At 35.9% G+C, this 72,089-nt stretch overlaps 4 protein-coding genes and 1 long non-coding RNA gene across 7 annotated transcripts; 1 reads left to right on the top strand and 4 right to left on the bottom strand.

Moving 5' to 3' along the window:
- Positions 1–24,031: 24,031 nt before the first annotated feature.
- Positions 24,032–27,203, bottom strand: LOC107790399 (uncharacterized). Its single transcript, XR_012697864.1, has 3 exons — positions 27,190–27,203; positions 24,888–25,012; positions 24,032–24,213 (listed from the first exon to the last, which is right to left on the bottom strand). It is a non-coding gene; the product is annotated as an uncharacterized LOC107790399 (long non-coding RNA).
- Positions 27,204–40,154: 12,951 nt separating this feature from the next.
- On the bottom strand, positions 40,155–47,963 carry LOC107790400 (pyridoxine/pyridoxamine 5'-phosphate oxidase 2). 2 transcript variants are annotated; one of them, XM_016612326.2, is made up of 10 exons: positions 47,799–47,963; positions 47,635–47,684; positions 47,486–47,543; positions 46,426–46,458; positions 46,191–46,286; positions 45,340–45,504; positions 45,194–45,257; positions 44,113–44,159; positions 41,480–41,720; positions 40,155–40,317 (listed from the first exon to the last, which is right to left on the bottom strand). In XM_016612326.2, the coding sequence occupies exons 1-9, from the start codon at positions 47,889–47,891 to the stop codon at positions 41,703–41,705; spliced, it is 624 nt and encodes a 207-aa protein (XP_016467812.1). In that variant the 5' UTR covers positions 47,892–47,963; the 3' UTR covers positions 40,155–40,317; positions 41,480–41,702. The 2 variants fall into 2 exon arrangements, with proteins under 2 accessions (XP_016467812.1, XP_075083777.1); XM_075227676.1 differs by lacking the exon at positions 41,480–41,720.
- Positions 40,675–44,096, top strand: LOC107790401 (laccase-6-like). Its single transcript, XM_016612327.2, has 6 exons — positions 40,675–41,173; positions 41,258–41,409; positions 41,502–41,746; positions 42,098–42,226; positions 42,374–43,315; positions 43,402–44,096. The coding sequence occupies exons 1-6, from the start codon at positions 41,039–41,041 to the stop codon at positions 43,530–43,532; spliced, it is 1,734 nt and encodes a 577-aa protein (XP_016467813.2). The 5' UTR covers positions 40,675–41,038; the 3' UTR covers positions 43,533–44,096.
- Positions 47,964–55,820: 7,857 nt separating the features above from the next.
- On the bottom strand, positions 55,821–58,074 carry LOC107779680 (protein LEAD-SENSITIVE 1-like). Its single transcript, XM_016600148.2, has 2 exons — positions 57,796–58,074; positions 55,821–56,707 (listed from the first exon to the last, which is right to left on the bottom strand). The coding sequence occupies exons 1-2, from the start codon at positions 57,887–57,889 to the stop codon at positions 56,037–56,039; spliced, it is 765 nt and encodes a 254-aa protein (XP_016455634.1). The 5' UTR covers positions 57,890–58,074; the 3' UTR covers positions 55,821–56,036.
- A 1,589-nt stretch (positions 58,075–59,663) lies between these two features.
- Positions 59,664–62,199, bottom strand: LOC107779678 (protein LEAD-SENSITIVE 1-like). Of its 2 annotated transcripts, XM_016600147.2 has the most exons (3): positions 61,670–62,199; positions 60,696–60,738; positions 59,664–60,526 (listed from the first exon to the last, which is right to left on the bottom strand). In XM_016600147.2, exons 1-3 carry the CDS (start codon positions 61,670–61,672, stop codon positions 59,838–59,840), a joined length of 735 nt encoding a protein of 244 aa, XP_016455633.1. In that variant the 5' UTR covers positions 61,673–62,199; the 3' UTR covers positions 59,664–59,837. The 2 variants fall into 2 exon arrangements, with proteins under 2 accessions (XP_016455633.1, XP_016455632.1); XM_016600146.2 differs by lacking the exon at positions 60,696–60,738 and having other exon boundaries at positions 61,670–62,193.
- Positions 62,200–72,089: the final 9,890 nt, after the last annotated feature.

The raw sequence follows: 72,089 nt of genomic DNA on the forward strand, positions 1-72,089 counted from the left end.
CCTTAAGTAGGCCTTAAAATGCTAAGTTTGACTTCGGTCAACATTTTTGTGAAAATGACCCCGGAATAGAATTTTGATGATTCCAACAGCTCCGTATGGTGATTTTGGACTAAGGAGCGTGTTCGAAATTTTATTTGGAAGTCCGTAGTTAAATTAGGCATGAAATGGCTAAAAACAAGAATTTAAGTTTGGAAGTTTGACCGATGAGTTGACTTTTGGATACCAGAGTCGGAATCCAGTTCCGAAAATTTTCATAGCTCCGTTATATAATTTATGACTTGTGTGTAAAATTTGAGGTCAATCGGAGTTGATTTTATAGGTTCCGACATTGAATGTAGAAGTTGAAAACTCTTAATTTCATTAAGCTTGAATTGGGGTATGATTCATGGTTTTAGCATTGTTTGATGTGATTTAGAGGTTCGACTAAGTTCGTATGATGTTTTAGGATTTGTTGGTATATTTGGTTGAGGTACCGAGGGCCTCAAGTGAGTTTCAGATGGTTAACGGATCAAAAATTTGAGTTAAAAAGCTGCTGCAATTTTTTCTCTTCTGTTGGACAGTCTGGGCTGTGATCGAGCCCAGGTATTGAGCCCAGATATCGAGCCCAGGTATCGAGCCCGGGGTTGATGAGGTACAGGCTCGAGCTAGTGTATCGAAGGTCCAACTTGAGGGCCATGATCGAAGGCAAGGCTCGAGGGCCAGGATCGAGACCCAAGATCGAGGGTCACAATCGAAGGCTCAAGCTCGATGCCATGATTGAGGCTATGATCGAAGGCCCAACCTCGATGCCCTGATCGAGGCCATGACCGAGGTCCAGGCTCGAGCCTGTGATCGAAGCCGCGATCGAGGCCTAGTTCGAGGACCAGTTCTGAAGGCTGCTGGGCAGTTTATAAAAAGAGGGCATTCGTCCCATTTGCCATTTTTGACGAACATGAGCTTGAGCAGAGACGACTTTTGGCAGATTTTCAAGGAAAAATTATTGGGGCAAGTGATTCTAACTCGGATTTGGTCTATATATACAAGTATATCATTGTTTTCACAATTTAATTAGTGTTTTGAGATTGAAATTTGGAAAAGTTTAGAAATCTCATAGAAACGAAATTTTGAGATTTCGGTATCGATTCGGAGTCGGATTTGAGTGAAACTGGTATGGTTGGACTCGTAATTGAATGGGTTGTCGGATTTCATAACTTTCGTCGAATTCCGATATGTGGGCCCCACGGGAAAACTTTTAATTAATTTCGGGATCTTTTCTTTAAAATGTAGTATTTTCTTATAGAATTGATTCCTATAATATTTAGTGATTGTATCGAATTGTTTTGGCTAGATTCGAGCCAGACAGAGTTGGATAATCGTGGAAAAGACCTTATAGTGGATTAAATTAGAGCAAGACGAGCTAAGTCTCTTGTCTAATCTTGTGAGGGAAAAATTACCTCATAGGTGATTAAAATTAAATAATTATTGCTAATTATGGGGGGCTACGTAGGCACGCGGTGACGAGAGTCCGTGCGTAGCTACTATTAATGCTAAAGTCCGGGTAGCTTAGGACTCAAAGCACGCCTTACTTGTGGAAATTGTATTCTTTGATTTATTTATATTAATTGATATCTATATGAATATATTGTGAATTGTTAGATAAATATATTAAAGGATGGAAATCTCATAGGCTTGATTGTTTGTTTAAATCAATTAATTGTTAAAAGAAATTGTTCTCTTCCCGAATTTACTTTATAATAAATATACTCTCCTTCCGGAGGCACATAAGAAAATGTCCTCCTTTCTTGCGGAGAGGGCCGAACGCCTCGGCAGGATAGATGTATCTATGGATCGCGCCGCACGTCCCTCGGCAGTGTACAGGACACTCTGGATCGGGCCGTACGTCCTCGGCAGAAATCGTGCTTAATAATAATTATTACACGATACTTTAATAATTTATTTCAGCTTGTGAAGCTAATTAATAAATTAGAAAATCCTTAGAATTTAATGAATTATTATTCTTGCTTGTTTAGGAATTAATTGTTACTCCTGTAAATGAGATATAATTGATAAATTGGAATTTATTTGAATTGAAGGAATTTAATTAATATATTGAGAATTGTTACATTTGAAGAAATTTGATTATTTTCGCTGATTAAATAAATTATTGTAAATTCTATAAATCATGCTGATTTAAATATCCTAGTTTTATTTCAATTATTATTGACCTATAGTGAGTGTCAAAGTCGGCCATCTCGTCTCTACCACTTCGAGATTAGGCTTGATACTTACTGGGTGCACGTTGTTTACGTACTCATACTACACTTGCTGTATTTTTTATGCAGGATCTGAGACAGGTACTAGTGGAGGACCTATCATCACATACCTACGTCATCCCGAGGTATAGTGGTGAGCTGCCTTTCTGAGCCGTTCTGCAGCTACCAGTGTCTCTTCTGATATTTATATTCTGTCTATTTCATTTCAGACAGTATTTGGAGTTTTCTAAAATCTACTAGATGCTCATGCACTTGTGACACCGGGTCTTGGCACACACATTGGTAGAAATTGGTATTTTATTATTTTCTTGGAATAAAAGTTTAACCAATGTATGTTTGACTTATTAGTTGGCTTGCCTAGCTGTAGTGTTGGGCGCCATCACGACCTATAGGTGAAATCGGGTCGTGACAACATGGTATCAGAGCACTAGGTTCACGTAGGTCTCACAAGTTATGAGCAGACCTAATAGAGTCTTGTGGATTGGTACAGAGACATCTGTACTTATCTTCGAGAGGCTATATGGTGTTAGGAAACTACCTTTCTTCATATTCCATCGTGCAATTGATGTAGTACTAAATATCCTTATCTTATTCTCTCACAGATGGTGAGAACACGCTCTAATGAGATTCCAGACCAGGGAAGAGCTACTCCCCCAGTTGCTAGAGGCCGAGGCAGAGGCCGAGGGAGGGCTCCAGGCCGTGGTAGAGGGCGAGGACGTCCTAGGACTGTTCTAGTTATGCCGCCAGTTAATCCAGCAGAAAATCCCATTATTGAGGAGCAGGGTGAGGTGCCTGTGGCAGAGCCAGCTACGGTGGACTTCCTATCTGCACCGGGATTTCAGGATGTCATGGGTCGTATGTTGCGATTCATGGACAATATGACTCAGGCCGGTTTATTTCCAGCAGACCCAGCCACATCTCAGGCGGGCGGGGGAGCACAGACCCATACCACGCAGGCTCATGGACAGGCAGCTGCTGTATATCAGACCCAGGGTGCACTACCCGTGGGTGGAGTCCAGCCAGTGGCAGCAGCTACACCTGAGCCCAGGCCAGTTGTAGCCGCCGATCCTCAGAAACTATTGGACAGATGGACTAGACTACATCCTCCTATCTTCGGGGGTGAGCGGCATGAGGATCCACAGGATTTCATTGATCGTTGCAAGGATAGACTGTACAACATGACGATATTAGAATCCCATAGGGTTGATTTCGCTACTTTTCAGCTAGAGGGTAGAGCCCGTAGATGGTAGCAGTCTTATGCTCTTGGCAGACCAGCAGATTCTCCTCCCATGACTTGGGACAGGTTCACCCGTATCTTCTTGGACAGGTATATTCCACCCTCACAGAGGGAAGAGTTACGGTTTCAGTTTGAGCAGCTCCAGTAGGGTCAGATGTCAGTGACTGATTATGAGGCGAGGTTTTCTGAATTATCTCGCCATGCACTAATGATACTCCCTACTGAGGCGGAGAGAGTGCGAAGGTTTGTAGCCGGTTTACATACTGGTATTCAGGCCACTATGGCTCGAGAGGTTGAGATGGGTACTTCTTATGAGCGAGTTGTGGAGATAGCCCGGAGGATTGAGGGTGTACGTCAGCGGAGCCAAGAGCAGATTATGAGAGATAAACAGTTCAGGTACTCTGGAGAGTTCGGAGGTGCTCCGTCCGGGGGCAGAGGTCAGTTCGTGAGGGGACAGTCCAGCAGACCCCCATATGCAGCACCACCACCTCCTCTAGGTGCTCCAGTGCGGCCTTATCTCAGTGCTATCCCAGAGAGTTCTTACCGCCCACCAGCTATTCAGGGTCCTCCCAGTGGGTATTCACGTCCCAAAGGCCAGACACTTAGTCAGCAGCCCATCGCACCGAAGAGTTGTTACGAGTGCAGAGATCCTAGTCACATGCGGAGGTTTTGCCCCAGGCTTCGGGGTAGACCAGTACAGCAGGGTCAGCAGCCTATGCTTACCAGACCAGTTGCTCCACCAGTAGTCTGACCACCCAGAGGTGGAGGACATGTGGGTAGGGGTCGTGCTAGAGGTGGAGGTCAGCCAGGCAGAGGCCAGACAGTTAGCGCTCCAGCTCGGTTCTATGCTTTTCCGGCTAGACCAGATGCAGAGGCCTCAGATGCCGTGATTATAGGTATTATTTCTGTTTGTGGCAAAGATGCCTCAGTATTATTTGATCCAGGATCTACATATTCATATGTGTCATTTCTATTTGCTCCATTCCTGGGTGTTTCTCGTGAGTCCTTGAGTACTCATGTTTATGTGTCCATTCCTATGGGCGATTCTGTTGTCGTGAACCGGATCTACCGGTCCTGTATTAATACATTCTGTAGTTATGAAACTAGAGCAGATCTTCTATTGCTTGAGATGACCGATTTTGAAATTATTCTGGGTATGGACTGGTTATCTCCATATCATGCTATTCTAGATTGTCATGCCAAGACTGTTACCTTGGCTATTCCAGCATTGCCTAAGCTGGAGTGGAAGGGTTCGCCTGTTAGTTCATTTAATCGAGTTATTTCTTTTATAAAGGCTCATCACATAGTTGAGAAGGGTTCTTTGGCTTATCTAGCCTATGTTCGGGATACTACCGCAGAGACTCCAGCTATTGATTCAATGCCTGTAGTTCGGGAGTTCCCCGATGTATTTCCGTCAGATCTTCCAGGTATGCCACCTGATCGTGATATTGATTTCTGTATTGACTTGGCTTCAGATATCCAGCCTATATCTATCCCACCGTATCGCATGGCTCCGAAAGAATTGAAAGAATTAAAAGAATAGCTTGAAGAGTTACTAGCCAAAGGGTTTGTCAGACCGAGTGTATCGCCTTGGGGTGCACCAGTATTATTTGTGAAAAAGAAGGATGGAACAATGCGGATGTGTATTGATTATCGTCAATTGAACAAAGTCACTATTAAGAACAATTACCCGTTACCGCGTATTGATGATCTATTTGACCAGTTGCAGGGTGCTAGGGTATTCTCTAAGATCGACTTGAGGTCGGGGTACCATCAGTTGAAGATTCGGGATTCGGATGTTCCGAAGACTGCTTTTCGTACTGGATATGGTCATTATGAGTTTCTGGTAATGTCTTTTGGTTTAACTAATACCCCAGCAACGTTTATGGATCTGATGAACAGGGTATTTAGGCCATATATTGACTCATTTGTCATTGTCTTCATTGATGACATTTTGATCTACTCACGTAGTAAGGAGGAGCATGAGCAGCATATGAGAGTAGTGCTTCAGACATTGCGGGAACAAAATCTATATGCTAAGTTCTCTAAATGTGAGTTTTGGCTAGAGTCTGTAGCATTTTTGGGACATATCGTATCGGGCGAAGGTATTAAAGTTGATCCCAAAAAGATTGAGGCAGTTCAGAATTGGCATCGTCCCACTTCGGCGACGGAGATCAGGAGTTTTCTGGGTTTGGCAGGTTATTATCGTCGGTTCGTGGAAGGCTTTTCATCTATTGCAGCACCTTTGACCAAATTAACCCAGAAGGGTGCTCCATTCCGATGGTCCGATGATTGTGAGGTGAGCTTTTAGAAGCTCAAGACATCATTGACTACAGCACCAGTGTTAGTGTTGCCTTCCGGTTCGGGGATGTATACAGTGTATTGCGACGCTTTACGCATTGGCTTGGGTTGTGTATTGATGCAGGAAGGGCAAGTTATTGCATATGCTTCACGTCAGCTGAAGCCCCACGAAAAGAATTATCCGGTACATGATTTGGAGTTAGCTGCGATTGTTCACGCTCTTAAGATTTGGAGGCATTATCTTTATGGGGTGTCTTGTGAAATTTACACTGATCATCGCAGTTTGCAGCATTTGTTCAAGCAGAGGGACCTAAATTTGAGACAGCGCAGATGGCTGGAGTTACTAAAAGATTATGATATTACTATCCTGTATCATCCGGGCAAAGCAAATGTGGTTGCAGATGCCTTGAGCAGAAATGCAGAGAGTATGGGTAGTTTGGCTTTCATTTCAGCAGAGGAAAGGCCATTAGCCTCAGATATTCAGTCCTTGGCTAACAGACTTGTGAGGCTGGATATTTCAGAGCCTAGCCGAGTTCTTGCATGTGTTGTGGCCCAATCTTCACTATTTGAACAGATCAAGGCTCGCCAGTATGATGACCCACACCTGGTGGTTCTTCGTGAAACGGTACTACAAGGTGGTGCCAAGGAAGTCACTATTGGTGCAGATGGTGTTCTACGACTCCAGGATCGTCTGTGTGTTCCTAATGTGGATGAACTGAGGAAAAAGATCCTGGAGGAGGCACACAGTTCTCGATATTCTATTCATCCAGGTACTACGAAGATGTATCGTGACTTGAGGCAGCATTATTGGTGGCGACGAATGAAAAAGGACATAGTTGAGTATGTAGCTCGGTGTCTAAATTGCCAGCAAGTTAACTATGAGCACCAGAGGCCAGGTGGCCTACTTCAGCAGATGACCATACCAGAGTGGAAATGGGAACTAATTACTATGGATTTTGTAGTTGGGTTGCCGCGAACCTTATGGAAGTTTGATGCAGTTTGGGTGATTGTTGACAGGTTGACTAAGTCGGCACACTTTATTCCTGTTGTGACTATGTATACTTCAGAGAGGTTGGCCCATATTTATATTCAGGAGATAGTTTGGTTGCACGGTGTGCCAATTTCCATCATATCAGATAGAGGTCCTCAGTTTACTTCACATTTCTGGAGAGCAGTACAGAGTGAGTTGGGGACCCGTGTAGAGCTCAGTACAGCCTTTCATCCGCAGACCGATGGACAGTCAAAGAGGACAATTCAGATTTTGGAGGATATGCTCAGGGCTTGTGTGATCGACTTTGGAGGTCAGTGGGATCGTTTCCTGCCTTTGGCCGAGTTTGCTTATAATAACATTTACCAATCCAGCATCGAGATGGCTCTATTTGAGGCTTTATATGGTCGGCGATGTCGTTCACCTATCGGATGGTTTGAGCCAGGTGAGGCTAAGTTATATGGTACTGATTTGGTAAGGGATGCCTTGGAAAAGGTAAAGTTGATTCAGGAGCGACTTCGTACAGCACAGTCCAGACAAAAGAGTTACGCAGATCAAAAAGCGCGTGATATATCATTTATGGTAGGTGAAAAAGTTCTCTTGAAGGTTTCGCCGATGAAGGGAATTTTGAGATTCGGGAAGAAAGGCAAGTTGAGCCCAAGTTATATAGGCCCATTTGAGGTGTTGAAACGAGTTGGGGAGGTTTCTTATGAGCTTACATTGCCTCCCAGCCTATCGGGAGTTCATCCAATTTTTCACGTATCTATGCTCCGGAAGTATCATGCCGACCTATCACATGTGTTAGACTTCAGCACAGTTCAACTAGATAATAGCTTGGGTTATGAAGAGGAGCCAATTGCCATTGTTGATAAACAGGTTCGCCAGTTGAGGTCCAAGAGGATTTCTGCAGTAAAAGTCCAGTGGAGGGGCCAACCAGTCGAGGAAGCGAGTTGGGAGGCCGAGGAAGATATGCGGAGCAGATATCCACACTTATTCAGCACTCCAGGTACAATTCTAAACCCGTTCAAGGACGAACGTTTGTTTAAGAGGTGGAGAACGTAATGACCCAACTGTCATTTTAACTTTTAGAACCCAGTTCCCTAAAATAAAACTTCCCGTAGGTGCTTGTAATGATTAATGACTTGCGGGGATGGTTGGTTCGGGATTTTGAAGTGTTTGGGGTGAAACCAGAACACTTGTTTCCTTAAGTTGGCCTTAAAGTGCTAAGTTTGACTTCGGTCAATATTTTTGTGAAAATGACCCCGGAATAGAATTTTGATGATTCCAACAGCTCCGTATGGTGATTTTGGACTAAAGAGCATGTTCGAAATTTTATTTGGAAGTCCGTAGTTAAATTAGGCATGAAATGGCTAAAAACAAGAATTTAAGTTTGGAAGTTTGACCGATGAGTTGACTTGTGGATACCAGAGTCGGAATCCAGTTCCGAAAATTTTCATAGCTCCGTTATGTAATTTATGACTTGTGTGTAAAATTTGAGGTCAATCGGAGTTGATTTTATAGGTTCCGACATTGAATGTAGAAGTTGAAAACTCTTAGTTTCATTAAGCTTGAATTGGGGTATGATTCATGGTTTTAGCATTGTTTGATGTGATTTAGAGGTTTGACTAAGTTCGTATGATGTTTTAGGACTTGTTGGTATATTTGATTGAGGTACCGAGGGCCTCAGGTGAGTTTCGGATAGTTAACGGATCAAAAATTTGAGATAAAAGCTGCTGCAATTTTTCCTCTTCTGTTGGACAGTCTGGGCTGTGATCGAGCCCAGATATCGAGCCCAGGTATCGAGCCCAGGGTTGACGAGGTACATGCTCGAGCTAGTGTATCGAAGGTCCAACTCGAGGGCCATAATCGAAGGTCCAGCTCGAGGACCATGATCGAAGGCAAGGCTCGAGAGCCAAGATCGAGACCCGAGATCGAGGGTCACAATCGAAGGCTCAAGCTCGATGCCATGATTGAGGCTATGATCGAAGACCCAACCTCGATACCCTGATCGAGGCCATGACCGAGGTCCAGGCTCGAGCCTGTGATCGAAGCTGCGATCGAGGCCCAGTTCGTGGACCAGTTCCGAAGGCTGCTGGGCAGTTTTATAAAAAGAGGGCATTTGTCCCATTTGCCGTTTTTGACGAACTTGAGCTTGAGCAGAGACGACTTTTGGCATATTTTCAAGGGAAAAATATTGGGATAAGTGATTCTAACTCGGATTTGGTCTACATATACAAGTATATCATTATTTTCACAATTTAATTAGTGTTTTGAGATTGAAATTTGGAAAAGTTTAGAAATCTCATAGAAACGAAATTTTGAGATTTCAGTATCGATTCGGAGTCGTATTTGAGTGAAACTGGTATGGTTAGACTCGTAATTGAATGGGTTGTCGGATTTCATAACTTTCGCCGGATTCCGAGATGTGGGCCCCGCGGGCAAATTTTTAATTAATTTCGAAATCGTTTCTTAAAAATGTAGTATTTTCTTATAGAATTGATTCCTATAATATTTAGTGATTGTATCGAATTATTTTGGCTAGATTTGAGCCAGACGGAGTTGGATAATCGTGAAAAAGGCCTTATAGTGGATTAAATTAGAGCAAGACGAGGTAAGTCTCTTGTCTAATCGTGTGAGGGGGAAATTACCTCATAGGTGATTAAAATTAAATAATTGTTGCTAATTGTGGGGGGCTACGTACGCACGCGGTGACGAGAGTCCGTGCGTAGCTACTATTAATGCTAAAGTCCGGGTAGTTTAGGACTCAAAGCATGCCTTATTTGTGGAAATTGTATTCTTTGATTTATTTATATTAATTGATATCTATATGAATATATTGTGAATTGTTAGATAAATATATTAAAGGATGAAAATCTCATAGGCTTGATTGTTTGTTTAAATCAATTAATTGTTAAAAGAAATTGTTCTCTTCCCGAATTTACCTTATAATAAATATACTCTCCTTCCGGAGGCACATAAAAAAATGTCCTCCTTTCTTGTGGAGCGGGCCGAATGCCTCGGCAGGATAGATGCATCTATGGATCACGCCGCACGTCCCTCAGCAGTATACACGACACTCTGGATCGGGTCGTACATCCTCGGCAGAAATTGTGCTTAATAATAATAATTACACGATACTTTAATAATTTATTTCAGCTTGTGAAGCTAATTAATAAATTAAAAAATCCTTGAAATTTAATGAATTATTATTCTTGCTTGTTTTGGAATTAATTGTTACTCCTGTAAATGAGATTTAATTGATAAATTAGAATTTATTTGAATTGAAGAAATTTAATTAATATATTGAGAATTGTTACATTTGAAGAAATTTGATTATTTCCGTTGATTAAATAAATTATTGTAAATTCTGTAAATCATGCTGATTTAAATATCCTAATTTTATTTCAATTATTATTGACCTATAGTGAGTGTCAAAGTTGGCCATCTCGTCTCTACCACTTCGAGATTAGGCTTGATACTTACTGGGTACACGTTGTTTACGTACTCATACTACACTTGCTGCACTTTTTGTGTAGGATCTGAGACAGGTACTAGTGGAGGACCTATCATCACATACCCACGTCATCCCGAGGCATAGTGGTGAGCTACCTTTCTGAGCCGTTCTGCAGCTACCAGTGTCTCTTCTGATATTTATATTCTATCTATTTCATTTCAGACAGTATTTGGAGTTTTGTATAATCTACTAGATGCTCATGCACTTGTGACACCGGGTCTTGGCATACACATTGGTAGAAATTGGAATTTTATTATTTTCTTGGAATAAAAGTTTAACCAATGTATGTTTGACTTATTAGTTGGCTTGCCTAGCTGTAGTGTTGGGCGCCATCACGACCTATAGGTGAAATTGGGTCGTGACATTTAATGTATAGTAATTGCTTATCTCTTTATACTTTTGATGAATTCAAAATTATAATTTAGTAAAATAATATTACATTATTTAAATTTTTAATAAACTAAAAAATTTGAAAACTAATCAAATAATTATTACAATAGAAATAAATGTACGAAAAGAGGGGGATTTTATGATATTTATATTTCAAATTAATTAAAAAATAAAAGATAAATAAATAACACTCAAGAAAATTATCAATAGTACTAAGTACTTGCTAATTCAATAATAAAAATAAAAAGGATCAAACAATTTATTTGATTACTATATGATGTGTATCCTTTAATTTTGTATAGATTGTATTATATTTCTGCACACTATATTAAATAATAAAATACAACTAATATTTATTAAGTTAATATGATATATTAGATCATAATTTTATAAGATTAATATTCTGTCAAATTATTCGCGCATCATGCGGGTTCTTATACTAATTTATTTATAATAAATAAGATATCAACCTTTGCTATAGGAGGTAAAATTTCCGTTAAAAAATCCCTAATTTTGTAAGCAGCTATACTGTGATATTTTCCATATTTTCTTTTAAATTTGGCCCATATTTTAAGAAGGCCCAATTGTTGGAAAGCAAAGTAGCCTAATGTCAATGCCCTGTGGGATGTGGTATCTCGATGATTTTGACTTTACTCAAATATCGATTTTACTGTTGAAGTAGAGATAAATCGAAGTGTTGCGAAAGACACGAATAAATAATACAACGGGATGTATTAATTATTAGCACGTACAAGTACAACCAGGGGCGGCTCTAAGGTTTTGGGCAGTGAAACCATTGCCTTATGGCCCCAAATTTATTTTAAATTATTATTATTATTATTGTTACTATTATATATTATATAATTTATATAAATAATTAGAATAAAGAAAAGTGTTACAATATATTTTTTGTTACTTGATTGAGGTTATTTTATACAATAAATTTATAAATTATGATAATTTTCTTCCCTCATTAATTAGTATATTTGACAAGAATGAGTTGCTCCAGTGGTGAGCACCCTCCACTTCCAACCAAGAGGTTGTGAGTTAGAGTCACCCCAAGAGCAAGGTGGGGAGTTTTTGGAGGGAGGGAGCTGAGGGTCTATCGAAAAATAACCTCTCTACTCCAGGGGTCTCACCAGACCCCACTAGTGAAATTATACTGGGTTGTTGTTGTTGTTGTTGTTGTTGCTGCTTCACTCTTCAATTTTATCTTTTATATATAGGAATTAAATTATATATATTGACAACATAATAAATTTCTTTTATAATGTTCTCTGAAACAACATGAACACAAAAGCATTCATCCACCAATTTTCTTTTAGTGTAATTCGACATATTATATTAGGTTATTTATAATTTATTTTAGATATTCACCCATAAGTGCTACTTAATAGAATGAACTACAATCACTATTTAAATTGATAAGACGGAGTAAATATTTTTTACACCGTCAATACTCAAAACTTAAGTTATTACGTTATGTACGTGTATTTTATTTTATTCTTGTTTGTGATGATAGCCGAATCAAAATTTTCACTTTGAGTTCTAGACCTCAATATTCAATAGTTCACCGCTTTATTTTTTGTGCTCATTTTCCTAAATTATTTTTTGAAATTCACCTTTTGTCTTAAATGATTTATTTGTTATTTAAAAAGCAAATTTTGTTGTTAGTGTAAATATTTTATAAAATAAATGTAAGGGCCTCCGAAAATGGTTTCGCCTTAGACCCCGAGATCTGTTGAGCCGCCCTTGCGTACAACCATCAAACTACAGATTCCATTTTGATATGACAGAATATAAATTATATTAAAACAATGAATTAATCTAGTTCCATTTTTGTTTTCCTTGTGGTTTTTCTATATTTTAAGATTAAAGTAGTTTGAGAATTGAATGTTCATTACATGAGCATTTTTCTGAGGGACAAGAAATTACTGGAAAAAAGAGAACAAGAAAAATCAAACCAGAGGGCTAAAGAGAATTATCCCTAGAAAGATATTGTACTTTGTATCTGCTGTTTTGATTTTTTCTTTTTCTTTCTTTAGTTTGAAATTGCATCAGAGGAATTATGGTTTTTTGCTTTTGCTTTTCCCCTTTCTCTGGGTTATGTCTTTTCTTTCTTTTTCTTTTTCTTTTTCACCAGTCTTTTCATATTTGAGCAGGTAAAAGTATAAGCAAACATGTCTATGATCCTGGAGTGGAGCTGACATTCCCTAATAATATGCTTTAGAATCCAATGCAGTCTCCAATACACTGAAAAGTCAAAATTTCATAGAAACAAGCCGAAATTAAAAGGGAAAACTATGCAATACGTCAAACATATACACTATATCATATTCATGAAATAATAGATTAATTATTTTTGAAATAAAATAAGAGAGTAACAAGCTCTCGTAGCTTAGTTGGTTAGAGCGTCCGCTTAGTTAGCAAAGGTATTGTGTTTGACTCTCAACAAGAGCATTTTTTTCCCTTTATTTTTGTATTTTGTCTTGGTTGTGTTCGTTGCGAGAACGAATACAGTCGATACATATATTATATCTTTTGTATACACCCTTCTATTTCGCCTTCGTTATAATTGATACATGTTGTATTCGTTGCGCGAACGAATACAGTTGATACATGTTGTATTCGTTACGCGAACGAATACAATTAACACATATTATATTTATTGCGTATTGAATACAAGTAATACAAACTGATAATATTTGAACAATATCTATAAATGATAATTAGGCAAACTATTGTTTAGAACTAAGGCTGGCAAGTGGGCCGGTCCAGGCCCGGGACCGGCCCGGGACCGTGGGCCAAACGGGCTAAACGGGCCAGGACCGTTTGGTCCGATTTTAGCGGGTCTGGGCCGGTCTCGTGGGCCGGTCCTATGATTTGGGCCCGCCAGGCTCGGGCCCGTTTGGCCCGGCAGGACCCGGAACCGGCCCGGCCCCTTAGCGGGCCTAGCGGGCCCAACGACTATTTTTTTAAAAAAAAATAGTCGTTGGGCTGTCAAAAATAGCCGTTGGCTATTTATGAAATAGCCATTTAACCCCCAACTTTGTTTTAATCCCAAACTTTTTATAATTATACTTTTTCCCTATTTTTAACTATAAATACCCCATTATTATTTTATTTTTTCTTACAAAATCATCAATCTATCACAATCTCTCTCTAATTTACTTCTATAATTGCTATTATTGCTTACTTTATTGTTACAATTTGTGAAATAATTGTGAAGTTGGTGAATTGAAATCTTCAACGATAATCAATTTCCAACAAGTTGTTTGTCAATTCGGTAAACTCGTTCCAACTCCTAAGTTTTAATATTATAATTTTGTTTATTTTATTTACTTTGCTTGAATAATTAAGATGGCTGATTCCTTAAAAAATATGTTTAGTAAAAATAAGAGAAAATCGAAGAGTGGTGAATCTAGTGGCCAATATGTTCCTCCTCCACTTTCCCAGGCTCCCCGACCCAAACATGTTACCCGTCCTACACCTCCTATTCTTGATAGCGATAATAGTTTATTACAATTTACTGAGAGTCAATTTTGCCATAATATTACACCCGGTGAACAATTAAACCATGAATATATGAATGCTCTTTATGGTAATCTAACTATTGATGAAAATGATGATGAAGAAATAGATTTTGATGAAACGCAACCGGATGATGATACACCCACTAGTCTTGCTCCTGAAGTTAACCCAACTAATAATAATCTAGATGATCCCCCGTCTGACCCTCCTATTAGTGCCCCTACTTTTTCTAGACAACCTTCTAAACGGGCAGAAACATCTCTTGTTTGGTAATTTTTTACTCAACTAAGAGAAAAAAATAGGGCTAAGTGTAAAACTTGTGACAAAGAGTTAGTTTTTCAATATGTTGGAAGTCGGGGGGAGGGAGGGAGGAGGGGGGGACGGAAAGTTTGACTAGACACATATTGCTACACCCTCAAGATAAAGCTAGATATTTTCGTATGAAAACTTTGGCTAAGGGGACAAGTGCACCTAGTCAGGCTGACCTTAGTACCGGGTCAAATCAATTTTAATCGGGAATTAACACTGTTACCGGTGGTATTTTATATTATGATCCAAAAAAAGATCGGGAAGAATTGGCAAAAATGGTCACTGTTATGTGCTTACCCTATAGTTTTCCTTCTAACCCCCACTTTGTGCATTATATTAGAAAAATTTATAATCCTACTTATAAAGGTTTTCATCGCACAACCGTAAAGAGTGATATTTATAAATATAAACATGAATATGAACAATATTTGCGCTATTTATTTACTCATATAAATTGCCGTCTTGCTATTACAACTGATATTGGTAGAAGTGGTAATGACTATGATTACCTTACTGTTACCAGTCATTGGATTGATGAGCATTAGATAATGCAAAAGCGCATTATTGCTTATAAAATAATTAATTCACGTCACACATGGCAGTTTATTTCTAGCACGATTGCGGATATTTGTAGATATTTTTGCATTAGTGATAAAATAATGTCAGTTTCAATGGATAATGCTACTAGTAACACAAATGTTGTAGCCTTGCTTACCACTATACTAAGTCCTGTATTTAGTAACATTTTTCATGTTAGATGTATTTGTCATATTTACCATTTAATTGTGGGTGATGGTATGCGAATTTTAAATGTTGAAATTGAAAAGGTTAAAATGGCTCTTAATTACCTTTTTTATTCAAACCGTAGTAGTAGACTTAGAGAATATTTTAAAAGATGCGATGAATTTGGCCTAAGAGAAAGAAAGGTTCCTAAACCTTGTCCAACTAAATGGAATTACATGTATGAAAGTTTAGTTGTTGCATATGAATATAGAAACCCCATAAACTCAACGTTTAATGCTCATGTAAGTGATGATGATGAGCACCTTATAAATGCAGATTGGGCTAATGTTAAAATACTTGTAGATTTTTTTAAAAAATTTTATATTGCTACAAATGAATTTTCTGGGCAATATTATCCTACTATTTCTAACTGTTTAGTTTATATTGCAGAACTTGCAAATTTGTTTGATCATTTTTCAAAGGGTGGGGAAATTTATCAACTTGCTATTGATTCCATGAGAAAAAAGTTTAAAAAATATTTTTTCCCTATTCCTCCTATTTATGGTATTGCTGCATTGTTAAATCCTACTATAAAATTAGGAGGTCCTCAATTTTGGTATGAAACTGTTTATAATGGTTTAGCACTTGAAAATAAGGAGTTGTCTAAACTTCCGAACGCAATAGCCTCAATTAAAATAAATGTTCAAACTATTTATAATGCTTATCAAGTTGCATTAGATCATGCTAAACCAAATGTTCCAACTCCTTCTTCTTCTAGTTCTCAATCATCTAAAAGAACTGCGGGAGTAAGAGCACTTAGTGCTTCGGCAGGGTTTAGGGGTTCTCAAGGTTCTAGTACTAGTGATTTTTCACAACTAAATGAGCTTGAAGTTTATTTGTCACAGGGAATTGAGGAAGTGAATCCCGACGGGCTCCTTTAATATTTTGGAATGGTGGAAGGACAAAGAAAAATACTTTCCGATTCTTTCAAGGATGGCCCGAGATATTTTAACTATTCAAGCTTCAACAGTGGCATCAGAGAGCGCTTTCAGTCAAGCAAGATTTCAACTCGGTGATTATAGAGTGTCTATGAGGGAGAGCTTGAAAAAATCAGTACTTTTCAGAGATTGGATCCATTCGGAAAGAAGAAATTTTGGACTTGCTGAATCACAACTAGAGGTAGACGAAGCTTACGAAGAAATGCTAGCTGAACTTGCGGAGGATGATGCTTCGCCTGGAAGCGGTGATGACCAAGCTTCATTTTCGCCGCCACCAACGGAAATTCCTCCGGACCTTGAAGGATTTATGAAATTTGTAAGAGATACCATGTAAATTAATATGTAACTTGTATTTTGGCACATCTTGATTAGTTTCTTTTTCTTCTCAATGGTGGTATTAACACCTTGTTGTGCTCATTCCATAGGGGGGAGGAAGACTAAGAAAGATATTGCCATGATTTTTAATGCTATAATAAAAATATAACGCATTGATTTGAATATCTCTTTACAATATTTTTGTCTTTTTATATATCTTAAGCTATACATATAGTATAATATAGTATAGACTATAGTGTGTATATATATATATATATATATATATATATATATATATATATATATATATATAAGCTTATATTTATACTATACTATAGTCTATACTATATATACATCTCATAAGATATATAAGCTATATTCGATATACATATATATATATATATATATATATATATATATATATATATATATATATATATATATATATATATATATATATAGTATATCTTAAGATGTATATATAGTATATTTTAAGATGTATACTATGTATATATAATATAGTATATATATATTTTAAGATGTATATATAGTATATAAATCAAATATAGCTTATATATCTTTATTACTATTTTTTTCTCTAACTTCTATTAAAAAAAAAATTTAAAAATACAAAGTTTCTGTTGGGCCCGTTTAGACCCGGGGTCGGCCCACTTAATCCGGGACCGTTAGTTCGTGGTCGCTGTCCCGAGCCGGTTCCAGCAATAAGCCCGCGAAACCCAGGACCGTTTAGAACCGAACCGCATAGGACCAGCCCACTTAAGATCGGGCCCGTAAAGCCCACTTAAGACCGAGCCCGATCCACTTGCCACCCCTATTTAGAACTACCAAGTTAGGATGGAGGGTATGTAACAAAGAATTGGCAGTGGTACGAGCTCTAATCAAGTGTTAGAGAAGTTTTGTTTCACAACAAGACAAAAACAATGCATACAATAAACTACTACGTAATAATTTAAAATCACTATTGGTACTCATTATCCATTTTGAAAGATTTGGCACTTAACCTATGTGTCGTAATTTCTTATGCTGTTCGATTTATTCCACATTAAAAACATTGGACTAACAGGAGGATAATTTATCCTTATCAAATCAGCTGAGTAATAATAAAAGGAGCAGATAATCAATGAGTGCATATCATATTTTTTATACTTTTGAAAGTCGTTAGTCTTTTCCTCACCCTTTGCTCCTTTCTTTCCTTTTCTTTTTTCTATTTTTAATCATCAAGTTTTAGTATTTATTGATCGGACTAATTCATATTCCTGCTGCGTAAGGTTATTAAAGAGGAAAATGTTTTTTTACTAGATTCTTTTTTTTATTTCTAAAGTTTGAACCCGAAAACTCTAAAAACAAGTAAAGAAATCTCATCCATCACACACATCTTCTTATGGTCTTTCCTCCTTCCTCGCTAAAAATAAAAACAGCACGACACGCTACAGGTATGTGCGGGGTACGGGGAAGGGCCGGACCACAAGAGTCTATTGTATGCAGCCTTACAATTTCTGCAGGAGGTTATTTTCACGGCTCGAACCCATGATCTATTGATCACATGACAACAACTTTACCAATTACGTCAAAAACTCGGCTCTCCTACCAACAAAAATAAGAAAAAACCTCCCTTTTATCTCTTGAAAAAACTCTCTTTCTCCATCTTCAAACTATATATATTACCCCATCTCAAAAAACCACCAAAGAATCCACAGCCATGGGGTCAGAGGAGCCAAGTTCTAGAGTACCAAAGCTTCTTGAGTTTTCAGTACCAGCAAAACAGTCACAAAAACATAAAGAAATGCCAAATTCACCACTTCACACCTTAGCTTCTGTTCCTTTTCAATGGGAACAAGAACCTGGCAAACCTAATCTTCCAAATTCCACTTTCAATATTAAACCTAAATTCTTAGAACCTCCCCCAAGACTTTATTTAGACTCTATTAAAACACCATCACCCAATACTGTATTTGATGGACCTTATAATATCAATATTAATAAGCCTAAGTTTTCCTCTTCTTCCTTTAGGTTCTTGAAAAATAATTTACAAGGAAATTGGTGGCAGAAGATTAATGTTAAACGTAAGGGTAATACTGCTGATGATAGTACAAGTTCTTCTGTATTTTTATGCTCTATTGATTCAACAGATTCTGGTAATGGTAATTGTGATAATAAAGGCAGAAGTTCCAGTGCAAGAATGGCAAGTTTTAGAAAAAATGGAAGCTTATCCAATCTCTCTAGCAGGTCTCATATATGGGTAAGTTTTACAATTCCATTTCACAGTTTTCACTCTCTTATCTCTTCTACACTTCACAAGATGATATTCTTCACTTTATTATTCGTATTTCAATAGGTTTACATTGGGTTTGTTGTTGTTATATTATTCGTATTTCAATTTTATAGAAAAAGATAGGATGTAAGTTAGGAGTACATAGGTCGGGTTGATTCGAATTTTTTAATTACCAAACCAAACTAATGATATCGGGTTTTTTACTCTATAAACCAAATCAAACCAACAAAGTCGGATTATTTTTAAGAAAATAACACAATAATATGAGATGGGTTATATCATTTTACTAAAATATTCATTAACAAAGATAATAAAATCGCATAAAAAATATTATTAATTAGTAAGCCATAAAAAAGAACATAATCTAAAAGTACTGTATAAGTCATGCTAAAATAAGTACATCTAATAAGTACTATTAATTACATGACTAAGCACTAAAGAAAAAGATAAACTAATTTATGCATTTTGTTATACAAATGCAAAACTAAGAATAGATATCCAACGATATTGTCATTTTTAGTGTTGAATTGAATTTATTTTGTTAGCATTAGTATTGATTTGACTTTATTAGAGTTACCACTTGTGTGGACTATATAACTTATTGAACCATTCAAGAATGTTAAGTCCAAATTTGAAATAATATATTAAAAGATAGAACTGTGAAAAAGTTCAAGAAATATTTAACAATTACATTACAATAAATATTTATATGAATAAAATATTTTCAAAAATTGTATAAATGTATTGTCGATTTGGTTTGGTTTCGGTTTGAATTTTTTAGTTAAACCTAAGTAAATCAATTATGGTCGGGTTTTTTTTTCAATACCATACCAAATCAAACCATATAAGATTTTTTTTTTTTCCGGTTTGACTCAGATTATCGGTTTAGTGCGATTTGTCGATTTTTTTCCCCTAATGTAATTTATATTAGTGACAACGTAAATATTTTGTACACTATTGAAATGGTAGGTCAACTTACAAATATTTTTTATTATTCGTACATAAAACTTAAACTCGATTGACAAATAGTACTTGAATCATAATAAGATTCTAAATAGATGGAAAGTGTAAGTAGGAATGTAGGATAAAAGGGTGTTTAATAGGTAGCTTGGTCCTACAGGTCTTGACTCAACCAACTTAGTCAAATCAATATGAATATAGTCAAGGTATATACCTTCTTAACGCAAGATCACTTCTAAAATAAGTTTGTTACAAATTGTTAAAAAAAGATTTTCTTTCTCCGTATATTTCGTTTTTCATTTTAGTTTTTAGCTAAGAAATTTAATCTATTGCTTATTCTTAATTTAGTAATAGCATATGTTAGGTTACACTTTATTAACCGAAAGTTTTGACAGGTCAAATTGATCAATACTCTCAACCTTTATTTACATTTATTTTGTTTGTTATCAATAGCCCAAACTATCAAACTTTCAACAAATTGCGGTAGGTACATAAATATAAGCACATGGGTAAGACTGCCTAATAATATGGGGCGGTTGAATTGAAGAAGATGGCTATGGAGCTAAGAGCTAACCTACTCTTCCCTTTTAGCCAAGGCTATATGCATATACATATCAAGATTGTCGACAAGTGAGGCCTGCTCAGTTGGTAAAAGCACCTCCACCCACGACCGTTAGGTCCGAATTCGAATCACGCTGGAGGGGAAGTGTGTAAACACTATAAATTCTTCTATTTCGGGAGGGGTTTAAAAAAATATATCAAGATTGTCTTTATCAATTTATAAGCATGAATAGGGTGGAAAGATAGGTGTTGTTTTCACATATAGGTTGCTCAATTTCTATCCATAAGGAAGATATTTTGATATTTTGATAATGATGGGAATATGTGAGAGAAATGATACCAAATAGCCACTCTAAAGGGCTGTTATTTAGGAATTAGTTAATGTGTCCTGAATTTTAATTTATCAGTTCAATTTTTCGAGATATAAATGTCCTAAATTGTCCTGAAAATTAAGATTTTAGTTCAATTTTTCAGGACAAAACAAGTAATGATAGTGACTAATCCCTAAACAGGAGCACTAAGAATGGTTGTTTGTGCACTTTCCCCGAATATGTGCCTACAATCGAGTGGTGTGGTGGATCGGTCAGAAATCATTTATTCTTAAAAAGATGTTTCGACATCAAATCCTATAATGGAGAACCTTTTTAAAGAAAGCAATTTACCAAGTTAGTCCTCTTAATTTAGTGCGAAACTAGATTAGTCAGACTAACGAAGTTACTTCCTTTAGTTTAGTGCGAACCTAGATTAGTCAGACTTGCGACTCACTAGTTTCAAATACTTAAAAGGTAAAAAAGAAAAAAGAAAAAAAAAAGCACCAACTTCTTTGCATATTCTGTCTAACATTTCTACACATTACCATTCAAATCTATGTTCTGTCAGAAATCATATGCGCGATGTATTGAGTTGGATCATTGAAACGGTATGGTCTCTGACCTCGACTAATTCCATATCAGTGGGTTTCTACTTTCTACCAACAATATTAAAATGGAAGGTGAGAGACGCCCACTCTATACTTTTTCGCCAGCTTTTCTGCTTTGACATAAAAAGAAAAATCACCTAATATTTTTGTCTAGACTGAGATTTGAACCAAACATTTCATGGTTAACTCACTTCATTAACCACTAGGTACCTCTTGAATGATATTTCATAGAGGTGTCAAATGGACGGGTTGAGCCAATTTTGAACGGGTCAAAACGGGTTGAGTTAATAAATGGACGGGTCAAATGACCCGCCCAAAAGTTACTTGAGCTTATATATATGAGTTGGGTCAAGATGGGCTAAAATTTGGGTCATAGTCCAACCCGTTCAACTCTTACCAAATTTTAGTTAATATGTATTGTTTTCTTATGAATTGTATAATTACTAAATAAGATTTTTTTTTTTTCTTTTGCTATCATAATCATATCTAACATATCAAACCAAGAAGATAAATTATTTCTAAGATATTTTGGCAAACTACTCATGGATCAATTTGGACTAAATATCAATCCAACTTTAAACGGGTTGAGAATGGGTTGTGTCAAGATGGACTAAATTTAATAAATGGGCGGGTCAACAATCAGCCCAACCTTAAACGAGTTGGGCAGGTCATTTGGGCTTGGGCTAAATTTGACGGCACTACTATTCCATCAACATTTACAAAAACATGTTTTTTTCCTTCTTCTAAATACCCATTATAAAGTAAGCATCGCTGAGAGATCTGGGCTGAAATGTTTTACAGTCACACATCTCTATAACATTCCTATATAATACTTCACTATAAAAGTCAAGCTTTTTCGGAACCAATTTTTATGTTTATGTTATAATATATGTCCTCTTTAACAACACTTCGCTATAACATCCAAAAATATTCAGAACAAACGAGGTTGTTATAAAGAGGTTTGACCGTAGTAGGCATATGGTTCGCCTTTTGTTCTGTTTTATTTTGTTTTCCTTTTTGAACTTCATTCTTATCGACAAAATTACACAGGCAGCCATATACGAGGGTTTCAAGCAAGTCATACCAAGGAAGAATAGCAAATCAAAGAAGGAAGTGCACTTCTCGTAACTTTCAACACGAACAGTCATTTTGATCTTATGGAAACTTGTTAGTTGATGTTCGTCTAGTATTACTAGAATCCTTGTAAATTATATTTCAAGTACGATCGATGCTATTTGCAGAGTATATTTCAAGTACAATCAATGGTATTTGCAAATTATATTTCAACTTAAAGTCGAAATAATAGGGGGTGGGCAGTCGGTTCGGTAGAATTTCGGTTCGGTTTATTCGGTTTGTGATTTTAATAATCAAAACCGAACCATAATAACTTCGGTTCGGTTCGATTTAGAGCTCGTTTGGATTGATTTATTTTAAGTGCTTTTAAGCCAAAATAACTTTTAAGTCATTTTGTAGTGTTTGGATAAAGTAAAAAAGTTTTTTTAAGCACTTGTTTTTAAGCTAAAATGACAAAAATAAGCCAAAAACTAGAATTCCTAACTTATGGCTTAAAAGTCACTTAAAACAAGCCCATCCAAACATGCTCTTATTCATGTTTTAAGAGTTAAGGTGCACAATTTCGAGCTCTTGCCTTGTTTCAACTTTATCCTATTACTAAATAACAGTTCAAAACTTTGTTAGTTTTCAAACTTAAATAATATCATGGAGAAAAATAGTAACCGGATTCTTGATTAAGCTTATTCGATCAAATATAAGTAAAGAGATTGATACATAGAAGCTACTACAGATGCCTACACAATACGTTTTCTCCTAATGTGAGACAATATACCTAATTATTTTGTTTTTGATAACCGTGGTGTCCGGGCAGCTTGCGCGCACCAGCAACAAATATCAGGTAACTCTATCCACCAAGGCTTGGATAGATAGGAAGAAATCACCTAATATTTGCCTCCGTTGGGATTTGAACCTGAGACCTCATGGTTTTCACCCACTTCATTGACCACTAGGCCACAACCCTTGGGTGCGACAATATACCTAATTTAAAATATAACATTCTAACAATCACACGCAAATTCCAAATTTACTTTTCGTAGACCCAAAAAAAATAGTTAAGTACAAGAAATAATAGTTATCATGTTCAATTATATTAACTCAAAAATCCATCTGGACTAATTCAGATTTTAGGGATACGTTAAATAAAATGATATTAAATGCAAGGAATTGTCGAACTGAGATGAATTGAAAATGAAATCGGCCGTAATGAGAAAGATTTTGCTAACTGAGGACAAAAAAGAAAGGGGAAGTGGGGAACTTACACGTTAGCTCGCGAAGAGCAAGTTCCAGCACAGAAGGAGAAGAGTATCAGTTGGACTGTGAATAATCTGTAGGAGGCTTAGGCTTCTGAATTAGTTTTGGGCTTTAAGGCTAAGAAAGAGTAACACGGTAAGGGACTAAGTAAAAAACTTGTAAAAAAATTCGGTTTTCCGGTTTAACCGAAAACCGAACCGTTAAAACCGATCACCGAACCGAATATCGAAATTTTTAAAACTATAAACCGCAAACCGACCGAATAAACCGAAACCGAATAAACTGAAATTTTCGGTTCGGCTGATTTTTTCGATTCGATCTGTATTATGCTCATCCCTACTTGCACGAGCCGAATTCCCGGAGAAAGAGAATAAATACAAGCAACTCAAATAGTGAAAAGCCTCTTACATGCATTGACTGGGTAATTAGTGAAGGCAATTTCTCATTCAAACGAGCTCGAATACAAAATCTTTACACAAATGAAGATCTTATTTCCATTTTTTATCAGAATGAACAAAGAGAGGTGTAGCTAACACTTGCAATACAAACCTGACCGGCAGGTTATCCTTGTTTTTTACCAGACACACCAGCAACCACCTGCAAAACATGGAAAGGGAAGATTTCTGTTCAAGTATAAAGTAGACGCCTCATCTTCTACTTAAACTAATGAATTGGAGGGTAATTAAGGGATCTTTAGAAATCCAGACGCGATCCTTAAATAGATTCCACATACTTCACCGTCATAATCCTTTCTCAGCCTTTGGAATGTTATATCCGGCTAACTCAAGAGGTCTATTCTATTGACCAAAGAGATACAAACTATCTAGTAGGAGATGGTAGATTGACATACGCCGCCTATCAGTCCTAGCAGTTTACAACTCAAATTTAAAATTACCGCTTAGAGTGGCAAAAAAGAAAAAACTACAGAATGAAGGCCAACAACAACAACAACAAACCCAGTTTCCCACAAGTGGGGTCTGGGGAGGGTAAGATATACGCAGCCTTACCCCTATAGAATGAAGGCCATTCAAAAGAAAAACAAAAAATGAAAGACATGATTTTTAGCAACCACTAGATCCTTATAGCATGTAGAGACTAGCATAGCCTGTTACAAATTGCCTTACTGCATAAAAGATTACACCCATTATGTCTTTGTTACCCATCAAATAAGATTACAACCATTATGCGTCACCAAGAGGGACATAAACTGAAATACAATATCTAACAAGCTGAAACTGACAACGAAATTGAGAAAAAAGAGAGGAAATAACCAGGAGAGTTGCACTTGAACCAGTAGGAACAGATTAACTCACATCACTTAGAGCAGGTTGAGGGATTTGTTTTGATGATTCAAAAGAATCAAGCATTGGCCTTACGACTGCAGGAAGGAAAAGGCCTGAAAGTTGACAATACAAGAAATGTAAGACCAACTAATTCACAGACAAAAGTTAAAGCAAAATTCAGGAGGCAAAGACGAGGAAAGGTGCATTTCAAAGACAATATCAAACCTGCACTTCAACAGTATCTAATTAGCTTCACCCATTTATCATCCCTATTGACCAACTTCTTGAATAGGTCATAAGGAATCAACCATCACTAAGCATGTTAGACTCCAGCGCAACAAGGTCATATGCATTGCCTCCCCAGGAATGGGTTGGGTTTGACACTGGGTGATGTAAACTAAGATCAGTGTTATCAAAGGCGAAAAGCGCAAAAAAGCTCTAAGGTCTTGTTGGGGCTTTAAGCGCAAAGCGCAAATAAAGCGTGGGCTTTAATGAAGAAGGCGCAAATGGAGAAAAACTACAAATATGTATGTGTAGTCCAAGATTAATATATATAAGCATGAATACCAAATATATGGACAAAGAAATTGAAGAAGAAATATCAATTGTTTAGTGTCGCCTCTTCCGGATTATGCTCGTTAGCAGGAAAAGTATGTCTTAGAGCCTTGATGACAACATTGAAGCGCCTGTTAATGGATTGACGTTTAAATCCAATGCTTGAGGGACTTGTTTTAATGGATTTAAACGTCAATTTGCCGAAACCCAAAGCTTATATGGGAGAGGAATCGAAACAAGCCCAAGATTCAGATAAAAGAAAAAAAGTTGAGTGATATGGTGAAAACACATGAGTAACATATGACGTCACACATCAGAACTCTCCAAAACTTCCCATGTAAGGCTTGACCTAATAGCCTGCGCCACACAAGAAAATAATCCACTAAGCACTACTGACACCAACAGGATCGAGGCTCCCCGAGAGAGCAAAATATGGAGTCTATTGTGTATGCAGCCAATATCTCTGTGGTAGAGGAGACAACTGAAAACAGAGGGATTTATGTAATAAACTCTAATGCAAGATAAATGGCTCAATAGTTACACAGACACACTTCTCCAATCTCTTGTCACAGTAACACTGGCTTTTAAATCCACTAGGTCAGCATATGTTAAGATCAACTCCAGCCTCAAACAAAACCAAAATTATCGAAAACATTGCACTTGATGGAAATTGTTTACTGGATGAATCATTTGATCATTTCTATTTTGGATTGGAAGTCGTCCAAAATATGAGACAAGATAATCTGAATAACTACTGCCCCCACCCCCCACCCCACCCCCACCCACCCCCCAAAAACAACCCCTTATCTATCATAACACATGCAGAGAACCCCTCGACCTATAATTGGTGTACTCTGGATTTAGATGCTTGATGCACGCACGCACAAAGCGTGTGTATTCCTTTTTCTTGGTTGATAATTACACATATCAGTATAAATAAGATGCTAAGAGTCAGAAATTGTACACTATTCACAGTTAAGATCAGGGGGCGGATCCAGCCCTTTGGTACCAGGTTCGTCTGAACCCGATATTTTCGACGCGTAGCATAAATTTATGTGCAAAAATTCATTAAATTACAAAAAATAATAGATATGAACCCATAACTTTTTAACTATAATGGGTTCAATGCTAAAAACCTTAAAAGTTGAACCCATAGAGTTTAAATACTAGATCCGCCTCTGGCTAAGATAGATCAAGGCATGCATTTTCTCTACTAATGTTCATGTCTCTCTAGGACTCACACACACACTCTTAACTACTCTCTATATGCAGCTGATAGACAATACCAAATGCACCAGTAGATTCACAGCATGTAAGGCCGAGCATCGAGTCAAACCCAGCCGAGCTTATTACAGTATAGCCGAGCCTAATAGCTAAGCTTTATTACAATATAATTGAGTTCAAGCCGAGTGAGCCCGAACCAATGCTTTATTGTTTGCTTCTTCACAGTGGTACGCCTTTAGGAAAATTCAAATTCATAATAAATTGATTGATATCCAAATGCGATTGAACTAAATAAATTATAAGCCTAAATTTGAATTAAATCCATGCATATCAGTAAAGGTCGAATCTAAAAAGAATCAGTCAGCCGGAAAAACGAAAAGGACAACTAAATTTAAAAGGAAAAAAAAAAACTTTAGCTAAATTACACTATTGAAATAGCTATTTAGCAGAAAAGCGAGATTCTTCTAAATTAAAGAGCAAAATATAACATTTTAAGATATTAGATGGTTACCGAAACCCGCGATGAGACAAGAAGCAGCTACAACAGGCTCTTGGACTACGAACATTTTCAATTTCTCCATTACCGGCATCTTTCTTCCTCTTCGATTACTTTCCTTTTTAGGCTCTCAATTCCTGAGATCAAATGCCTGAAGAAGATTTTCGGAAACGGGTTGGATTCTAGTGATGTGATCTTAATTATGTCAAAATTATGACCCGGCCCATAATATTGAAACTTGGCCCATATTCTTTTGTTAACCCAAATATCCGTCTATTCAATCGCTTAAACTAAAAATAATCAATGGAAGTATAATATATACATAATTTATGTATTATAGGTGTATAATTCTGTACCATTAATCTATCTATCTATCTATCTATCTATCTATCTATCTATCTATATCTATATTTATACTATATTAAAAGCACGAAACCCCTTAGCGAAATATCGTTCGCCTTTTTTACCCTTAAAAAATAGAATTTATATTGGACAAAATAGTAATTAGATTATTTTTCTAATATTTAGTACTTCAAAATTAATTAAAATATTTTATTATTAAATCTTTCCTTGTTTAAACTATGTAAGAATTTCTAATATTTAGGACTTTAATTTTCACTATAACTTTACCTTGTATAAACCATTTCCTTAACTCGACAGTAATATAATCATAATACTTTTTCATGATAAATTTTTTAATATTTAGGATTTTGAAATATGAAATGTATAATCTAGCATTGTGATATGCACAAACTTACGTCTCCAATAGTAAAAAGAGACCGAATTTTGGCTCTTTTTCAATAGTTGTTTAATGAAACATCTTTTCTTTTTAAACTCTTATTATGGTTTTGAAAATTGTAATGCAAGAACTATGCATTTTACATCTCTAATTGTTTTGAAAAAACAACCTCTATTTAGGAGTTAGGTTAGCTAAAGTTTATTGGCAATTAAATATTTCTAATTATTTTATTTATGTACAAATTCCTAATTTCTAAAAAATTAAAATTACAAATTGCTTGCTTAAATATTTAAAACTTTAAAATTATCTAAGATTTTATGGACAATTTTGCAAAGGCATGTAATTGTAGATTCCATGTTTGCAAAGGTAACGAAGTGTGCTAATAAATACTAAATTAGCATATACTATTAATACTCTTTTAACTCAGCATCGAAATTTAGAAATATTTTTGAAACGACATTTAACAATTGCACGTTTAAGTATACATAACTTAAAGATATTTATATAGGTTTTAAAATGGTATACTTATAGATATGGGGTACACGCACAAATCACGTATCCTAAAACTAGCATTATATTAAAATTACGAAGTCTCTTAGCGAAATGTCGTTCGCCTTTTTAACCCATTAATAATAATTTTAACTCTAAACAAAATAATTATTTTATTATTTTTCTAAGAATATTTAATTATTTTCCTAATTCTTAGCACTTTGAAATCAACTAAATTTTATTGATTGAATCCTTCCTAATCAAAATTAGATAGGAAATAATATTAAAAATTTAAATTCTATTTAGATTCTACCACTTCAATGGAATAAACACATCAAATTGAGCACTAATGTAAATATTTGAACTTTTACGAAAGTTAGGTACCTTACATAAATAAAAGTATATTAAAATTGTAGTTAAATATGTACTATATGAGTTCTAAAATAAAAGCACACTCATAATACTGCATATTTATATGAAGATACGTAGTGCAAAATTTCTTCCTAAATTGAGTAATTAGATAAATAGGATACAATAATTATTATTTTAAAAAACTTATACCTTTTTTTTAGATTTCTTTTACAATAACTCATAAATAATTTTCAATTTAAAATTTATGTAATTCTTTTAAAGTTTATATTTATTAATACGAGATACAAGCGCAACGCGCGTATCCTAAAGACTAGTATCTATATATATAATTATAAAAGCATAAATATTTCATGCTAAATATTGAATGACTAAAATATACCCGTAACATTGATCGACTTTATTGCTCATAAATATTTATATAATTTAAGGATGTAATTGTAAATTATCCAATAGTCGAATTTTTTTTCGATTAAAATTAAACATATGGCTAACCCTACAAAATTGATATCGGGTATAATTCGTGGACTGCTAATCACCGCCACATCAAACTAACCCTTGTCTTACACGGCTGAACAAGACCAAGGAATCTTTCTTATTAATTCACTTGGTGATACAAATTGTGTAGTTTGAAAACGGTAAGGAAATACTAAGTTATAATTTAATTAGAATAGGTCCTACATCGATGCAACTTCTGATTAAAGAGAACATGGACCCTAAGAACTCTAACGAAATCAACATATATTATTCCATCAAATTATATAGCACGAAAGTTAATAATTTTTTCAACCTTCTTATATTTGCAAATTTATATAGATACAGAGACGATTGCATCATTGCTGGTAATCAAACATTGTTTCGACTACCTTTAATCTATTAATTATTAGTTTTTTGGTGTTGGTCTTTTCTATAATGCAGATAGACCCATGGACGTTCTTGCAACCACATCAAGCGGCACACATTCTTGGAATGTTGGAGTACAAAATTGAAAATATTTTTGTTTCTTTTGGATAAATTGAGGTATATTAAGGAATTAATGTTTTATGTTATTTTACAGTTTTTATCTTTAATAGAGAAAAATAAGATATGGAAGGGAGTGCTTATCTCTTTGGAGATCAACTTAGAAAAATAGAATTGATTTGTAATTTTTGATTTCCTTCTTGCTTTAATTTTTATGTTGATTGTGTTTAGTTTTTTATGTATTAGATACCACCCGAAGGCGGTGTTCTTTGTTTTATTCTTTTGGTTTTGTCTATTTAATCTTTTGTTTAGTTCTTTTCTAAATGGTTATTAATGTTATGTTGTCTTTGTGTAGGTCAGCACTCTGGCTATAAGATTTTGCAAGGTTGACTCCGGATAAGAATATTACAAAAAATAGTTATATTATTTTAATTACACATTTTATTTCTCATATAAAATATTTTTTCATCGAATAAAATAGATGTACTTTAAACTTCCCATTGCTCAAAAACCAGTGCCGCACTTAACAAGGCTAAAAGGATATTCTATGATTATTTGCCTTTCCAAATATTAGGTTTCTGCCCGAATCATGAATTCCTTCAATAATTCAGATTTCTCTTTTGTAGTGTAAATTTGCTTGAGTTCATGTTTCTATATCTTTTTAGATAACACGACTGAAATTATTAGATTTTATCACATAAAGCTTGCTTTTTCTTTTAACATAGAAAGCTTTACTTCATACTTATTAGAAGAGAAGTGATTAGAGGTTTGAGTTAATCATTCAATCCAACTAAAATAAAGATTGCAGGTTACAACGAGTACAAAATTTGAATCATGCACAAGTATGGGTCAATCCTTATACATGGTATCTCATACTGTCTTAATATATGTTAAAACTTCATTAACTACCATACATATGTAGTTGAATGTTTAATATTTTTGGTAAGATATTGCGTGCATCGCGCGAACATAGAGACTAGTACTATATAAAAAGCACGAAGACCCCTAGTGAAATGTCGTTCGCATTTTTTACCCTTTAAAAATAGATCTCACATTGGACAAAATAGTCCTTTAGTTATTTTTCTAATATTTAGGGCAATAGTTATTTAATTATTTTCCTAATATTTAGGACTTTTAAATCAACAAAATTTTCTATATTAGAGTTTTCTTTATTTATGTCACACCTCCTTTTTCCTGAGGGGTAGAGGTAAGGAGTTTTTCCAATTAAAGTGACATTATTCGAAATAAGATTATTTATTTAATTCAGAGTCGCCACTTGGGATAATTATTATGGTGTCCCAAGTCACCGATTTATTTTAAAATCCAAAATCAAGAAAATTGACTCTATTTGTGGTCCGCGAATACATAAGATCGGGTAAGAAATTTTGTTAACCTGGGAGAAGGTGTGAGGCACTCCCGAATTCCGTGGTTTTAGCACGGTCGCTTAACAATTAATACTTGACATAATTATCTTATTTATTACACGTTTTAGACATATTGTGCATTTTACTCTTTACGAGAACATGCTAATGAACTAAGATAAATATTTAAAGAGGAAGCTCAAAATTTGGCAGCATGCTTAACAGAAAATAATTTCATTCATTCAAGATATAAACGAACACCAAAGAACACCAAAAGAAAAAGAAAAAAACAACTCATATTGTTAATCAAAACAAGATAAGGAGTGGACCTCAAAAGTTGAATCTGAAACTTTACGGTTTTACAGTTTTGAATCTTAAACACATTCAGACCGCACACAATACCTCAAACGGAGCATCAAAACTCGTCGGCGACCTCAACTAAAAACCTCACTGTTTCGACTGGGTTTGGATGGTAGTTTCTGGTATTAAAGGGGCTGTTCTATGGAGGTTTAAGGGTTGTTTTTGGGCAGTGAAGCTGCTGATTTTTTCGAAAGAAAGACGAAGAAAGAATGACACGAATAGAAATTTCTTTATCCTAGAAGAAGAAAATAAATTTCTCTCAATTTCTTCCTCCCTATTTTTTTCTTTCTCCCCCTCCCCTTTTCCTCACATTTCTCTTATATGCTTCCAATAAGCTATTAATAAATTAAAAAATAATTCAATACTCTAATCCCTACTAAAAGAACATTAATGGATATAAATATTTATAAGTTGTTATTCACTAAACACTAACTATTAATTAATAAGTTTCATCACTTACAAATGTGAAAAAAATATTTTCAAATGAAATAAAATAAAAAACCAAGATTTGAAGAAAATATTATAAAGAATTCAATAATGAAGACCTAACAAAAATTATAACATGAAGAAGTTCTAGACGAGAGGTTCTATCAAATTCACTTTCATGACGTAATATTATTGTTTTTAATTTCTGAAATACAATTAATTAAGAGAGTTTTTGACAAGTCAAAAGATTGATAATGAATTTTTTATGATCTACAAAGCTAATTACACAAAGTAGCACACGAATTGTGTGACGAGCCCGTGTGTAAGGCATTGGGCACATACCAAGCATATGTCGAGCGCTTGAGCGTAAGCTTCACAAGATAGGAAGGAGCTCACACGTAAGTCCAAGAGTATTTCACGAGTGTCTTGCCTCGTACCGGTCCATATTTTGCCTAACCCCATTTGGTGAATGGAAACAAATGTAATAGTTAAATACAAAGATTCAAAATTGAAACATCCATCAACTTTTTATCTTTTGAATCCTTCTTCTTTTAAAATATGCTGGAAGTTTAGATATTTAGGATTTAAAACACAATCGAAATTTTACGTTCTTATTTAAATAATGTAACATGACCAAAAAATTTTTCTCTCATAACATGACTATAATTCATGAGAGAGAAAATTAAAGATGGTAGTCAGATAACTTCGATACGTAGTTGGCGGGAATACAATCACAATAAGTCATATTACTTCATTTATCGAGCTAGCTAAATAGGAAAAATGTTCATAATTTTTAGGAACGTATATATTTTTTATTTAATAGTATTTATATGATTTCTTAAAAAGTTGTATACTCACTAACATGGGTACACGCGCAACGCGCGCACCACACTAAAAGCACGAAGGCCCTTAGCGAAATGTCGTTCGATTTTTTTTATCCCTTTAAAGATAGATTTCATATTTGACAAAGTAGTCATTTAATTATTTTTCTAAAATTTAGGACTTTAAAATTAACTAAAATTTTGACCATTAACACTTTTCTTATTTGAATAAAGTAAGTCTTCCTAATATTTAGGGATTTCAAAGAAAATACCAATTTATTCATATAAATATCTTGCCTAACGTTTAGTGCATTGGAATTCCAAGGTAAATTAAGTAATTGTACAAAATATTCAATTTAATGGCAAAATAATCCCCTTGAAAATTTAAAAATAATGGCCTTCTTATGTAAGGAGTATTTTACCTTTTTAGAGAGCATCCAACGTATAGTGCATCTATATTATTTTTATTTTATTTTTCAGTCATTTCAATAAATTATTCCTAATTATTTTTCTATATATTAAATAATTTATTGTAGATTAACATTGGTTAGATTGCCTATTTCTTATCTTCAATATTTACAAATTACCCATTGTTGTTAAAAAAAAATTAAGATACTATTTTTTTAAAACTTTTTGAATTCTGAACATTCAACTGAATAATTAATAAAATCAGCAATACAAAAAAATAATGATATTTACTAGCAACAAGAAGTTTTTTTAAAGAAATTCTAAATATCGTGCATCCTCATATAAAACTTATTACCACGACAAGAACAAATTAAAAGATGGAAGAATAAAGATAAAAAGATGAAAAATAAGAACTTATTTGATAATGTTAAGTAATGAGAGCAAAGAAGAAGAAGAATCCCAAGACTAGATCGAAAGCGAATTCAAACTGTACGTAGTTAGATTATTCCAAGTTTTAAACATAGTTAATAGTTATAATTTTGTTCAATAAGAATCTATCTTCAAAGGGTAGAATAATTACTTTCATACTAGACATAATTTTTATTTAATTATTTTTAAATATTTAAAATTTTGTAATATTTAAATATGTAAGGATTCTAACATTGGGTGGGTGGATGGGTGCGTGGGGGATGTATGAAAAAATCGATTATTGTATAATATTAAGTGTTATAGCAATAAGGATGAATTGGTAGACAACAACAACAACCCAGTAAAATTCAACTAATGGGGTCTGGAGAGGGTAGTGTGTACGCAGACCTTACCCCTATCCCGAAGGAGTAGAGAGGCTATTTTCGAAAGACCCTCGACTCAAAAATAACAAAAAGACAAAAGGACAAAAAGGAGACAATATTAGTATCACAACAACAATCATAGGAAAAATAAGAACACCATGGAATTCAAAAGAAAGATGTAAAGCAAAGGGAGACAATATTAGTAAATATTAGTATTACCACAGCAATCATAAGAAAAATAGAAATACCATAAAATCTAGAAGAAAGATGCAAAGCAAAAGAGATAGCTAGTAAATAGGACATGCACTGAAAAGCGAAATAGTAAGACACAACATTGCCATAAGCTATCTTAGACAAAAATCCTACATGGCTAGTCCCACAATGGTACGAAGTAAGGCACGACTCGACTACCTCCTAACCTACAACTCTAATACTCGACCTCCACATCTTCCTATCAAGTGTCATATCCTCGAAAATCTGGAGCCTCGCCATATCCTTTCTGATCACCCCTCCCCAATACTTCTTAGGCCGACCTCTACCTCTTCTCATGCCCTCCACAACCAGCCGCTCACAACTCCGTACCGGAGCATCTGGGCTTCTCCTTTGAACATGTCTGAACCATCTAAGTCTCGCTTTCCGCATCTTGTCATCAATGGGAGCCACGTGCACCTTTTTCCGAATAACATCATTCCTAATCTTATCTATCCTAGTGTGCCCACACATCCACCGCAACATCCTCATTTATGCTACTTTCATCTTCTCGATATATGAGTTCTTAACGAGCCAACACTCAGCCCCATACATCATGGCCGGTCTAACCACCGCTTTATAGAACTTACCTTTGAGTATCAGTGGCACTCTCTTGTCACACAGGACTCCAGATGCTAACCTCTACTTCATCCATCCTACCCCAATACGGTGTGTAACATCCTCGGTGATCTCCATTCCCTTCCTGGATAATCGAACCAAGGTACTTGAAGCTGCCTCTACTCGGGATGACCTGCGAATCAAGCCTCACATCTACGCCCACTTTCGCTGGCTCAGTGCTGAACTTACACTCCAGGTATTCCGTCTTCGTCCTGCTCAGCTTGAAACCCTTAGACTCAAGAATCTGTCTCCAAACCTCCAGCCTCTCGTTAACACCGGCTCGCGACTCATCAATCAAAACTATGTTATCGGCGAATAGCATGCACCATAGTACATCCCCTTGAATATGGTATGTTAACGTGTCCATCACCAGCGCGAATAAGAACGGACTGAGCGCAGAACCTTGGTGTACCCCCATTACAACCGAAAAATGCTCAGAGTCGCCTCCTACTGTCCTAACCCGAGTCTTAGCCCCATCATACATGTCCTTAATCGCCATAATGTAGGGAACCGACACAGCTTTTGCCTCCAGGCATCTCTAGAGAACTTCTCTAGGAACCTTGTCATACGCTTTCTCTAGGTCAATAAACATCATGTGCAGATCCTTCTTCCTCTCTCTGTACAGTTCCACCAACCTTCTAACAAGGTGTATAGCTTCTGTAGTCGAACGACCCGGCATGAACCCGAACTGGTTGTCGGATACAGACAATGTCATCCTCACCCTCGCTTCAACCACCCTCTCTCATACTTTCATGGTATGACTCAGTAATTTGATACCCCTATAATTGTTACAACTCTGGATATCACCTTTGTTCTTATACAGTGGAACCACCGTACTCCACCTCCACTCATTCGGCATCCTCTTCGCCTTAAAAATAATATTAAATAACCTAGTCAACCACTCCAAACCTGCTCTCCCCACACACTTCCAAAATTCTGCCGGAATCTCGTCTGGCCCGGTCGCTCTGCCCTTACTCATCTTACGCATAGCTCCCACGACCTTCTCAACCTCGATACACCTGCAGTACCCAAAGTCACGGTGACTCTCGGAATGCTCCAATTCGCCTAGCACAATATCCCGATCCCCTTCTTCATTCAAAAGTTTATGAAAGTAAATCTGCCATTTTCTCTTAATTTGGGCATCTTCCATCAATACTCTACCATCTTCGTCCTTGATGCATCTCATTTGGTCCAAATCCCGAGCCTTCCTCTCTCTCAACTTGGCCAGCCGGAATAACTTCTTCTCCCCACCTTTTCCCCCCAATTCCTCGTACATACGACCATAAGCCGCAGTCTTAGTCTCCATGACCGCCAGGTTAGCCTCCTTCCTAGCTGCCTTATACCTCTACATGCACACTCGCCTCTCCTCCTTACCTATGCTCCCCACTAATTTCAGGTACGCCGCCTTCTTTGCTTCCACTTTACCTTGGACCACTTCATTCCACCACCAGTCTTCTTTGTGCCCACCAGAGACGTCTGTCGAGACCCCTAACACCTCTCTCGTAGCCTCCCTAATACAATCTGCTATCGCTGACCACATAGTGATCCCGTCACTACTGCTCCTCCAAGCTCCCATAGCCTACAACCGGCCCTCCAACACTTGGGCTTTATCCTTAGTTAAGCCTCCCCACCTGATTCCCGGTCTTCCTCGAGTAGACCTTTTCCTCCTCTTTAACATAATACCAACGTCCATCACCAAGAGCCTATGATGCGTCGCGAGTGTCTCACCCGGAATATAGTAGACAACAAATATATTCTAAATGCAAACTTATAGCAATAAGTTTGTATTCTATATGAGATATCATTAGTTATTTTTCTTTCTTTAGGCATTCATTCTGACCAATGACAACTCCCTATAATATTTTTAATATATTAAATTATTTGTTATAAATATTAACTCAACATTAGTTATTTATAGACATTATAGTGTCACTTGCCAATCTTTTTCTATAAATCTCCATGGACCGAAATATTCAATTTTTTTAATTTTATTATTTTGACAAAATCTTTGAAGATTTGTGATTAAAGCATGTTTGTGTTACTTGTTTGTTTTCTCTATTAAGTGGCAAAAATAACAACAAATTCATAAGATATTCACAGCCATATCAGGACTTCTGTGGGGGCATAATTTCTTCTTTTATTGAGCTAGCTAAATGGATATCAATATCACGATTTTCAGAAACTTATATTATTTTATTTAACTTTTTATTAAATAAAAAACTTAAACACACTCTTTAATATTAATATTTATGTAAGTTTTTGAAACTATATATTCATTAGAATAGGGTTACGCACATAGCGCGTACTCTAAGACTAGTGTATAATATATGTATGGCTTAATGCAACCGCTTAAATTTTAACCTTGTTAAGAAAAAAATTGGATAAATAACCTCTCTGCTAAAATTTTGAAGCACACTTTTAAGATTATAAAGCATACTACCATAATTTATGGTACTTCAAAAACAATTTGGGAAAACTATATAATATAGGCACTCCCAAAATCAATATCCGATAAAATATATATAGTATATATATTAAATGTATAATATATATATATATATATATATATATATATATATATATTATATTTAGCTAGCAGATGTAATTGTTTTTGGCTGATTGGTCAAATGTGTAACTTACCTTTCAAGATTCGGGCATGGCTATTTTCCCAAAAAGTTTCATTAATGGAGTCAAAATATAAACGATAATTCGGAAAAGGTCCATCAGCATAATTTTAGCTCTTTTTTGTTTATTTATTATTTTTTCATTTGTTATCCATTTAATTATGTGTAACTAAAAAAGATCCTTGGTAAATCGTAACTATCCAACTGGAGTGAAATTTTGTCAGCAAACTAGTTAATCTAAAGTTTAACAAAATTCATTATCTTTTTATTTAATCATTCCTTATTCAAAATTCATTATGTCATTAGTCCTCCACATTTATCGCGTAGAGCCTATTAAAGGTAAAGAGCTATTCACTATGAATTTTTTCCATTCCTTAGGCACAAAATTTGAGATCTTACTTTTGGTCAAAGTTGAAGGATCGTATCCATCTCACCATACTCTCTAATGGTGATTTGGATCTTTCAAACTTTCAATACCGCATTCAAGCCTCCATTTTGTATAGTAAATTAAACATATACTAAAACTTTTTCCCCCATGTCGCAGCCTAATTGCAACTTTATTTCTTGCGAAAAATTGGATAAAATGGCAAATAGGATAGGGACGAGTGTGGCATCTGCATTTTTTGCCTCCCTTGTACGTTGCTCTTGCATCAATATTAGCACTTTCCATGACGAAGATGATGAAGAAGAAGCCAAAGATCGCCCTCTTTTGCTTACAAAACATGCTTCTTTCACCTATTACCCCCACAATTCCACCCCTAATTCTAAGCTTCCTTCTTCTTGATTTATTACTAAACGTGTTATGCATGCACTATGTTACTCGGATTCTTAAAAATATTGTTAGAAGTGTGTCGTATCTTTTAGAAGTTATGCACTTTTACAGGATCTGACGGGGTATGACAACATTTTGGAGGATCTGAACTACATTGTCTACGTGCATGCAAAAAGCATGTGCTAGGAAGATGCATGGTTGTAGATTCTTTTATTTTTTGGGGGTCCCTTTTTTTTCCCTTTTGTTTCATCAGCGGAGGAGAAGGAGGACATAACGCTACTGATGGAATTTGAACCCTTCTACTCTTTCTATGCTCTTCTTTGATTCATTATAGACGTGTTATTTATGTGCTATGTTGTTCTGATCATTCAAAAATCTTGCTAGGGTGTATCGAATCTTTCAATAATTATGCACTTTTAGAGAATCCAGCAGGGGTGAGACAACATTGTGAAAGATACGAGCAACCTAGTCTATGTGACTTCTTTCCACTCTCTATGTTGTGGTTATATTACCCCTTGATCTTGATTGTTTTATAAATCTATGAACTGCCTACTTTATGTCATTTTAAGTTAATGAGAGGCTTATCTTTTCAAATGGGTTGTACTCCTTCATATGTAGAAAAACAAAAAACTCTTGTTTGCTGACGGATTAATTTGTTGTTGACATGATTTTCGGGTCACAATATATCATTATGTAGGAGAGATAGTCGAGTAATTAAGAAATTTGATCCATATAACAATATTTCTTGCTAAATCATTTGTTAAAACACGTTTTCCACATTGCTCTGGATTCCTTTGCTTCTTCAAATTGTGGAGAAAATCTTTGGAATTGGGCCCTTGAATTGATTTGATTGTCAAAATTTTCCCATTCTTATCTATGTGATTCCTTGATATTACTAGCTTGTTAAAAAGACTAATGTATATAAACTGTTAACTAAGCAGCTGACGTTAGTAGTTGTATATGTACAAATATATAATTTAGAACCCATAAGCTTAATATCAAACCCATAAGCTTTAAATCCTGGTTCCGCGTCTTCGTACGAGAGACACCAATCTTCATCTGGTTGATTTTAAATGCACGTCAAGGAAGTGCTTTGGTAAAGAGCTAATTATTGGCAACTATTTCTCCTTATGGTTTTTAATGAATTTCCTTTTAAGAAAAAAGAAGAAAACAAAAGAGACCGAAATGTAATTCTTAGAAGGAATGCTTTAATGGAAAAAGAGAGTAATTAAACTTTACAAAGATATAGGGAGATCATACTTTTATAGATGATTTAATTAGGGCCCTCAGAGTGGTAGGGTTAAGAAGGCGTGCAAAAACTGCTTATGATTTTGAGTGATAAAAATGTCGAGAAAAGACCATAAAAAACTACAGAACTTTTTCCCTTTTGGTCGCCTTTTAATAGGGGTTTATACAATACTCCGTACGAACACATTTTTGCTCGGACTCTCCAAAAATATCGCTGGATGTGTGTGTCGAATCTTCTAAAGTAGTATATTTTTTGAGGATCTGACTGCGACAACATTTTGGCGAGTCTGTGCAACATAGATTATAACCTCCCCCTCCAACTAACAACAATAACATAACACACAGTATAATCCCACATTGTGGGGTTTGGGAAAGGTAAAGTGTACGCAAACCTTACCCCTATCTTATGGAGTCGGCTCAAGGAAAACAATTCTCGACGAGTGTGAACCGAAGAACAGTAATAAGAAGGTCATGTCGGAAATACCCCCAACACGGTGACCTAAATATGTATACAAGTAGTCTTTCCATCTCACTTTAAATGACACAATTTACTTAGGCACGAGTTGAGAAATTATAGATATAGCTTGTTTATTACTAGCTATTGTAGACAACTGTGGCACTTGTATATGATCATGCCATGGCCCTCATGATTTAATTGTATGAATTTATGTTTATTCTTTTGATGGATAAAAGGACACCAAGTGGGGTTTTAATTTGTTTGTGGGGTGTGTATGTTTGTGTTGAGGAAGTAGTTGTCCCCTACTCAAAAGTGCAGGTTTGCATGCATACATTCGTTTCTCAGTCAAAATATACAATTCATAATTCATACAAAAGAATTACTTACGATAGACCCTTGTGGTCCGGCCCTTCTCCGGACCCCGCACATAGCGGGAGCTTAGTGCACCGAGCTGCAATTTTTAAATTCATACAAAAGAAAAAAGTTTAGCTTCTATACACGGACGTACAAGATTTTTTGACACTAGTGATCACTTAAAACCCTATAATAAGTACTCTCTCCGTCTCATAGTCTTAATTATTTCCTGTATAAAAAAAGGATGCCTCATTTTATATTTTAGTAACTTTTTAATTTCGATAATGACACTCACTTATAGGAATAACATGACTTGTTTAAAACCACAAGATTCAAATGGTGTTTTTGATATGTTATATCAGTTAAAGACCACAAGATTCAAAGGTCTTATTTATATTTTTAAACTTCTTGTCCAGTCAAACCGTGGGAGTAATATTATGTAACCTGCAAATTATGGAAAAAAAACCTATTACATGTATAATTTAAATCCAATTTGAAAGAAAAATGCTAGCTAGTATGTTAAAGGACTATAATGAGCTATACTTAATTAAACAAAAGCAAAAAAAAAAAAAAAAAAAGGAAATGAAAACAAAAGTCTTTGCTCATCTCTGAGCATATATGAATAAAGACGTTCCCAACAACTTATTATTACAAAACCATGTGAGAGAAATCATGGAAACTGCCAAATATAAACATCTACACAACATATAATAATTTCTCTTCGTTGTATATATTCAAGCCTTAGTATTATATATAAAACATGTCTTCTTATTTCATTCTCCTGCCCACTTGTAAATTCCCTTTCTCCAACTCTCAACATGACAAACTTAGTCACTACATTATTTATTTACTTTTGCTTAAACTTTTTACTCTACAGTAACTACAGCAACAATGTTAAAGGTTTTACATCACAATGGCCAAGAGGCAGATCAACAAAATTCTATGACTTCAAGGTTTAATCCTCTTGTTTTACCTAGTTTCTTTATTTACTCAGTGGTTATTTTTTTATAATCAAAATGTTATTTCTTCTTTTGCAGGTGCAAACAACTAGAATAACTAAGCTATGTAACACCAAAGACATTCCAACCATCAATGGAATGTATCCAGGACCAGTTGTTTATGCTCAAGAAGACGATAAAATTATCGTCAGAGTAACAAATGAATCCCCATACAATATCACAATCCACTGGTGATTAATTACAAACTTTTTCCTTAGGTTATTTCACATCTATTTTTCTTTCACATTATGGAAAACTTACCTGAGCTTTTGAAGATTATCAGGCATGGAATCCGGCAGAGGCTATCGTGTTGGTACGATGGCCCTTCTTACATTACACAATGCCCCCTGCAAACTGGACAAAACTTCACGTACGAGTTCACTCTGGTAGAACAGAAGGGCACATTTTTCTGGCATGCACATTTTTCGTGGCTTCGCGCCACTGTTTATGGCGCTGTTGTTGTTTACCCTAAGAAGGGTGTCCCTTACCCTTTCAAGTTTCCCTATGAAGAGCATATCATTATTTTAGGTACATTAATTCAATATAGTTATCTTTTTTTAGAAGAGTTTAAATTCTGTGTAATAACGGACTCAAAACTATTTACACAATCATGTATTTTACAATTGTTTATTGATCACCTAGAGTAAATGGTAAGCAACTTGCTATAAAACGTAATCTTACACTGGTAGTGTAAAAATTTTATGCACTGACTGTATATGACGTAAATCCTTTTTGGCATAGGAATGTTATCGAGAACTATTTTCTTCAATAACTAATCCGAAAACAATCTTATTTCCAAAGAGTTTCTTAAAAGATTTAACTTATATACACTGACTTACACAAAAATGTTTTACTATTCTCAAACTTGGGAATATACAGGAGAGTATTGGATGAAAGACATCATGCAAGTTGAGCAGGCAGTTCTAGCTAGCGGTGGAGCGCCGCCACCTGCTGATGCTTTTACCATCAATGGCCACCCCGGCCCTAACTATAATTGCTCCGCCAATGGTAAAGTTTGACATCCATTACTTAACTTTTACTTCAAAACTTTTAACTCAAATATGAAGAAAATATGTTAAAACTTCTACCATTAATGGGAATATTTGTTACTTTTAAACCTTTCGTGTTAGCTAAAAGTGTCATGATTTGTTTCAGATTTTTATAAAATAGATGTGGTTCCTGGGAACACATACCTGTTAAGGATAATCAATGCAGCTCTGAACCAGGAGCATTTCTTTGCCATAGCAAATCACAAGTTGATAATCATTGAAGTTGATGCAGAGTACACAAAACCGCTGACCACAGACCGAGTCATGCTCGGTCCAGGTCAAACATTAAATGTCCTAGTGACAGCAGATCAACCCATAGCAAGATATTCGATGGCCATGGGACCTTACCAGTCTGCTAGAAATGTCTCATTTCAAAACATATCATCAATTGCTTACTTCCAATATTATGGCGCCAGAGCAAATGACTTGAGTTTACCTGCAGCTTTACCGCGTTTCGATGATAATCTTGCAGTTAAGACAGTCATGGACAGGCTTAGAAGTCTTAATCCTGTCGCTGTTCCTAAGGAGATTGACAAAAACCTATTCTTGACAATTGGACTAAACGTGCAAACATGCCGGTCCAAGAATCCCCAGAAAGATTGCCAAGCTAAAGGGGGTGGAGTCATGGCTGCTTCCATGAATAACATCAGCTTTATTAAGCCTAACATTTCAATTTTAGAAGCTTACTACAAAAACATCAATGGGTACTTCACTCAAGATTTTCCCGGGGTACCCCTGAAGTTCTATGATTTCGTGAACGGGGCACCTAATAACGCTCCTAATGACACAAATTCTCTAAATGGAACTAGAACCTATGTCCTTGACTATGGGACTAGGGTTCAACTTATTCTACAGGACACCGGAACTGTCACAACGGAGAACCACCCTATTCATTTACATGGCTACAGCTTTTATGTTGTGGGCTATGGTACCGGAAACTATGATCCCGAAACAGCCAACTTCAATCTGGTGGATCCACCATACATGAACACAATTGGAGTTCCAGTAGGTGGATGGGCTGCCATTCGATTCGTTGCTGACAATCCAGGTAATAATTTTAGAAACTGAACTTCATCTCTTAATTATTACAGTCTGTTGTAATAAACTCTTGGTTGGACCATTTTTTGTGCATAGGGGCATGGTTTATGCACTGTCATTTGGAGATACATTTATCTTGGGGCTTATCGGTGGTGTTCATTGTGAAGAATGGGGAAGGGCCATTACAAAGACTTCCTCATCCTCCAGCAGACTTGCCCAGATGCTAACTATATATATGTGTTTATTAGGGTTGAGGTTGATAACAACAAAATATGGATGGTTTATAATTTTCAAATGGAGATTCTTTGACCAACCAAGTGTGCAAGCCTATACATTGTTCTTTTCCTTTTTTCAAAGAATTGGCATTTGTTGAGATTTCTAAGTTCATGTAAGTCTTTCCTGTTTATCCGTTTGTCTTATGCATCATGACAAAGGTGCCCTTATAAGACATATAGACACATGCAAGTAGGAAAATTTATGTCCCTTCCCTACTCCCCACAAATAATAAAAAATAAAACAGAAGAAGAGGTTGGTACCAACTAATTGCATTTAAAACTCACTTTTTAACATTTCCTTCAAGTAAACTAGCAAGTGCTTAGCACAAACACTTGGGACATTCAAAATGTCAAAGCATAATAAACTTTGACGAGTAATCAGCTTGGTAAATCACAACTCACAAGACAGAAAAAAGGGATTCCAATGCAGAAATTCAAAGGCCACCAGAATTCTCCAAATGACAATGATACAAGGGAAAGAATATCAGGACCACAAACAGAAGGTGAAGCATTAGAGGTTAGGATGAGGTACCTTAGTACACATGTGCTTCAACTTCAGCTGAATGCTTTCATCAGGAACTGTGAAATCTCATTAGATTAGTATTCGCATCTTGACACCGTCATTATATAACAATACAGATAACTAATATTTTTATTTCATCACGTTCAATAGTCTTGACTGAAGATGCTGAGCATCATAACAGATTAAACCCAGAACATCTTGGTAGTCCACTGAACTAGAGAAACCAAGAAATGTACAATGATTGTATATAATACTTCACTAGAGATTTAAAATTAAGCAAATTTTCGGAATCTAAAATAGGCTTTAGTTAAATTCCATTCTACCAACAAATCCATAATGAATCCACAGTGGAACAAGTTATATCTCACATTCTAACAACTGAAGAAATCCCCTGAGGAGAAGGATAAAAGAGTGTCTAGAAACTTGACTGACTCCATAACTTGCATGGCTGATACGACGAACTCCCACTATGACACACAATTTGGCAGATAACTAACCAAAATTAATATAAATAGGCCCTTTAATTTTACATATAGGAATAATCACCTAGCATGCCCTTCCTTGGGGATGCTTCTTGCTAAAATGAGTATTACACAATCTCATTAAACAAAGTCACAGTCCCTTTTTTAAGCTTCTGATTTGGCATAACTTGAAATATTCATTTGCACAGAAGCTTTGCAAGCAATATCGCGTTCAAATCATGGATCCGTATAGTACAATCAGAAGTAGAACGCACTGAGGGAGCAAGAGGAGAATACTGGAGGTCTTTGTAGACAGGTATGCAAAACCATGACTAATCTGATTAATAAAATTCTCACACTTGAACTTCCTGTCTCTTATGATTCTGACATCAAATTTCTATAATGTAATGGTAGATCGTATTACATATGAAACGCTATATTTTCGTTTATTTAGTCAAAGAGAACAACGTTCCTCTCAGAATCATATCAATAGTACTAAAAAGATTCATTACGGTACATATGCCAATAGTATGATTGGGGTTTTGAACCGGCAATAGTTCAAGCATAATCCATGGGATGGCAAATCAAATATCATGGGTTGACTTTATTTTGCGTCCAAAAGTTCTCACCATTGACACTTTGTCCAGTCGTAAATGATAGCCTCTCGTTACTTTTCAAGTTCAGATAATCAACCTGTAAGTAACAACAAATACTGAAAAGTTACAGAGGTGATATTCTCCTTGGTACGAGTTACATGAACAGGGAAAACTCAAACCTGCTCAGGGTCCAGAAATAGAAGGCAGAATGCATCAACTGGACCAGCAGAGGGATCCAACGAGTCGTGCAATGGTTGCTCATCTAGAGAAGGAAGTCCTGGAGTGGGCCCCAAATACTGTAGTCTTGATCTCACAGAACCAGCAAACCAAGCTGCCTCTCTTTGCTGAATTGTTATAACCAGAAAAAAAAAATGTATTATTTACCAAGAGAAAAAATTGATGCAGTAAGTTTAATTACTGCATCAAGTTGATGCGAGAGATCTCTATTTTGTAGAGATCAACATCACAGACAGTGAGATCTCTGCTTTATAAATATCAATATCTTACATATAGAAGGCATCTTATCAAGTGACCAGTTATGTAGCTAATGTCATTTGAGGCAATAGCAAAAGTTGACTACTCTCAAAATGTTCTGATCTGATCAACTAGCTCTTTTACCCAATTATGCTGATTATATTTTGATATTTGAAATACAAAAACTGAACATATGGGCTGTGCAGATAACTCAAGGATATCTAGAGCAGAAGTATGAAACCAATAGAATTTGGTTGAAAGTGCCACTACTATTTTACTGTGAAACATTTGTATAAAAGCTCCAAGTACAATCAGATATGCATGGTAATTGAACATAGCCAAGTGCTGAATACAGCAATTTTCTGAATGCACTTTTTGCTTTTTAATTGAGCTTTTAAGACAGCTTAAAATCAGAGGATGAGAGTGAGGCACTTAGCTTTGAAACTGGAGGTGAAAGGCCTAGATATATTACTTGAAAAACAAATACAAACTCAGGAACTTGACAAGAATAGGTAAAAGATATGCACATGAAATGGTAAAGATTTGCGGGAATTACCTTAAGTTTATCTGGGTCAGAATTTGATGCATCAATCATATCTACTCTTCCAAGAATTCGATATTGTTCCCAAGTTTCAGTGAAATACCAGCATACCTGAATCATTACCAGATTCGTCCAAACGACATTGGATTAATTAAAAAAATGTTTCACATTTGACGAGCCATAAAAAAGAAAGGAGCCGAATCATATTATATTATCCTCAGTAACACTGAAATAACAAAGTAACAAATACCTCTGCAAATGGGCAATGCTTAAGTTCTTCAATCTGCACTGGTTCAAGTAAACTGTCATCAGTTCTAAGCAAAGATTCACAACTTAAATGGAAAAAACTAAAAGATCAATTGTACTCCATCTGTCCTATTCTATGAGACGGTTGTTGGAATAACCATGGACTATAAGATATTTATGTGAAAAAGGGCAGCCTGACGCACAAAGCATCCCGCATTCACACAAAGTCCAGCGAAGGACCGCACCTCAAGGGAGTAATGTAGACAACCCACCTTGACGCAAGCATCATGGCTGATTCCACAGCTCGAACCTGTGACTTATAGGTGACCTATATTAAATAAATAATAGTGGAAGATACTATTTATAAAGTAACAGTGAAAAAGTTAGTTTGTCAGAGATAACATCATACTAACAACAACGCCGACGACTACGCCTAAGTCCCAAATAGGTTGCGATCGGCTATATAAATCCCTACTGACCATGTTTCCCAAACTCTCCCAGTGTGAGCTTTTGCTCACATTGGTGGTCCCACGCCCGGATAAAGGAGGAGTTGCGGTAGGCTGGCAGTCAGTAGTTCGGCGTACCACTAGCCAATTCATGATGAGTCCTCACAATATAAATACTCCTTCCGGTCCACAATAAGTAATTTTTTGGCTGTTTTCACACAGATTAATAAATCCACCTTTTAACATTAATTAGTAATGAAATTGACCATATTAACCTTTACTATCTCTTCACATAAACAATCCTATCACATACTCCAACATTATTTATTCCAAGGGCAATGTAGGAAAAAAACAATTAATTCATTCTTGAAATCTGAAAAAATCAGATATTTTGGACCACAAAAAAAGGGCCAAAAAATCACTTATTGTGGACCGGAGGGAGTAACATCTTACTAAAAGTTTTAAACTTTGAATAGTTTATGATATGAATTCTTGAAAGTTCCAAAAATTTATTAAAAAAAATAGAAGGATGTCAAAAAAAACTTTTTCTAACACAAAAAGCTATCAATTTCCCAAGTACCAGCCATAACATGGAAGAGGGTACATAGAAAAACAGACCTTGTGGCTTCTCGAGTCAGTATTAATTTGAATCTTGTTAGTACCATCTTGAAACCCTCTGTGAAAAACAAAAACCATAAAACCCAAAATGAAAATGAAAATAATCACTGGATTTAGCATTACTATAAGCTTAAGGGGTGAAAATAAACCTGAAGACAACAGTTCGATTAGAGGGTCGGCCATTGGATCCAACAGTTGCCTGATAATGCAATAAGCAAAATCAGATCATAAAGAACTGATTTTTCCGGTAAATTCTATTTCATGAAATTAAGTAGAAATTGGAATAAAGATTGAAATAATGAAGGGATTTTACGAGCTGAAAGTAAGTGGAATGCTTAAGATGGGAATTGGAGCTGAGGGACTTGAGAAGAAGCTGCTTCCATGGCGCTGTTGCTGAGCTACTCATTTTCGGGACTTTATTTTTTTTTTTGTAAAGATTCTGAGGAGGTTTTTTGTATTTTTCAGGGGAAAAGAAAATGTTTGTTGGTAAGAAGGAAATATAGAAACTTCTTGTGAAAATAATTATATTGTGGATATTCATTTATTACTCCGTTATAGATTATTTATTTAGTATTATGTTGTTAAATTTTATCTACAAGCAGCTTATGCAGGCAGGTTGCAAGCAATTTGCAGCACCTTCTTATTAAACAGGCACGTTGCAAGCAGCTCATGCAGACAATTTACAAGCAGCTAAAGAAAAGCCTTGCAGCTGCTTCCTGAAAAGCCTCGCAGCTGCTTCCTTTCTTCTATAAATAGAGGAGTTTTCAGTTCATTATGTACATAAGTTTGAAGTTTGAATAATATATCAGTTTCTCTCTATACTTGTCTTTACTTTACAGTCTTTATTTTATAACACGTTATCAGCACGAGACTCTGCCATCTCGAGAAAATACTTTGAAAGTATCAGAGGTACGAACTTTCTTTTTCTAAATAATGTCAAATCTTTCTAAACTTGAGTTTGTAGCCCTGGATATATCGGGCAAAAGCTACATGTCTTGGGTGCTTGATGCCGAAATTCATCTTGATGCGATGGGTCTGGCAGACACCATCAAAGATAAAAATCAGGCATCAAACCAAGACCGTGCCAAAGCAATGATATTCCTACGCCATCACCTTGATGAGGGCCTGAAAATGGAATATCTTACTGTTAAAGATCCAGTCATACTGTGGAATAATTTGAAAGATAGATATGACCACCTGAAGATGGTCGTTCTTCCACAGGCACGTTATGATTGGACTCATCTAAGGCTACAAGATTTTAAATCTATCAGTGAGTATAATTCTGCTATGTTCAGAATTATTTCCCAATTGAAACTATGTGGTGATAATATTACTGATCATGATATGTTGGAGAAAATTTTCACCACTTTTCATGCCTCGAATATGATCCTGCAGTAGCAATATCGAGAGATGGGATTCAAAAAGTATTCTGAACTTATCTCACATCTTCTTGTAGCCGAGCAACATAATAGGCTATTAATGAAAAATCATGAAAGCCGACCTACTGGTTCTTGTCCATTCCCTGAAGTGAATGAGACGAACTTCCTCCAAGCTAAGCGTGGAAGAGGACGTGGCCCCAGTCATGGTCATGGCCGTGGTTGGGGAGGAAACTCTAATCGTGGTAATAATAATGCACCAAAAAATCCTCCTCACTACCAGCAGTGGAAAAGGAAGGAACAAAAGCATGAAGCGGTGCAAGCAGCAAAGCCAGAAAATACATGCTATAGATGTGGAGGAAAAGGACACTGGTCACGTACATGTCGTACGCCAAAGCACCTGGTTGAGTTGTATCAAGCCTCCCTGAAGAAGACAGAGAAAAATGCTGAAGCAAATTTTATTTCTGAAGATAATTTAGACTTCATGCATTTGGATGTAGCTGATTACTTTGCACTCCCAGAAGGAGAAACAAGTCATGTGATCGGTAGTGAATCTGTAGAGATGTAAATATTTTAATTTTTGTTATTTGTAGTAGATAGTATGGTTATGTAATTTTTGTACATAAATAAAAGTTATGCTTTGATAATAATGTTTACTATTATATTTTTTATTTATGTATTTTGAAAAATATGGATAATTCTCAAATTATGTTTGGACCAAAGATCAATCATGGAGATATTTGTGTAATTGATAGTGGAACAACTCATGCCATATTTAAGGATCAGAAATACTTTTCTTATTTGCATAAGGAAAAGGCAAATGTTTCAATAATTTCTGGTAATATAAGTTTGATTGAAGGCTCCGGAAGAGCCATTATATTTCTGTCTAAGGAAACAAAACTTATTATCGACAATGCATTGTTCTCCTCTAAGTCCCGAAGAAACTTATTGAGTTTTATAGATATCCGCCGAAATGGGTATCATGTTGAGACAATAGATGAAATGAACGTGGAATATCTTTGTATTACAGAGAATATTTCTGGCCAGAAATGCATTGTAGAAAAGTTACCAACTTTATCTTCTGGCTTATACTATTAAAAAATTAGTACAGTTGAAGCACACTCTATCGTAAACCAGAAGTTTGCGGATTCAAATACTTTTGTGCTTTGGCATGGCTATTTGGGCCATCCTGGATCAATAATGATGAGACGAATTACTGAAAATTCGAGTGGGCATCCATTAAAGAACCTGAAGATTCTTATAAATAATGAATTTTCTTGTGATGCTTGTTATCAAGGCAAAATGATCACTAGACCATCACCAATGAAGGTTGGCATTGAATCCCCTGCCCTTTTAGAACGTATACATGGGGATATATGTGGACCTATTCACCCACCAAGTGAGCTGTTTAAATATTTTATGTCCTAATAGATGCGTCTTCAAAATGGTCTCATGTGTGCCTACTATCATCTCGCAACCTAGCGTTTGCAAAGTTATCAGCCCAAATAATTCGATTAAGGGCACAATTCACAGATTATCCTATAAAGGCTATTCGCCTTGATAATGCTGGAGAATTCTCATCTCAAGCTTTTGATGATTACTGTCTATCAGTTGGGATACAAGTTGAATATCCTGTAGCTTATGTTCATACTCAAAATGGCCTTGCAGAGTCATTTATTAAACACCTGCAGCTGATAGCAAGACCACTACTTATGGAAAAAAAATTGCCTACTACTGTTTGGGGCCATACTATCTTGCACGTAACATCACTTATCCGTCTCAGACCGACACATTATAATAAATATTCTCTGTCACAATTAGTTTTTAGTCATGAACTAAATATTGCCCATCTACAAATTTTTGGATATGTTATATATGTGCCAGTAGCATCACCACAACGCAGTAAGATGGGCCCGCAGAGAATGTTAGGAATATATGTTGGGTTTGAATCATCCTCTATTATTTGCTATCTTGAACCATTGACGGGAGATTTATTTACTACTCGATTTGCAGATTGTCGATTTGATGAAACAAATTTCTCACAATTAGGGGGAGAGAAAAAGGAAATCAAAAGAGAAATTGTGCGAAAAGTTTTATCATTATCTCACTTTGATCCACGTACCCCTATATGTAATCAGGAGGTCCAGAAGATCATCCATTTATAGAATATAACAAATCAAATGCAGACGCATTTACTGATTTGAAAAGGATAACTAAGTCACATATCCCTGCAGAGAATGTGCCTATCCGAATTGATGTCCCAGCAGGACCATCTACTAGTGTGAGAGCTAGTGAACCTAAAGCACGCCTGAAGCGTGGTAGGCCTTTGGGTTCTAAGGATCGAAATCCTAGAAAAAGAAAATCGACAAATGATCAAAATGATTATGAAGAGATCTCCTGAAGAGACCCAAGATCTAATTAGTTCTGAGATTCCTGAAGAAATCAATGAACCCGAGACTCAAGTGAGTGGGGAACTTTTAATAAGTTCTACTGGTGATGGGATTAATTTAAATCGATCTGAAATAGTGGTGGATAATATTTTTGCATATAATGTTGCACTTAACATTATATAAGATAGTGAGAATCTTGAACCCCGATCTGTCGAAGAATGTCGACAAAGATCTGATTGGCCAAAATGGCAAAAGTCAATTCAATTGGAAATTGAAGTCACTTGCTAAAAGAGAGGTCTTTGGACTAGTAGTCCAAACACCTGCTGGTATAAAACCAGTTGGTCATAAATGAATTTTTGTGCGAAAAAGGAATGATAAAAATGAAGTTGAAAGATACAAGGCTCGCCTTGTTGCACAAGGATTCTCACAACGACTTAGAGTCGATTATGAAGAAACATATTCACCCGTTATGGATGCCATAACATTTCAATATCTCATCAGTTTAGCCTTACGTGAAAGGCTTGAAATTCATCTAATGGATGTGGTTACAACTTATCTATAAGGGTCACTTGATAATGAAATTTACATGAAAATCCCCGAAGGATTTAAAATGCCTGAAGCATATTCAAAATCTCGGGAAATATACTCAATCAGATTACAAAGATCTTTATACGGTTTAAAGCAATCTGGGCGCATGTGGTATAATCGCCTCAGTGAATATTTGCTGAAAGAGGGTTACATAAATGATGTTATTTGTCCATGTATTTTTATAAAGAAAATGGCTTCAGAATTTATTATACTTCCTGTTTATGTTGATGGCATAAATCTTGTTGGAACTCCAGAAGAGCTCCAAAAGGCAATTGAATATCTTAAGAAAGAATTTGAGATGAAAGATCTTAGAAAGACAAAACTTTGTCTTGGTCTGCAAATTAAACATTTAGCACACAGGATCTTTATCCATCAATCTACCTATACAGAAAGGGTCTTAAAATACTTTTACATGGACAAAGCTCACCCATTGAGTATACCAATGGTTGTTCGATCACTTGAAGTGAATAAAGATTTGTTCCGACCTCCAGAAGAGGATGAGGAACTCCTTGGTCACAAAGTACCCTATCTCAGTGCAATTAGTGCACTAATGTATACTGCTAATGCTACAAGGCCTGACATAGCATTTTCTGTTAATTTACTAGCAAGATATAGTTCTTCTCCTACACGGAGACATTAGAACGTGATTAAGCATATATTGCGATATTTAAAGGGAACTCTTGATATGGGTTTGTTTTATGCTAACAAAGATAATGCAGATCTTGTTGGTTATGCAGATCCATGTTATTTATCTGATCCCCATAAAGCTAGATCTCAAACCGGGTACGTGTTTACATGTGGAGGTACTATCATATCATGGCACTTCACAAAATAATCTATTGTTACTACTTCTTCAAATTATGCTGAAATAATAGGTATTCATAAAGCAAGTAGGGAATGCGTATGGTTGAGATCAATAATTCATTTTATTCGAGAAAAATATAGTTTGGAATGTGAGAAAAGACCCACAATTTTATACGAAGACAATACTGCATGCATAGCCCAATTGAAGGGAGGATTTATAAAAGGAGATAGAACGAAGCACATTTTACCAAAATTATTCTACACACACGATCTTCAGAAAAATAGTGACATTGATGCGCAACAAATCCGTTCAAGTGACAATCCGACAGATTTATTCACTAAATCTTTGCCAACTTCAACTTTTGAGAAGATGGTATACAAGATTGGAATGCGGAAACTCAAATATTTGAAACAAGGTTTTCATCAGGGGGAGTAAAATACGCGATGTACTCTTTTTTCCTTACTAAATTTTTTCCCCACATGGTTTTCCTTATAAGGTTTTTAATGAGGCAGCTAGAAATGCGTATTACTAAATATGTGTACTATTTTTTCTTCACTAGGATTTTTTCTACTGGGTTTTTTCTAGTAAGGTTTTAACGAGGCACAATACCTTTTAATGAACATTCAAGGGGGAGTATTATGAAAATAATTATATTGTGGATGTTCATTTATTACTCCGCTATAGATAATCTTCCTGAAGAAGATTATCCATTTAGTACTCTGCTGAAGTTTATCTACAAGCAGCTGATGCAGGCAGGTTGCAAGTAGCTCAATGAAATGATTTGCAGCAGCTTCTTATTAAACAGGCAGGTTGCAAGCAGCTCATGCAGACAGCTTACAAGCAGCTAAAGAAAAGCCTCGCAGCTGCTTCCTGAAAAGCCTCGCAGTTGCTTCCTTTCTTCTATAAATAGAGGAGTTTTCAGTTCATTATGTACATAAATTTGAAGTTTGAATAATATATCAGTTTCTCCCTATACTTGTCTTTACTTTACAGTCTTTATTTAATAACACGTTATCAGCACGAGACTCTGTCATCTCGAGAAAATACTTTGAAAGTATCAGAGGTACGAACTTTCTTTTTCTAAATAATGTCAAATCTTTCTAAACATGAGTTTGTAGCCCTGGATATATTAGGAAAAAGCTACATGTCTTGGGTGCTCGAGTTTTTTTTTTTACATTTTATTTCTTTGATGGAGTATATTTTTTAAGATTTAGTTAATGTTTTTCTTAGCATATTTTTTTTTAGCTTAATCATGAATAAGTAATAAAAGTTAACGTAAAAAGAATGATACGTATAGTATATTTACTAGTTTAATTCACTCATTGAGTGCTAATAAACTTTTTGCTAAGTTACTATTCTTAAATGTGCATAATCATATGAAAATCTTGAATTTTAAACTCATGATGCCAAAGTTTAAGGCTACTCTGATTCTTAAAATAATATTATTTATATGTAAAAATAGCACGGACTAGCCAGTTTTTGGACTGGTATTTTAAAAATAGCCAGCATTTGTAAAATTATTAAAAAATAGCCACTATTTTACTGCAACACGGACCGGTCCAGCATAATATACCGAAGATTGATGCACATGTGTATGAACTTCCAGCATATTATGCTAGAACTCCAACACACGGAAAGTTTAAGCATAATATACTGGAGATTGGAGCACTTGTGTATGAACTTCCAGCATATTATGCTGGATCAGTATATTATACTGGAACTCCAGTATATTATGCTGGAATATTTTTCGGATTTTGAACAGTGTTTTCGTTCAGATTTATTATTACATGAAAAGTGGCTAAATTTTGATTACTTTTAAAAATGTGACTATTTTTTAATTACCACTTATAAATCTGGCAATTTTTGAATTTCTCTCGTAAATATCTTATAAATACTCATTTTTAGTAACTAGCCTAAGAAAGAAAATATAAAATGAAACAAAAATGCATTATATGGCCCAAAGGCGAACAAGTAACGCTCAACTGGCCAAAAAAGCATTTCATGGCCCGTGAAAGTGAAGTGTATTAAACACTTACATGATCATTAATAATATATGTGCTATTTTTATACAACATGTAGATCATATGTGATTTTATCAAGATCTCTCACTTTTTAAAAAGACGATCCTAATAATAAATAATAAGCGACTAGCCAAAAATTACTTGGGCAATCATAAAGAATACATGGGCAATTTCTTGACAACACATAGGCGATCATAAATAATACACTGACGATTTCTAGGTAACACATAGCGATTTATAAGTTCGCCAAGATCTCCCATTTTATAAAAACGATCCTGGTAATAACTAATAAGTGTTCTACCGTAGATCACTTAGGCAATCGTAAATAATACATATGTCATTTTAGGTAACACATAGGCGATCTATGATTTTAACAAGATCTTCCACTTTATAAAAAATAATCCTGATAATAAATAATAAGTGATCAACTGGGGGTCACTTAAGCGATCATGAATAATACATGGACGATTTTTGGGTAACACATAGTCGATCTATGATTTCTCCAAGATCTACCACTTTATAATATCCTAATAATAACTAATAAGCGATCAATCAGAGATCACTTAGGGATCATAAGTAATACGTGGACGATTTCTAGATAACACATAGGCAATCTATAATTTTACCAGGATCTCCCACTTTATAAAAAAAATCATCCTAGTAATAGCTAATAAGCGACCAACAAAGATGATTTCTAGATAACATATAGGCTATCTATGATTTTACCATTATAAAAAAGGATCGTACTAATAACTAATAAGCAATCAATTGAAGATCGCTTAGGCGATCAACTATAATACATATGCGATTTTTAGGTAACACATAAGCAATCTATGATTACACCAGGATCTCTCACTTTATAAAAACATAATCCGGATAAGAACATATAAGCGATCAATCAGAGATCACTTAGACGATCATATAATGCATGAGCGATTTCTAGGTAACACATAGGCGACCTATGATTTCACTTGAATCTCCCATTTTATATAAAAACGATCATAGTATAACTAATAAGCGATCAATGGAAATTCATTTAGATGATCATAAATAATATATGGTCCATTTCAAGATAACACATAGGCGATCCATGATTTTGCCAAGATCTCTCGTGTTATGATCTTCTACATCTCATATATTCCCGTTATGTCATCTGGCTTATGTTCTTTATGTTGCATTCAGACTCTACGAAATTAGGTCGATACTTCCAGAATCACTCTAAGTTACAACTATGAATATCCAAGTATATACATTTATATGTAGCAAGTTCATGATAAGAAAACTACACATTATATGTTACACAAATACTAACTTTATCATTAAGTGATACAATATCAAGAATACCTTATATGTTAGACAATGAGACTGATGTCAACTAGCAGTTCCCCTATTATAAGCCTCATGTTCTACAATCTCATTGCTGCTTCTGCTGCCAAGTTTAACTGCAAGTTCTTCAACTGCTACTTTGACAACATCACTTCGAACACCAATGTCAGTCGCGTATCTGCTCATACAATACATTCCTGCTGTTACTGTGGCAATACCAACAGGACTAGGAATTAGGAACTTCAGAGGTGAGGAAAGAAGCGCGGCTAAAGGAGCGCCAACGACAGAAGAAGCTTGTCCGCTACTTCCAACACCGAGTCTATCAACTGTCACAAGACCTGTTTTGCAATACAGCGCGAAGTCCTCGCAATTGTTTTGGAACACATCATAGTTCCCGAATCCATTTTGAAGAAGATACATTGCTCGGTGTATGACCATCTCTGGAGGATCTGATACTGCAGTAGTGCAAGTGCCTCCTCGCACTTTAGTAAGGAAAACGGATGGGCTTACTCCATACTCAAAGATGTAGAGTGAACCATTGCGGAGAAAGCAATCCAAACAAGAAAGAACGACGCCACTATTAGGTAGCTTAAATCCACAGTCAGGAAAAGTTGGACATGAAGAAGAAAGATCTGATATTTCCTCGGCAACATCAGAAGAGGCAGAGGCCTCGACGCGGTTAAAATGTACCACTTTGCTTCCACCAACAAAAATACCTATGAATACAACCAGATTTCTCAAAAGACTTTAGAGTTGAAAAAATAATTGTACTAGTTTTCAGGAAGAAAATTTGACCTCACTATTCAACAGTAATTCAAGTAGCACGATAAGTTAAATCATATAAACAACATGGACTTGTATATCTTAGAAACTTGTAGCTGACCACAGGAATTTTTTTTTTTTCTTTTTTCCTTTTTTTGTGAAGATTCGGGCGAGGGGGGAATGTCCACTTTCGAGATCAACAACAACAACAAGCCCGGTGGAGTTTCACAAGTAGGGTCTGGGGAGGGTAGTGTGTAGGGATTGTTTCTGATAGACAAGAAAATATAATAAAAGAACGTATGAGATTAAAAATTTCCAAGCACTAGATTCATGGTATTGTTTATAAAGATATGGTTCAATCTAAGCACATAATAACACCATGGATTTTCTACTGAGATTAAAAGGTAGGCTATTCTAATTGATTAAAGAAGTTCTGAGTTCTGAATCCTAATGCGTTTATTTCTACTGATTTCAGTATTAATTGAATCCAAAATCACACACAAGGTGTTGACTCAAGCCATTATACACATATGAACCACCATATACTACTCATTTCTCAATGACAAAAATTATCATTCTGATTGCAGGTAAACTCTACCCAATTTGAGGGCCAAAATGAACAATGGAAGCATAAAAGGGTCGCCCGGTGCACAAAGCATCCTGCCTTTACGCAGTGTCCGGGGAAGGGCCACATCCCAGGGTGTGTGTGAGGTAGGTAACCTACCCTGATACAAGCATCAGTGGCTGATTCCACAGCTCGAACCCCGCATGCTAAGGTGGTGTGAGGTAAGCAACTTACCCTGATGCAAGCATTAGTGACTGATTCCACGGCTCGAACCCCGCACGCCAAGAGGTGTGAGGTAGGCAGCCTACCTGATGCAAGCATCAATGGCTGATTACACTGCCCACATGCCAAGGGTAGGCAGCTTACCCTGATGTTTGATGCAAACATCAATGCCTCTCGAATAAGTCCATCAAACCCAAGTAAAACATTAAAAAAAGGAAATCAAAGATTAAAGCAGCAGCCTAATGTGAATTTTACCATGGTGGGAATAAGCAAAAACAGCTCTATAAGTGTAAATATGATCTCCTGCTTTGATCTCATTCCTCTCCACTCTGTTTGTCAACAACCCCATCTTCTCTACTCAACTTCTCTGTCCTTGAAAACAATGTACTTTTTTGCAAAAATGTCACAATCTTTTAGAACTCCTACATAGACCCACTAGTGCAAACTTTTGGTCAATCATGCAAATGGACAAATTTCACCGTCTCTTAATCCCCATATAGATAACAAAATAGACACAATGTGTCCGAAGATCAGTGGTTCACCGAACGATCTGCTCACCAACCGTTACCAAAGGAAAACGATGGATACATTATATTATCTGACAATGAGGGAATCTGCATGTTTGGTCATTTTTCTTTTTCAGCTTTAGCTATTCTATGTCTGTAACTTCAGCTTGTTTGGATGGTTGTTATGTTTCGTTTCGTAATGTATCGTACTGTATCGTTTTGATGTATATAATGTTTGGATAGATTGTATTGTTTGCCGTCGTATCATGAACTTATGCACTTGCAATATTATAAAGAAAAACTAAGGTATGAGGTAATATTATTATACAAAAAGGTAGGGTAAAAGATAAAATATGATTTTTTTTAATAATAAAAAGAGCAAAATGAGAGGAAAAAATAAAATAAGAAAATGATGCGACCACACCAAATTCGTCGTTTCATAACAACAGATTTAACGATACGATACAATAAAATTTAAGTACCAATCAAAACAAACATTGTATTTAAAGTAACAATACGGTACAATACAACATGTAACAATCCTCCAAACAAGCCGTAAGACACAAAACTTATTTTTTTCATCATATTAATCTAATTGAATTTACCCGCTATGTTAGTAATGTCACAATACTATTTTTTGTCACATTGAATAACTTAATATTACCTATCTTAACAATAAAGTCAAAAAAAAAGAGTCACAATATAAATATATTTTTATGTGTCATAATAAGTAAATTTCAGTTATATTAATATGACAAAAAATAATTTTACAACTCAAGAATTCATACTCTAGTGATAGAAAATGAGATAAGGTGTGTCAAAGATTGTAGTTTCGTTGGTGAGCTTATAAAACCAAAAGAGGAACTAGATCGTTTGTGGTGAACGAGCAAAACCACAAGTGCTGTAATCAACTTGCACTGTGAAGCTAATAAGAAAACCTTGTTACCAAAGGGACTAGACGTAAATATCATATCGGTGCGCGAGCCAGTATAAAAATCTTTATATCTCTTTGTTATATATTTTACTTAGTGGGCGTTTGGACATAAGAATTGTAAGATTTCCAAAAAATTCAAGTGAAAATGATATTTGAAAATTAGAGTAGTGTTTGGACATGAATATAATTTTGTGTTGTTTTTGAATTTTAATTAGTGACCTAAGTGAAAATTTTGAAAAATAATATTTTGGAGTTTTTTAAATTTTCGAAAAATTCCAAAATTCATCTTAAAAGTGGAAGTTGAAAATTTTATGGCCAAATAATGATTTCGAAAAAAGTAAAAAAATTTCGAAAAAAAAATTAAAAAAATTGTCATGGCCAAACGGGCTCTTAAACTTGTCAAAAAAAATTCATTTAAACGTTTGAACTAAGACTGACATATTGAACACCTAAGCTCAAACTGTAGTATACCAATTAGATTTTTTTTTTCTGGCCCTCACACGCTCAAGTTTGATGTTTTACACGCATAGTGCCGTGTTATCCATGTGTGTTTAATAGATACAATTGAGCTTGAGTTCAAGTGTTTAATAGGAACAACACTTAGTTTAAGCGTCTAAATGAAAAAAAGGGATCTGCTTATGTATTTGGCCAAAATCAACCGCAGGTTCATCATTAAAAAGAACTCACTGTCAACTTAGAAGAGGATCATTATCCTTTCACACATTAATAACCAAAAAGCAGTTTCTGTAGCAATATGTATAATAAGAGAATGACACATTATACGCTAATCAAATACGCAACTTTCATCCTAAATGTACAATATCAAGAACATTTTGTATGTAATTAGAGTACTGATGTCATCTACCAGTTCCCGAATTAGAAGCCTCACATTCTACAATCGATCTCTCATTTCTGCAACCAAAGCCAAGCTTCGCTGCAAGTTCTTCAACTGCTACTTTGACAACATCTTTTCGAACACCAAAATCAGTTTTATATCTGTTCATAAAATACATCCCTGTTGTTACTGTGGCCACACCAACAGGAGGAATTAGCAACTTCAGAGGGGAGGAAAGAAGTGCAGCTAAAGGAGCGCTAACGATAGAAGAAGTTTGTCCACTACTTCCAACGCCGAGTCTATCAACTGTTAGAAGTCCTGTTTTGCAGTACAATGCAAAGTCTTCACAATTGTTTTTGAACACAATATAGTTCCCAAATCCCTTCTGAAGTAGATACATTGCGCGGTGTAGGACTGTTTCTGGAGGGTCGGACACTGCAGTAGAGCAAGTTCCCCCTCTTACTTTGGCAAGAAAAACAGGTGAACTAACTCCATATTCGAATCTGTGGAGTGAATCGTTGCGAAGAAAGCAATCCAGACAAGAAAGAACGACGCCACTGTTAGGTAGCTTAAATCCACAGTCAGGAAAAGTTGGACATGACGAAGAAATGTCTGATGTTTCCTCAGCCGCAGCATCAGAAGAGGCAGAGGCAGAGGCCGAGGCCTCGACACAGTTAAAATGGACCACTTTGCTTCCACCAACAAAAATACCTATGAATTCCATATTTTCAGAAGATATAAGACAGAGGAGTCATACATAGGTTTTATTGTACCACCAAGAAAGATAGAAAAGTACGCGGTTGAGCAACATTAATAACAACAAACTTAGTGGAATCTCACAAGTGGGGTCTGGGGAGGATAGTGTGTACGTAGACCTTACCCCTGCATGGGAAGGTAGAGTGGCCGTTTCCAATAGATTCATGCTGTGGTAGAGCAAGCAACAGTACTTAATTAAAATCATAGCTTAAGGCTGCATTTATAAGATGAAGTGGACTCTCGTATGGTTAATCATGTTACTTTGATCAGCTAGATTTCAGTGTCTAATTAATGATGTAGTACAAAACCTATACAAACTGAATGCCAGTGAAAGTAATGAATTCATATCGCCGATCTCAACTTGTTTGGGACTGACGCAAGTTGTTGTTGTACACATATGAACCTCCATACATAAAAAGTCGGCTACTCAGGGCTCAAACACTAGAATTTTCATGCTGATTTCAATAACTATATCAAAATTCCCATGCAAGACATCAATTTAAGCCAGATATACGTATGAACCTCTATAGATACAAGTGAGCTACTTATTGCTCAATTATGAAAATTTGTCATCCTGATGTAGGTAACTTCTACTAAATTCAATATTGTTTGAATATAAAATTACACACAAGCTGTTGATTCAAGCCATTATACACATATGCAGTGTTTGCTCCGACTCTTCAAAAATGCCGCAGTGCGTGTCAGATCATCCAAAAGTAATGTATTTTTGGAGTATCCGACACTAGCGCGCAGCATTTTTGGAGAGTCCAAGGCTCCAAGCGACATAACTCATATGAACCTCCATATGTATAAATTAAGCGACTCACTTCCTCAAAACTATCGTGTATAGACTTTAAGGGCATGGTGGTCTAACCATCAAGGTGAAGTCAGGATCTAAAAGATCGAATGGAATAATATATAAACAAGTAAATCCCTGATGCAGGTAAAATGTTGCCAATTTGAGGGCCAAAAAATCCAAATAAAACAATGAAAGATATCAGGAGCGCCTATTCTATGAGAAAAGACAAATCTTGACTGTCAAAACCAAATGAAACATTAAAAATCAAGATTACAGCAGTAGCCTATTATGAATTTTACCATGGTTGGTGTAAGCAAAGGCAGTTCTGTAAGTGTAAATATGGTCTCCCGGTTTGATTTCACTCCTCTCAACTATGTTTGTCAACAACCCCATCTTCTCTGCTCAACTGTTCTATTCCAGAAGACAATGTACTTAGTAAAAAGTCATTAGTATCTTTTATAATTCCACTGCTTATGTTGATTAATAATATATGCAAATGGACACATTTCATCGTCTCTTAATACTAACAAAATATATACGTGTCCGAAACTGATGGTTTAACGAACAATTTGCTCAACAACTATTGGACAGCCCGGTGCACAAAGCATTCCGCATTCACGGAGGGTTCGAGAAAGGGCCACACCCCCAAGAGGTACGGTGTAGACAACTTACCCTAATGCAAGCATTATTGGCTGCTTCCACGGCTCGAACCCAAGACCTATAGGTCACGTGAAAACAACTTTACTGTTGCTCCAAGACTCACCTTCTAATGAAAAAGATGGATACATTTAAACTAATGATTGCTCAACAACTGTTACCAATGGAAAACGATAGATATATTTATACTAATGAAATCCATGACATGAATATGAGTCTGTAGGTTTGGTCTTTTTATGTTTAAGCTTTAGCTATATATTCTATGTCTGTGATTACATGGATCCAAGCTACTAGTAGCATTAAACTTTTCAGAGGTTTTTATATACCTAAGTCATTCATGACCTAAGGAAAAGGGAAGTAGGTAGCCTTCTGACCTTGACAAATTCAATCTTATTGCTCCATTTAGCAAAGCAGTATTATAAATGTAAAATGAGAGGATTAAAAGCGATCATATTCGGTAAAAGGTGCAAATAGCACACATTAAGAATAAAATAAAAGAAAGATTCTTGAGATGGTTTAGTCATGTCTTGCGTCGATCTTCAGATGTACTGGCATGTAAGTGAAATCATGGCCAATGAAGGTGCTAAAATATAATTAAATTCCGAGGTTCCTAGTCCGAGATATGGAATTTTGATGAAAAATTAAAAGTTTAAGTTCAAATAGTGACCGGATGTCAAATTATGTGCAAACGATCACGGAATAGAATTTTGATGATTTCAACAGTTCCGTATGGTGATTTTGGACTTAGGAGCATGATCGAAATTTTATTTGGAAGTCCATAGTGGAATTAGGCTTGAAATGCCAAAAGTTGAATTTTTGGGAAGTTTGACCGGGGGTTGACTTTTTGATATCGAGGTCGGAATTCGATTCTGGAAATTGAAATAGGTCTGTTATATTATTTATGACTTGTGTGCAAAATTTGAAGTCATTCCGAATTGATTTGATGTGTTTTGGCACAAGATATAGAATTTGAAAGTTCAAAGTTCATAGATTTTGATTTGAGGTGTGATTCGTCGTTATGATGTTGTTTGATGTGGTTTGAAGCCTCGACTAAGTTCGTATTGTATTTTGGGACATATTGAAATAATTGGTTAAGGTTCCGAGGGTCTCGGGTGGATTTCGGAAGGTAATCGGAATGGATTTCGGACAAAGAGGGTTGCTGTTGCAGAAATTTCGCCAGATATTTCTGGTACCTGGAGCCGAGTTTAGAATCTTATATCTCGCAATTCATAAGGAATCGAAAGAATTTTAAAACACGAAAGTTGTAGTCGTTTGATTCTAGTTTCCAGAAAGTTAAACCATTCATTATTTGGATATTTGTACAGAAAGTTATGATGGATTGAATGAAGGCTGGTAGAGCCGTTTCGCCGGAAATTTCTGATGCGTGGAACCGATTTTGGAACCTTATATCTCGCAATTCATAAGGAATCGGAAATTTTTCAAATCATGAAAGTTGTAGTAGTTTGATTCTAATTTTCAGAAAGTTAAACCATTCATCATTTAGACATTTGTACATAAAATTATGAACGATTGAAGGAAGACTGGTACAAGCAAGTTCTGGTGGACTTTTAGTGACGGAAAATGAACTTTTAGTAACGGATGAGCAGAAACTTAAAGACCAAAAATGGTCATTTCCTTCATTTCGTTTTGAATTTTTGGACGATTTTCACGGGAAAACATTGGGGTAAGTGTTCCTTATCCTATATTGATTATATTTCATGATTCCATACTCATTTACGTCATGAATCCATAAATTTATGGAAGAAAAATCAAGATTTTTGCAAAATCATCCAAAAATAAAAATTTAGATTTGGAGACTGAGTTGTTATCGGAATTTGGTAAAATTGGTATGGGTGGACTCATAATTGAATGGGTTGTCGGATTTTATAAGTTTCGCCGGATTCTGAGATGTGGTCCCCACGGGCAAATTTTGAGCTAATTTCGGATTTCATTGAAAAATGTAATATTTTCTTGTGAAATTGATTACTATAATTTTTGTTGACTGTATCGAATTAATTATGGCTAGATACGAGTCGATCGGAGTCGGAAAATCAAGGAAAAAGCATAATACTTGGTTAAATTGGAGCAAGTCGAGGTAAGTGACTTGTCTAACTTTGTGTGGGAGAAATTTCCTCTAGGATTGATAATTATAATGTGTGAAAAGTCGTGTACATGAGGTGACGAGTGTGTACACAGGCTAAATATGAAAGATTATGTTTTAAATTGTGTAGATCACTGTTGCGCATTAATTAAATTATTTTATTTTGTTATATTCTTCATTATTGATTTAATGTTTATATTTTAAATTTGCTTGACCTTTTTCCTGCTAATTGTTTTATCTGTTTAGTTGGAACTTGGTTTCTTTTATTCTGTGCATTATTTGAAGGTTGATTTTTTTTAAATTAAATATTATTAATATGAAGTATTTGACATTTTAAAACTTGATATTGAAGCAACGTATTAAAGATTTTAAAATATTATTTTCCTGAATTATTTACTTATGAATATTTTTGTAAGATTTTTGTACTCATTGTGATGGAGCAGTGAGCTATTTACTGTAAAAAAATATTATTGTTGAATTATGTTGACATGAGCCGTGAGCTCTTTATTGTGGAAAAATATTATTGTTGAATTATTCTGACATGAGCCGTGAGCTCTTTATTGTGGAAAAATATTATTGTTGAATTATTTTGACATGAGCCGTGAGCTCTTTATTGTAAAAAAATATTGTTGTTGAATTATTTTGACAAGTTAATATTTTGAGCACCTGAGGTGCAAATTGTGATATATTGTGATATTGATACGCATGCGGTGGTATAAGGTCTGGGTATTAAAACACATGCGGTGAGATAAGGGTGGCTTGATACGCGTGGATAGTAGGGGGAACTACTAGAAGTCATGCGGTGTGATAATGATGACTAAAACACGGGATGCTATTTCGGGAAAAATATTTTCTTTAAAATAAATTGTGAAGGCTCCCGCGGTGAGATAAGGAAATGAGATATTGTGAATTTATTTATGATTTGGGACTACGAGGCGGTACCTCTGGAGTGCCCTTGTTGATATTGATTTATGGCCGCAGTTGCCTTTGATTATTGTTGTGATTTTCTTAAAGTTAAAAAGAATTCTGTTTTATTTTCACGAGGTATTTATTTGCCATTATTTGATGTAATTAAATGTGACATACTACTTGATTCATTTCCATTGTCATTTTATCTTATAATATTATTTAAATATTTTACCATGACATTATTTATTCTCCAGTAGGGCCTGACCTGACCTCGTCACTACTCTACCAAGGTTAGGCTTGGCACTTACTGGTACAGCTATGGTGTGCTCATACTACTCTTCTGCACATCTTTTTGTGGAAACAAAACAGAATAACAAAAGGGTTACCCCAAAGAAGAATCGAAGAGTATGTTAAGAAATGGGTCAGCTCAACAGTGTTGAGTCAGCATAACAAAAGAAGAAATTGGCTTTGGGAGAGATAATTCTCCATCGGTGTTTGTGGCAAGCCTATTAAGAGGGAAGACCAGCCAATGCAACACCGCCCACTTGGCTGAGTTCTTAGAAACCCTTTTGAAAGAGTTTGTTTCCCGGACTCTCCATAATGCGTGGCGCATAGGGTGTGAACGGTTGCGTCAGGTCACCATGACTGTGTCATAATATGCCATCAGGTTCAATAAGTTAGTCCGTCATGTTCCTCCTTTGCTTCCTACGACCAGAGAGCGAGTCCACAGACTCATTAAAGGACCCAATTATAATCGTAAAAGTTTATACGACTTGGGAGCTATAGGCTAATACTTCATTTCTGCTAGTAGTAGAAATTGCCAAGATATTAGAATGTGTTCGGGGTGAGGAAAAAGAAAACTAAGGAGACTAAGACGTCTCGAGATTCTGGGGGATTCAATGGATTCTACTCTGCAAGTATAAATCATTATGGCGGGGACTCGGGCAGTCGGCTAGCCCAGTCGACACACCGAATTATTTGATGTGCTCCAGTAAGTTCGTTTAATGCACCACCGACATGAGTTTCCTACAATGGTTATTCTAGTTATCTGGCACAAAATCAATATGACCAGCCAAACCCGCAAAGGGGTTGTTATGAATACGGTGATACTAGGCACATTATGAGAAAATTGTCCCAAACTTGGGAGAGAATTATTTCATCAAAGAACTCAGGCTACGTGCCCCATTGCAGTTGCTATACCACCCACACGACCAGTTAGGGGTGGAGGACATACGGGTAGAAGGCATCCTAGAGGTGGAGACCCAGCCGTTGATATATTTGTTTTATGGTATGGCGAAGGTCGCTACATCAGTTGGTGTCGTTACAGGTATGACCTTGATATAATATAAAGTAATAATTTCCTTAACTTGATTCGGTTCTGAGTATCGAGACGAGTCCTCCTATTGTGCTCCACTTATGAGTGAGTTTCATAATTCTATAATCTACTTATGTGTTTACTCCTGTTGGGAGATTCCATGGAGATAACTACGCCTATCATTCTATGTTGGTCACTAATAAGATCTGTGAGGCTAAATGTGGCTTTCTGTTACTCATTTCGGTAAGTTTTGATGTAAATTCCGAATAATTAATTGCAAATTGTGAATTATATGCCTTACCGATGTGGGGTTCATTATGTGTTGTGATTTGGTGTAACCGAAATTGTTTAAAAGGAGAAAATGGAAATTTTCAATTGGCACGACGTGCATATTACTTGTGATTCAGAACTGAGGACGAGATCCTCACATTTTTATATAAATTGATATGTTTAAACCGGGCTACGAGCTGCGGTAAAAGTTATATAAGGACGAGATCCTTGTGAGGAAAAATTCTTGTGTTTAAGTTCTCCCTTGTGAAATTAAATTTGTACTATAGTACTAATAGGGAGTCATGCCTGTTAGGCTTATTTGAAAATTCTTATATGAAATTCTCTGTGCATAGTTGTCAAATTCGTGTTGTAATTATTAATTTTTAACCTACGAGGTAGGTGCCCGCCCAGGTGGCGTTAAATGTGACTCGTTAATTCAGGTAAATAATTATGAGGTCTTCATGCCTCGCATCTAGTTATCAGTATTGTGAAGGTTTGCAACGATATTTTTGTTAACATGAGGTTAAATGACGATTCTGTAATTGATTATGAACAACTATTAAGACCAAATTGACCCAAGAGGGTGCCCCATTTACAGGGTCAGACGAGTGTGAGTTGAGCTTTCAGAAGCTCAAGATCACTTTAACTCTGACACAAGCGTTGGTATTACTTACATGTTCAAGGTCTTATACTGTGTATTGTGACACGTCGCGTATTGGTCTCAGCGTGGTATTGATGCAAGACGGTAGGGTGATTGCCTACGCGTCCAGATAGTTAAAGGTACATGAGAAGAATTTTTCGGTCCACGGCCTTGAGTTAGCAGCTATTGTTCGTGCCTTGAAGATTTTGGCAGCATTATTTTTACGGTTTCCATTGTGAGGCCTACACCGATCACCGGAGTCTATAACATCTGTTTAAACAGAATGATCTTAATTGCGGCAACGAAGATGGTTGGAGTTGCTTAAAGATTATGATATCACCATTCTCTATCATCCTGGAAAGGCCAATGTAGTGGCCGATGCCTTGAGTCGTAAGGCGGAGAGTTTGGGCAGCTTAGCATATTTACCGGTAGCAGAGAGGCCTTTGGCCTTGGATGTTCAGGCCTTGGCCAACCAGTTTGTCAGATTGGATATTTTCGAGCTGAGTTGAGTTTTGGCTTGTGTGGTTTCTCAGTTTTCTCTTTATGATCGTATCAGGGAGCGTCAGTATGATGTCCCCCATTTGCTTATCCTTAAGGATAAAGTTCAACACGGTGATGCCAAGGAAGTCGCAATTGGAGATGACGGCGTTTTACGGATGCAGGGCAGGCTATGTGTGCCTAATGTAGATGGTTTGCTTGAATTAATTCTCCAGGAGGCTCACAGTTCGCGGTACTCCATACATCCGGGTGCTACGAAGATGTAGCAGGACTTGAGGCAACATTACTGGTGGAGGACGATGAAGAAAGACATAGTGGAGTATGTAGCTCGGTGTCTAAATTGTCAACAGGTTAAATATGAGCATCAGCGACCGAGTGGATTGCTTCAGAAGTTAGAGATTCCAGAATGGAAATGGGAGAGGATCACTATGGATTTCGTTATTAGGCTCCCACAGACTCAGAGGAAGTTCAATGCAACTTGGGTGATTGTGGATAGATTGACCAAGTCAGCTCATTGCAATCCTGTGATGACTACCTACTCTTCCGAGCAGTTGGCTCGAATCTATATTCGCGAGATTGTTAGATTTCACGGCGTACCGGTATCTATCATCTCTGATCGGGGTACGCAGTTTACATCACGGTTCCGGAGGGCAGTACAACGTGAGTTGGGTACTTGGGTAGAGTTTAGTACAACATTTCACCCTTAGACAGACGGGCAGTCCGAACGCACTATTCAGATACTAGAGGATATGCTTTGTGCGTGTGTGATAGATTTTGGTGGTGCTTGGGATCAGTTCTTACCACTTGCGAAGTTTGCTTACAACAAAAGTTACCAGTCAAACATTCAGATGGCTCCGTATGAGGCCTTGTATTGTAGGCGGTGCTGGTCCCCAATGGGTTGGTTCGAACCGGGCGAGGCTAGACTATTGGGTACAGACTTGGTTCAGGATGCCTTGAAAAAGGTTAAGTTGATTCAGGATCGACTTTGTACAGCCCAATCTAGACAGAAGAGTTATGCGGATCGAAAGGTTCATGATGTTGCATTCATGGTTGGTGAGCGAGTATTGCTCCAGGTTTCGCCTATGAAGGGTGTGATGAGGTTCGGGAAGAAGGGCAAGTTGAGCCCTAGGTATATTGGGCCTTTTGAGATTCTTGAGAGAGTTGGATGGGTGGTTTACAGACTTGCATTAACACCTAGTCTCTCTGCAGTTCATCCGGTATTCCATGTTTCTATGCTATGGGAATATCACGGCGATCCATCTCATATGTTAGACTTCAGTTCAGTTCAGTTGGACAAGAATCTATCTTATGTTGAGGAACCAGTGGCTATTTTGGATAGGCATGTTCGAAAGCTGAGGCCAAAGAACATTGCTTCCGTGAAGGTTCAGTAGAGGGGTTATCCGGTCGAAGAGGCGACTTGGGAGATCGAGCATGATATGCGCAGCTGTTATCCACACTTATTCACCAGCTCAAGTACTTTTTCGAACTCCGTCCGAGGACGAACGTTTGTTTTAGAGATGGAGAATGTGATGACCCAAAATGTCATCTTTAAATTTATAATTAATTTTGTGTTCTAAGACCTCAAAATGCACTATTTATCATTCCTCGACTTGCGTGCGCAGTCTGTAAAATTTTCCGTAAAGTTTTCATGTGAAAATGGGTTAAAATGTGAATTAGAGCTTTAGAACCCAACTAAGTTAACTTTGGTCAACATTTTGAGTAAACAGATTTGGATCAGTGTTTTGATAGTTCCGATAGGTCCGTATCGTGATTTGGGACTTAGGCGTATGCTCGGAATCAAATTCCGAGGTCCCTAGCCCGTGATATGGAATTTTGATGAAAAATTAAAAGTTTAAGTTCAAATAGTGACCGGATGTCAAATTACGTACAAACGACCCCGGAATAGAATTTTGATGATTCCAATAGTTTCGTATGGTGATTTTGGACTTATGAGCGTGATCGGAATTTTATTTGGAAGTCCGTAGTGGAATTAGGCTTGAAATGCCAAAAGTTGAATTTTTGGGAAGTTTGACCGGGGGTTGACTTTTTGATATCGAGGTCGGAATCCGATTTTGGAAATTAAAATAGGTCTGTTATGTCATTTATGACTTGGGTGCAAAATTTGAAGTCATTCCGAATTAATTTGATGTGTTTCGGCACAAGATATAAAATTTGAAAGTTCAAAGTTCATAGATTTTGATTTGAGGTGTGATTCGTCGTTTAGATGTTGTTTGATGTGGTTTGAAGTCTCGACTAAGTTCGTATTGTATTTTGGGACATGTTGGAATAATTGGTTAAGGTCCCGAGGGTCTCGGGTGGATTTCGGAAGGTAAACAGAATGGATTTCGGACAAAGAGGGTTGTTGGAAATTTCTGTTGCAGAAATTTCGCGTGGAGCCGATTTTGGAAACTTATATCTCGCGATTCATAAGGAATCAAAAAACTTTTAAAACATGAAAGTTGTAGTCGTTTGATTCTAGTTTTTATAAAGTTAAGCCATTCATTATTTGAACATTTGTATATAAAGTTATGCTAGATTGAATGAAAGCTGGTAGAGTAGTTTTGCCAGACATTTCTGATGCGTGGAGCCGATTTTGGAAGCTTATATCACGCAATTCATAAGGAATCGAAAAAGTTTCAAAACATGAAAGTTGTAGTAGTTTGATTCTAATTTCAAGTAAGTTAAACCATTCATCATTTGGACATTTATACATAAAGTTATGATTGATTGAAGGAAGGCTGGTATAAGCAAGTTCCGGTGGACTTTTAGTGACGGAAAATGAACTTTTAGTGACGGATGGGTAGAAAGTTAAGGACCAAAAATGGTCATTTTCTTCATTTCGTTTTGGATTTTTGGAGCACGGTTCTTGTGCGATTTATTGACGATTTTCACGGGAAAACATTGGGGTAAGTGTTCCTTATCCTATATTGATTATATTTCATGATTCCATACTCATTTACATCATGAATCCGTGAATTTATGGAAGAAAAATCAAGATTTTTGCAATATCTTCCAAAAATAAAAATTTAAGATTTGGAGACCGAGTTGTTATCGGAATTTGGTAAAATTGGTATGGGTGGACTCGTAATTGAATGGGTTGTCAGATTTTGTAAGTTTCGCTGGATTCCGAGATGTGGTCCCCACGGGCAAATTTTGAGATAATTTCGAATTTTATTAAAAATATAATATTTTCTTATGAAATTGATTACTATAATTTTTGTTGACTGTATCGAATTAATTATGACTAGATACGAGTCGATCGGAGTCGGAAAATCGAGGAAAAAGCATAATACTTGGTTAAATTGGAGCAAGTCGAGGTAAGTGACTTGTCTAACCTTGTGTGGGAAAAATTTTCCCTAGGATTGATAATTGTAATGTGTGAAAAGTCGTGTACACGAGGTGACGAGTGTGTACACGGGCTAAATGTGAAAGATTATGTTTTAAATTGTATAGATCACTGTTGCACATTAATTAAATTATTTTATTTTGTTATATTCTTCATTATTGATTTAATATTTATATTTTAAATTTGCTTGACCTTTTTCCTGCTAATTGTTTTATCTGTTTAGTTGGAACTTGGTTTCTTTTATTCTGTGCATTATTTGAAGGTTGATTTTCTTTAAATTAAATATTATTAATATGAAGTATTTGACATTTTTAAACTTGATATTGAAGCAACGTATTAAAGATTTTGAAATATTATTTTCCTGAATTATTTACTCTTGAATATTTTTGTAAGATTTTCGTACTCATTGTGATGGAGCAGTGAGCTATTTACTGTGAAAAAATATTATTGTTGAATTATGTTGACATAAGCCGTGAGCTCTTTATTGTAAAAAAATATTATTGTTGAATTATTCTGACATGAGCCGTGAGCTCTTTATTGTGGAAAAATATTATTATTGAATTATTTTTTACATGAGCCGTAAGCTCTTTATTGTAAAAAAATATTGTTGTTGAATTATTTTGGCAAGTTAATATTTTGAGCACCTGAGGTGCAAATTGTGATAAATTGTGATATTGATACGCATGCGGTGGTATAAGGTCTGGGTATTGAAACGCATGCGGTGAGATAAGGGTGGCTTGATACGCGTGGCTAGTAGGGGGAACTACTAGAAGTCATGCGGTGTGATAAGGATGACTAAAACGTGGGATGCTATTTTCGAAAAAATATTTTCTTTAAAATAAATTGTGAAGGCTCCCGCGGTGAGATAAGAAAATGAGATATTGTGAATTTGTTTATGATTTGGGACTACGAGGTGGTACCTCGGGAGTTCCCTTGTTGATATTGATTTATGGCCGCAGTTGCCTTTGATTATTGTTGTGATT

The sequence above is a fragment of the Nicotiana tabacum genome, chromosome 13 (genome assembly GCF_000715075.1).
Source record: "Nicotiana tabacum cultivar K326 chromosome 13, ASM71507v2, whole genome shotgun sequence".
NCBI lineage: Eukaryota > Viridiplantae > Streptophyta > Magnoliopsida > Solanales > Solanaceae > Nicotiana > Nicotiana tabacum.

Bases quoted from the DNA above. Each gene is read 5' to 3' on its own strand.
- LOC107790401 (XM_016612327.2), top strand. From the start codon at position 41,039: ATGACAAACTTAGTCACTACATTATTTATTTACTTTTGCTTAAACTTT. The intron at 41,747-42,097 runs GTACATTAATTC...GGGAATATACAG, and splicing joins AGAGCATATCATTATTTTAG to GAGAGTATTGGATGAAAGAC. The intron at 43,316-43,401 runs GTAATAATTTTA...TTTTGTGCATAG, and splicing joins ATTCGTTGCTGACAATCCAG to GGGCATGGTTTATGCACTGT.
- LOC107790400 (XM_075227676.1), bottom strand. From the start codon at position 47,891: ATGAGTAGCTCAGCAACAGCGCCATGGAAGCAGCTTCTTCTCAAGTCC. The intron at 46,459-47,485 runs GTCTGTTTTTCT...GAACCAGTGCAG, and splicing joins CTGACTCGAGAAGCCACAAG to ATTGAAGAACTTAAGCATTG. The intron at 46,287-46,425 runs GTATTTGTTACT...GTAATGATTCAG, and splicing joins AGCATTGCCCATTTGCAGAG to GTATGCTGGTATTTCACTGA.
- LOC107779680 (XM_016600148.2), bottom strand. From the start codon at position 57,889: ATGGGGTTGTTGACAAACAGAGTGGAGAGGAATGAGATCAAAGCAGGA. The intron at 56,708-57,795 runs GTAAAATTCACA...TTGTATTCATAG, and splicing joins TTTTGCTTATTCCCACCATG to GTATTTTTGTTGGTGGAAGC.
- LOC107779678 (XM_016600146.2), bottom strand. From the start codon at position 61,763: ATGGGGTTGTTGACAAACATAGTTGAGAGGAGTGAAATCAAACCGGGA. The intron at 60,527-61,669 runs GTAAAATTCATA...TGGAATTCATAG, and splicing joins CTTTGCTTACACCAACCATG to GTATTTTTGTTGGTGGAAGC.